General features: G+C 39.9%; 2 protein-coding genes and 2 long non-coding RNA genes across 7 annotated transcripts; 2 read left to right on the top strand and 2 right to left on the bottom strand.

Moving 5' to 3' along the window:
• Window positions 1-17,921: 17,921 nt before the first annotated feature.
• LOC119794610 lies at window positions 17,922-20,247 on the bottom strand. The gene is made up of 3 exons (XR_005282239.1): window positions 20,029-20,247; window positions 18,136-18,402; window positions 17,922-18,042 (listed from the first exon to the last, which is right to left on the bottom strand). It is a non-coding gene; the product is annotated as an uncharacterized LOC119794610 (long non-coding RNA).
• A 7,150-nt stretch (window positions 20,248-27,397) lies between these two features.
• LOC119794600 (solute carrier family 22 member 4-like) lies at window positions 27,398-45,915 on the top strand. 4 transcript variants are annotated; one of them, XM_038302226.1, is made up of 10 exons: window positions 27,398-27,513; window positions 35,309-35,376; window positions 35,739-35,921; window positions 37,860-37,963; window positions 39,630-39,784; window positions 39,893-40,064; window positions 40,261-40,387; window positions 43,397-43,494; window positions 44,344-44,558; window positions 45,744-45,915. In XM_038302226.1, the coding sequence occupies exons 1-10, from the start codon at window positions 27,471-27,473 to the stop codon at window positions 45,911-45,913; spliced, it is 1,335 nt and encodes a 444-aa protein (XP_038158154.1). In that variant the 5' UTR covers window positions 27,398-27,470; the 3' UTR covers window positions 45,914-45,915. The 4 variants fall into 4 exon arrangements, with proteins under 4 accessions (XP_038158154.1, XP_038158155.1, XP_038158156.1 ...); XM_038302227.1 differs by lacking the exon at window positions 27,398-27,513 and adding an exon at window positions 34,959-35,229; XM_038302228.1 differs by lacking the exon at window positions 27,398-27,513 and adding an exon at window positions 34,960-35,229 and having other exon boundaries at window positions 35,330-35,376.
• An 89-nt stretch (window positions 45,916-46,004) lies between these two features.
• On the top strand, window positions 46,005-46,915 carry LOC119794604. Its single transcript, XR_005282233.1, has 2 exons — window positions 46,005-46,159; window positions 46,695-46,915. It is a non-coding gene; the product is annotated as an uncharacterized LOC119794604 (long non-coding RNA).
• Window positions 46,916-47,026: 111 nt separating this feature from the next.
• LOC119794593 (solute carrier family 22 member 5-like) lies at window positions 47,027-67,188 on the bottom strand. Its single transcript, XM_038302213.1, has 10 exons — window positions 66,669-67,188; window positions 66,249-66,352; window positions 57,176-57,330; window positions 56,920-57,091; window positions 55,089-55,215; window positions 53,595-53,692; window positions 52,331-52,545; window positions 52,054-52,236; window positions 50,168-50,303; window positions 47,027-47,313 (listed from the first exon to the last, which is right to left on the bottom strand). The coding sequence occupies exons 1-10, from the start codon at window positions 67,161-67,163 to the stop codon at window positions 47,214-47,216; spliced, it is 1,785 nt and encodes a 594-aa protein (XP_038158141.1). The 5' UTR covers window positions 67,164-67,188; the 3' UTR covers window positions 47,027-47,213.
• Window positions 67,189-72,089: the final 4,901 nt, after the last annotated feature.

Genomic DNA, 72,089 nt, shown 5'->3' with positions numbered 1-72,089 from the left:
TCAGCAAGTCAATGAACCAAAACAAACAGCCAAGGAAATTGTCAACTGGTTTCAGAGAAAAAAATAGATCTACTAGAAGGGCCAAGCCAATCACCTGACTTGAATGCAATAGAAAATCTATGGAAAGAACTAAAGATCAGAGTTCAGAGAAGAGGCCAACAAAATATTCGAGATTTTAAGACTGTTTGTGTGGAAGAATGGGCCAAAATCAATCCTGAGCAATGCATGCGACTAATTTGTCCATACAGGAGGCATCTTGTAGCTGTCATTGCAAACAAAGGCTTTTGTCCAAAGTGTTAAATAAATTTCAGTAAGTGTTCTCAATACTTTTTCCCTATGCCGTTCCACATTGTCACACATAACTTAATTTCTGGACATCTACAGTTTGATTTATTTGTATGTGTGGTTTGCATGAATTGTTACCAACATCTGGTGACAATGTCATGTAAATATCACCACTTGAAATATATTTACTGAGAAAAATGATTGCATGTTCAACACTTATTTTACCCGCTGTCTCTACATTTAAATGCCTAACCCCACTAGATTTAAAGTTTCCTGTGTATCTATTTTACAGCATACTGAAATGTTCACACAGTTAGCGAGGTGAGACAAAGCTAAACAAAGCAAGAACAGCAGTTAAAAATAACCACAGCTACCTCGTCTACAGTGTCTTTGTTGCAATGTATCAATAGGCAAGCTTCTTGCATTTCAGTCATGCAGCCAACCACACTGTTAGGCATTCTAACCTTATGAGCCAAGAGTTTTATTTGCATACAACTGAACTACTTGTGAAGTAGTTCATTTGCTGCTCTTGTATTTTTATCTTTATACCCTTCCCTTCCATATCTGCTGTTATTTACTTGAATGAAATAAGATCTTAAAGGATTCTCTGTTAGAATTCTCTGTTTAACCAGATAAAGCCAGAATTTAAACCAGAAAGCTGACGTTAATATATCTAGAAATTTGTATTATTTTATTCCTGCAACAAAACTCTTGTGTGTATTTATTTGCACTATTCATTTGATCAACACCAAGTTCACATTTCTAGAGAGAGGCTTTTATATTGTTTGCTGTCTTGGCAAAAGTATTAAGTACAGTGGTTTGACATTAAGACCAAGAAGTTTCCAAGTCAAAAACACTCTCAGTCATCCAGGTGCATGCAGACCTTATTGCAGTGTGGTTGAAGACCTGTTACTCTTAAGAAAAGCACAAAGTTAGTGCTTTGAAGATAAGTGCACAGATTTTTAAAGCTTGTGTGTGTCTCGGTTTGGCATATTGCTTCTAAAGCCAAAATCCTTGTTGAGTTGTGTGTTTTGCTTTCCATGTTGTGCTCTAATTTACAACTACTACAAATAAGAGTTTAAGTTCAACATAACTTGAAAGAAATTATATTAAAATTCAGCAACTAGCTGAAACTACATTAAAAGTATGATAATCCACAGGTTCGTTTTGTATTCATGTTTCAACCTTTTTCCTCATTGTTTATTATGTTTAACAGGTCTTGCCATATACTGTCTTTAGTTTTGCAATTTGCAGGTTCATATCCTTCTAATAATGGTTTCCAAGTGATTTTTGGTTCTTTTTCAATTATCTTATTCCTGCCATATTTATTAATTTTATGTAAATTGGATTATTTTTGGTCATATGGAAGACTGAAAATTTTGTATTAGATTTTTTTTAGATCAACAGTACTCCTTTGTAAATTTCCTTCCATCAAGGCAGAGATACAGACTCCCTTGAGTCAAGAAAAATGTGTGTACAGAAATTCTTTTGTGCTCTCTGCCATCAAAGAGCTGAAGTTGTAACCCTAATGTCACTTGGTTAGTTCTGCTTCCTTTACCTTAAAGGAGAAGTTCACTTTTTAACACTTTAAGCCCATTTTCTGTAGTGTCCAGGATGAAATCGAATGATCGACACCAAAATTTTGACAATTGGTCCTGTCTCTGCTTTTTGGCTCATGCAGAATCCCCCCCTGGCTGCTTCAGAATGGCTTCCATTGTGCATGTCCGATAATGTCCTTAAAACAACCTTAAACGTTCTTTTTTTAAAATATGCTACTCACCGGGTCGTCAGCGCTGTTCAATGACGTTCCAAAAAAAGTTTCGTAAAGAAAAAACGTTCCTGTAGTGTTTTATTTAGCATTTTGTAAATCCCATTGAGTTCTGTTGGAATAGTCAATATTCCCCTGCCACCGGAAACGGAAATGGGGCCTGTTTACACAGTTGTAGTCTTTTCGCTTCACTCTGTGTACTCCGACGTCGAGGTGCTAACGTCTCTGTTAAACACTTTAAAAAACTCTGAAAATGGAATACGAAAGGTGGATTCTTGATTCTCGACGTCTGAGAACTTCTCCTTTAAAGAAGTGAGTCTGTTGCTTCTGCTGTGTCTGCAATGAACTCTTTTATAATTGTATGTTAATATATTTTATTACATTGTTGTGTGTGTGCAAGCCAAAGGCAAATTTCTGCCATCGATGTGTATGGTAGACAAGAGAGTTTTCTTTTATGTTGTATTGTATTCTATTCTATAACATTCTATTCTATGCTATTCTATAAGTTATTCTATTGTTGCCCTGCTTGGACAGACTCTGGAGACCCAACAATTCAATGGACACAAAGACTTAGCGTTAAAAAAAAGAGTTTAATAATTTGTAATAACCTAAGAAACTTGGACCCAATATCCAGACAGACAGATCTGGAACGATTTTCAAGAGACTTTTTTCAAAACAATACACAGCGAGTGGCTGGTCGTCAGCGGGGCAGATAACCAAATTTTCTGCAGAGATAGGAAACAGAGGTCAGTGACTGGAATGTCGGGATGATCACGACGAGGAGCAGAAGTCACTGACCTGGTTCAAGTCCAGTCCGATCCAAGAGGAAAGGGAGGAATCCTGGTGGGAGATTGTCCAACGTTTGCAGCCTTTGCCGCTTCTAGTGGGCCAAGTGATGAGCTGATGCCAGCTGATGCCGAGAGAACGACAGTGTCCATAAGGAGAATCCAATGAAACAGTCCAGGTTCAGTAACCAGCAGTATACAGGAAAACAGTTGGGGGAAAAAAAACAAAAACAAACAGAGCAAACAAGGGCATGGCAAAAACTCGAACATCCAAAGCAGAAAACAGGTCAGAATCAGGATCACAGAAAAACTCACTTGACACTAGAGTTACTCTCACAATAAGTCAAATAATCTGCAGTTGATGGTTGTCAGACAAACAACATAAATAGCTGAGGAAACCATTGGTATTAGCGGTATTATACTCTTTGTATACAAAATGACAATAAAAGTTGTCTAAGTCCAGTGGTGCAAGGAAAAGGCATTTTCTTTTTAATAGGTAAATATATTTGACTATCTGACTATAAAAATGATAAGAGATTACATGCCTTCTTAGAATAGCCCCCAGGGGCAGCAAGTACAATGAGAAGAGAAAGTATCTGAACACTGTGGAACAGGCTTTTAGCTAGGAATATCTCAAAGGGTGTAAACCTTGGTGTATCACATATTTAGGTTTTGTGTGGTGTAGGGGTCCATGGGTTTCCTCCCCAGGAAAATTTAGGAATTAAGACTCTCTGAAACAGTATTTCAAGCATTTTGAGGTGGACTGCAGCCAACTTTTTTACAACGATACTTTGTCCTGATTATGGTAAGTATTTGTGCTTGTCTAAAATTTCATACGGAAGACATGAGATCATTTTCAGGTACAGTATTATGTTTCATAGGTTAATTCAAACAATCAGAAAGTGTATGTTCCCCCAACGATTTGAGCAGCAAAAAATCACCTGCTTCTTCATTTTTGCGTTTACACATTAAGGTATGTAAAGGGTGTACAGCTGATTGTGCTGCTCTTTTGTTCAATGGCAGAGAGTGGCTTTGCTATATTTGCTGTGGTCAGTGGGTAGTTTTAGTTTGTTTCTAAGTGAGAAAATCCACCTTAAAACCTGATGAACCGTGTGGAGTCAGTTAATCAAGATTACGATCCTGCTTTAAAATATTACTTTGTAGTTTAAGCTGCTCAGACCCTCACCAAGCAGTGGTGAGCTGCCACTGGGAATCCCCAACAGCAGCTGCCACAGGCCAGATCGCTTCTTGGGGGCTTTCCACTACTATTCGTGGCGGCTGGAAGCAGATGTTAACACTTTTTAGGTATATTGTACAAACCGCGAGTAGCAGAATAGTAAAAGTGAACATATTTTGCCAGCAGGTTTCGACATTGTAAGTTAATATAGGCGTTAATAAACAGTTTCTGTTTCAGTGGAGTGGCCATATCACTCTGCATGAGCAGCTCTGTGTGTCTTTCTGCCAGCTCGCAGATCAGCTTGTCTGACTTGTTGATGTGGTACGCGAGCAGCAAAAGTTCAATTTTTCCAACTCTAGCATCTGCTGCTTGTGAAATTTTAAACATTTGAGCAAAATTTCCAGGGGAAAAACTGGGAGTACAGTAGTAGCCATTCAAAATGTCCCCACTTTCCTTGATGGCCCCTTGGTTGGTCCTTGGCTGTTCCCCTACAATTACTTTGTAAGCATCATTCTTTGTACTAAAATATTCTTTCAGTCATGATTTGTGGACATTAAGATCTTAAGAGAAGCATCTTCTTTTGGTCAGACCCTGCAAATCAGCCAGAGTAAAATAAATATGCTTCCCCAGGAGAAGGAGAGGGTCATTCCAGTGGCTGAAAGATGGAGAGGAACGTGCTGGGAGTGACATTTGAAAGGGTAAAGGTTGTCCGATTTTAGCATAGCAGTCCAAAGTTAATTTCCTACAAGCAATAATGACAAAGAAATAAGCTAGACTTTGCCAATTAAGCCTTGGTTAGTTAATACCCCTGTTATTTTCATACTTGTTATCCCTTCAACGTAATTATGCAATCGAGTTTAACCACTTACACTTTTTTATAGTTTTGTATTCAATGACTTTTGTTCTCTGTTCTAAAACACCAAACAAGGCCTTCTAGAAAACCTATAAGGCTGTAAGCATTTAGGTCCTACTTCCAACTTCTCATCCCATGAGATGTGATCAATATGTTCAGGCCCAACTTGAAATTTGGAGAAAATAGCCTGATGCTCAGTTATAGGATATGTCAGCATCCTGGTAAACTCAATACCATTGTTTTGCTCCAGAGTTTTCAAGCCCTGCGATGGACTGGCCACCTGTCCAAGGTGTACCCCACCTCTCGCCAGTAGACAGCTGGAGATGGCACCAGCACCCCTCGTGACCCTGCTTGGGATTAGTGTGATGGGAAATGGATGGATGGATGTTTGGGTCTAACATAGAGATGTGTTGTTACTGTTAAACCCCGCATCAGTATCATGTGAAATGTTAGATAGTTATTGTAAGACCCATATGTTTATTCTTAGCCATGGTATATAAAACAGTTTAGAATATGTAAGAAAATCATTTAGATCTCAGATTACCCTGTCCATGTCACAAATCAATGCACACATTGTATGTAAAGGACTATTTTCACATTGTTTTTTTATTATTATTATCATTTCCATAAACAAAAAAATACTCACAGTGATGGTAGAGTATATCATTAATGGTCACAGGTCAAGTATTGGTTTCATTCAGATTAAATCTCGAGTTCACCATAGAGCAAAACTAACTACTAGGCTAAGTAGGTTGTTATCACCAAATTATTCCTAATCCTAAACCCAAGATAATTCATAGATTTTTTCCTGAGGAATTATTTAATCTATTTATGTGTAATCTGAAAATAATTTCAGTAGTTCATTATGTACAGTAAAAAATTATCTGGCCGTCGCTCATATTAAACATACCAAAAACAAATAAATCTCATATCCTGTCAACTGAGTAGTCCAAGAATCCTCCCTATAAATATTTAATTCTCTGTGAATTAATGTGTCTCATTCTTTAATTGGATCCTTGTTTAAAGGACATTCAGTGTTTGTTTTTAAAAACTAATATGTATAAAGGACCTAGTGAATGATTGTTTTTTGTATTAATATGCAGAGCGGAGACAGAGGAGACTATTTATTTACTGAACAAAACCTGCTCCAGACCAGGTTATTGCTGGGGATATTGTACCTGAAACAGAGGCTGAGTGAACCCTCTTTGTGAAACAGAATTTTTTTCTCTAAATTCAGGTTTAAGAAACTTAGTTTTCCTAAACCTGCTTTTTGAACTGGAGGCAGGGTGTAGGTCACTACTGCTACTGCAATATGACTTTCCATAGTCTGTATTTTTAGAGGCAAAGGTGAGTCATTTGAAAACTATAATAATGACATTCATTGTTATCTTATTTTATTTTTATTCTATTTAAGGATCCCCTTTAGTCTCTAGAAGAGTCGAGACTTCTCCTCCTGGGATCCATTACATTCATTACATTGTTATGATGGTTACAATTTGTTTATATTTAAAAATGTCAGTTCAACACAAGTAAATGTAACTCATTTGACAAAGAATTCACATTCTCTTCATATTTCAGCCATGTATGATATCTAGGTAATTGGGTTTTTGTGTCACCCAAAAGGTTAAGGTGGAGGCTTTTTAGTATATTCCTTCCTCTGACCTGTTAATTACTGAATATATAGCTCATAATCATTATATAGTCATTTGTGACAATTACTAGAATTGGGAATGTAAATGTGGCATGTTGACATCGTTATTTGCAATGGACTTTGTCCCCACCTTGTGGTCATCAATACTCAAGGCAACAGCGACAACTAGTTTGTTTATCATCAGTAGTCACATCCTTGTGGATTATTGGGACCAATTAGTAAGGAAAAAAATCATATGTCAATGTTTAATTTTCCCTGCTTTGTTATTAAATATCAAAATACTAACATTAGGATATAAATAATATCTTAAAGAAAAATTTAAGATTATAATTTTAACCTTGATATCTTATTAAATACACAAAAACATTTTTCTGTGCAACTTTTTTAAATGAATATTAAGAATCTGACTTGAACATCTAAAAGCAACTAATTACAAAGGATTGCATGTGTTTGCACATTGGTGTTTCATTTCTTTGTGGCTTTGTTAATGTACAGCTGTCATGTTCACTCTTAAAATGAAAGGTATCATGATTCAAAGAAGACACTTATCTTCATATTATTCTATGTTGTCAGCAGCAGTACCCTTACTATCCATCTTTTGGGTGGCCTGAGTCACTTTGACATTAGCGTACACAATTTCAGCCACATCCTCAACTGCAAGAAAACAAAACAGACATAATGTTTAATGGAGGGGCAATTAGGTTCATTTAAAATGTTACTATTTTTATTAAAGAAACAAGTCCATGGTCTGAGTGTCTCACCTTCTCTGATACGTGTTGGGCTTCTTTTTTTCATAAAAACCAAGGTGCCAAGAAACCCAACCAAAACAAGAAGTGGAATCAGCGCACTTGCCAGGACAGTCACGCTTAAAAAACGCACACCTAGACATATAAAAAAGACATGCTGTGTCACACATTGCAGACTGTTTCATTTCTTTGCACAGGTCAAAGTTGACAGAGTTCACTTCACTTTTGCAAAATTGCTTAACCTTTAAAAGTACAAAAGAGGATAGAAATAACACTAATCATTAAAAATGTAAACGGATTAAAAAAAATCAGAATAAGACAAATTACCTTTACAGATTGTAAGAAAGATGATGGTCTGCTTACTGCTGACCTTGTTTTGAACTCCACACATTAGGTTTCCTGTCAGCTGGCCATTTAAGCGGATGCTGGAACTTTTCTTCTTTGCCTGGCCAGCTTTAGTTTCTATTAGTGGGTTATTATCAAGATAAAAGGAGAATTCTGTGTCATCTCCCTCTGCTGAGCAGTCAACTGTCCTTAGTTCTGGTGATATACATGTCTGAGACATGGCAGGGTGTGACACTGGAGCTGAAAGACAAACACAAACTCACATTTAAACATATGCAGCACTAATTTAGAAGAATTTACTTTTTATTTGTTTTATTTTTTTAAGTTTCCCTTCTTTTTTACCAATTGTATGAACAAAATTAATTGAAAATAATAAACAAGTATCCATGTATAAAATACATATTTTAAAACATTAAATGTGTTCATACCTAAAATATGTAGGCTGATGTTGATTATCTTTATTTGTCTTCCATCATTACCGTATGTGTCCATCTGATAGACCCCAGAGTCAATCTTTGTGAGGTTGTCACACTGAAATGTTCCATTTCTGAAGAATTTACATATTTTCATGTACTTGGGAGTCGCAGTTCTGTTAAGCGATGTATTGTTAACAACCCTGAGAATTACATCTTCTTTCCTTTTTAAATACATCTTTGCATAAGCAGGAAGGTAAAAAATCAGAGGTTCTCCAACTCTTCCATAACAATGGTGGTCATCATCATGTTGAGTTATATTGCATTCCATTACTCCTAATAAAGAAAAATTAAAATAAAAAACATAGGGTCAATGTCTAAAAGATAAACATTTAAATTTTACTGTAATTAACATGTAACTGAAATGGAAAACAGGCTAAACCTTTTAAATAAGTGACAACATATTTAAATACAGGATGCTTGTGTTAGATATTCTTTGCAAAAAAAAGCTCCCAAAAAAATATTATCCTTTTAATACCTTAGATTTAACAATATCATAGTATATTTGAGTGGATTAACTTAAAACTTGACTGATACCATGAAATGTACCTGTTGTCAAGGTCAATGGAGATAGAACCGAAATTATCACATAGATGAAAATCATTATCTGTAAAACACAAAATGTTATGGAAAAAATGTTATAACTTTGTTACTAAATAATTATATCAATATATCAAATAGCACATAGCTGAAATTAAACTAAACATATTTCTTCCCATATTTGTTACCAGCATAGACAGATATTACCATAAAAAACACTGTGGCTAGCATTTGTTGAAATAAATTTTTCATCCTTTAAAATATATAAATGAAGTTAATTGAATTGATTAAAATATGCTTAACAAGCTACATCAATCTGTATCATCTACTAATTAAGGGGAGATAAAGTACTTATTTGTATGTTATTTCCTGCTTCCAGAGTATTAACAACATTTTTTGGTTACATTTAACGAAGTAACATTAAAAGAGTAAAAATAAATAATACCAAGAGTAGTTTACCTGTGCCATGCTTTTATCTTTTAATACTCTACTAGTCTACAATTACTTAACGTGTGATTAAACAATTGTGACAAATTAGATTATCTAAAACAGCACTTTTTTACTCTTGTTGCAGAGTGATTAATATGTACATGTTATATTGTATTATTGATGAATGATTTGTCCTGCATGTTTTATTGTGTTTATAAGATAATTTTTTTCTTTGTTGGAAATTCTTCTGAAAGTATGGCTGTGGAGTCAGAGGATGCAGGAATCAGTTGCTAAACACACAGGTGTAGAGCAGAGACTCATAAGTCCAAGCAGGATAAAAGAAGCTGAGCCGGGGAATCAGGGAAAGAAATGACGCCGATGATCAGGGCAGAGGGTGAGGAATTTAACCTTTTTATCTGAAGATGGAGGACGATCCCTCACTCTGCTTTGAATCAGTTTTAAGGAGCTTTTTTTCACAGGTTCAGATTCTGGCAGCTGTGGCTAATTGTGTATGTGAATAGCTTTTTCCCCTTTTGTGGAAAACATGGGACCATATTTTTCACACTCTTGATTCATGTTTTTTTATTATTATCTTTGCATTTACTTTCTTAAAAACATATGCTCTTTTACATGAATAATAATTTGGCTACCCTCTCCTCCAGTGGTATTAGGGCAGATGAACAGCATGAAATTCCTGCTAAAATAAAATTATAAAATCGCTCATTATCGTGAAATTTGTCTAAGTGTTGAAGTTGTATTGTTATTGTTAATATGCAGATGTATACATTTTAATATTTATTTTCTATTCAACAACAGGTTGTCGGTGTTACAACAAAATATGTGACCTATAGGTATTGTAATTTAACCAAATCCTGTGGCAGAGTCTCCTCAAGAGTCTTTTATCTACTAACGCAAACTTCACAGGATTTATACCTAACTATAATTTGACAGAATTAATACCTAAACCTAATGTCACTAAATTAAACCCAAAGCCATGTAAATTCTTATCTCTGCCTTTACTGAAGTCTGTGGTGAAATACATGTAACCTCCCCTTGGGTCCGATTTTACGTATGATTAGTCACAGAATATGGTGTAACACCAGTAAAGCTACTGTATGACATTATACGCATTGTAAAAATGTCTAATTTCACTGCTTGGTGGTAAAGGGCTTCTTAACAACTTGATTTGGTTACTTCTGCTTTTGTAAATATACTGTAGGAGGAAAAAAAGTCAAAGGATTCTATGATAGCCCGTGAAAAGAAGACATTGGTTCTCTTTTACTTTTACTCTTGACTATAAAAGCTAAGACTCTGCTAGGCTCACAGTATGAGCTCTGTCCCAAACTATGTTGTATCACTTTAGGGTGCTAGTTTGAAACTCCTTGCCAGTATAAACATCAAACAATTCAATAGACAAATTAGTTGTCCACATTCATATGGTGGTATTTAAAATGTTTTGAAAGGAAAATACTTAGACATCCTAGTGGAATTATGAGCTATTTTGTGGTATAAAGATTTATATAGAATGTGTATTTGTGTGCATAGGTGTATATTATTTATATCGGAATTACATAGTGTGATTAATGTATACATTTAGATCAATGTGTGTTTTATGATAAAACCACACATAAATTAATGCAACGCCTGGCTGTGTGTTTCCTAGACAGGGCCGCCTTTGGAGCTGATTGACAAGTTCCTTTTGTATCTCTGCTTCTTTCTGTATCTCTGCTTCTGTCTCCTTGAACCCTAGTCGGCCTCGGCAGATGGCTGCTCACACTGAACCTGGTTCTGCTGGAGGTTTCTTCCTGTTAAAAGGGAGTTTTTCCTCTCCACTGTCGCTAAAAGAATGCTTGGTGTGAGATATTGCTTTCAGGTCAATGAGTCGATGCAATCAACAGGTTTTCCTTAGAAAACTTTGAATCAATTTGACTCTATGATCTGTTTAAATTATATCTGTGAAGTGCCTTGAGCTGAAATGTGTTGCAAATTGAGCTATATAAATAAACTGATAGATGATAATTCCTCCTGGATGCACCCAGATCTGATGCGCTCTTTTAAATGAATAGCTCCTCAAGCTGAAATAACTATTTAGTCTGAGGAGCTTGAAACTGCACAATAAAACCTAACATACAAACTTGAAAATTGCTTCTTTAGTACTAAAAAATAATTTTATGTTATTAAAGAATATCTAATAATGAAATACACCTGGTGAAATAAACTAACCTCCGTTGTTTGACTATTTCAAAGCAGGTACAACAAAAGATACACAAAATTGTAAAGAACCATACTTTTTTTTAAAACTGGAAACTCATGAAATGGATTAAATAATCCTGTTGTAAATGTAACTAACACTACATAACGATATCTAAGAGAAAAATAAGATGTGTGAGAAAAATATTTTGTTTCTTATTAGTTTATTTTGAGAGATTTAAAGTATACTACAATCAAATTTCAACCACTTATTATTGTTACAAACCTAAACAGAAAATATGTAATTAAAACTATCAAAAATGTATGATTCTGTTATTGTAATTTAATTTATAAAAATGATTTAATATTATGTATTTTACAGTATATTACATATTTCAAAATCTTAGAAATCTTAGTTTTTTATTAATGTTTCAACCAGCCAGTTTAAAAAACTATTGTAATCCTGGGGAAATTGAAATCAATATTCTTCATGAAAGAAGCAGTGCTATGAACTTAACCAATAGTTTGTCTGTAGAATTTTAATAAATATGAATTATCAGAGTTAAAATGGAAGATTTTTTGCACTTACTTGCAGAAAAGGATTGTTCTCTCTTCAGATGCTCGTTATTTTTTCCTCTGCCTGCAGGGAGGTGCAGCAGAAACTCATTTCTGTGGTCTGAACAGGGCTGACAAAGTTGTTCAGCCAATGATGACCACGTGGTTATGTCTTTTTTTTTTGTGTGTGTCAATTAACCATTATGGTAAATTTGACCTTAGTTAGCACCTAAAGAGTAATATCCATGTAAGAATATTTTGATTCTATTCAACTCATCCAAATAACAGTAAGAGTTTTATCAAACAATAAAGGTCAGTGGTTTATTACACATAAAAGACCCAAAATACTGTAGAAAAAAAAATTCTGTCAATATAATGTTAGAGAAAAGATTAAAAGTCAGTATTATGGGCTAGAAGTAGTAGTAGAAACTGAATGCTCACTACAGCTTGTACCCTATCCATAACTTTCTGTTGTAGAAATGCAGGTAAGTAACTAATTCATGTTTTGTGACATGAGCAAACAGTTAGTCTACATTTGCATTCAATACACACACTTTAATTTCAGTCAACATGTAATTATACAATTAAACATGTATACTCAAATCATGTGAGATTTTATATAATTTAAACAATATTTTAATGAGGGTGAAAAGGTGTGTTTTCTAGTTTTTAGATTGATTTCCTCTGAGTTAGGTGACCTTACTCTTAGTAACCTCAAACATAAAAAAACTATTTTAATAACTGTTAAAACCACCAGCTTTATTTTTCATCCACTAAACATGTACTTCTTGCTAAGGTATCGAACCACTGTTTATTTTAGTGTTTCGAAGAAAGAGGGTTTTATTGGTCCACAAGAGTTTGGCTAGGGTTCAAATAAAGAGTTTTAAATGTTTCGCAAATGTAAAAATGATCACATTAGACTTGTTTACAATGGTTTTTCAAAAATGTTCAGACATCCAGATTTTTTTTTCTTACATTTTGTCAATTACAGTCGACATTTTATGTCTATATTTGATTTGCTAGTCCATCACAAAAGCAATGAAAAATGAGACACAGAAAAAATTAGGCCTTATTTTCCTCTAATTTACAAATTGAAATATCTAAACAAGTATAATATATTGTATAAAATCCAGTACCACCAACTGCCTTCAGAAGTCCCACCTCAATGTAATGTCCAGTATCAATCCAAATGATCTCTAAACATTTCAGAGGTTTGATGGATAACAATGAATAGTGAATAAAAATCATTGTGACAACAAAGAAACCCAGAAGACACAACAGCAATATATATAATATATATATAGAGCAGCACTTTAAGGCAGACTCATGCTGTAAATGATCTTATCAAGCTTTAAACATCTAAATGAACACTGTTCAAACCAACAATGAAAAAAAGAAAAAAATGGCGAACATCTCGTACCTGCTATGATATAAACAGGAAGGGTTGACACAAGTATTAGCTAAAGAGACTAAAGTTACAGATCCCCTGCAGTGCAGCCAAGACACACAGTTGTTGCTTCCTTGGTTACAGGAGGGCAAGAAAACAACTAAATCATTTTCGGTAAGTACAACTTGACAAATAACTCATTGGCAGCATTTTTTATGTGTATCCAGTAGAATGGCTTGGCAAATCTCAGATTATTCCAAATAAAATTTTACTCTTGGCTTAGAATAAAAGATGCCATTGTTTGAGTCACAGAGAGCAGAAGATCCTCTCCTGAAAGGCTTGTACTGACTGTATATAAACTGAGAAAGTAACAATTCAGTTAATAAAAGTTATTAAATTAATTAAAATAGATGACAGGAGGCTGCACAGTGATGCAGCCTACCGACGAAACCACTCCACTGTGGAAGCAATCTCCTCTGCTCTTCACCTGAGCCTAGCACACCTGGAGGAGAAAAACACCCACGTACAGATGCTGTTCCTGGACTTCAGTTCAGCTTTCAACACCATCATCCCACTCCATCTGATAGGAAAACTGTGACAGCTGGGCTTTAATGCACCCATATGCAATTGGCTGCAAACCTTCCTCACGAACAGACCTCAGTCAGTCCGAGTCGGACAGAACACCTCTGTTGTCATCTCCCTTCCCTTAGGGCTGTGTCCTGAGCCCCCTGCTGTTCACCCTGATTAAACATGACTGCTTCCCCAGGTTTACCACAAATCACATTGTGAAGTTTGCAGATGACATTACGGTGGTGGGCCTAATTAGAGATGACAACGAATAGGACTACAGAGAAGAGGTGGAGCAGGTGGTGGACTGGTGCCGAGATAACGGCCTGATCCTGAATTGTCATTGTCGACTTCAGGAAGAACCGATATAGCTACGCTCCACTGCTCATCAACAGCTCAGCAGTAGAGGTGGTCAGCAGCACCAAATTCCTGGGGGTGCACTTCACAGACAACCTCTCTAGGACTGAAAACACCACCTCACTAGTCAAAATTGCGCTGGGGAAGCGTGGTGAGAACAGCACAGAGGATCATCGGGGCTCCTCTTCCCTCTGTAAGACATTTAATCCCAGCGCTGTGTGTCCAGAGCCCGTAACATCATCAATGATCCCTCACACCCCCAACATGGACTGTTCTCCCTGCTGCCTTCTGGGAAGAGTCTTTGCAGCATTCAATGCAGGTCCAGCAGATTCCGAAACAGCATCTTCCTCACCGCCATCAGACAGCTGAATGTTGAAAAAACTCTAAATCATGTCACAGACTCTGGATCACACTGACAAAACCAAACCAAAACATTGCATATTTGCACCATGTATTTAATGTTCTGAACTTCCGTATCAATTGTGGTTTTTGTACTTTGTTTTTCTTCCACACTGTTTACATTTGATTTCTGCTGCACTTTAAGAAATGGAAATGTCATGAAAGCTGTATAAAACGAAATGTCGGTTTGTATACACTCTGCGTATACAAAATGACAATAAAAGTTATACAAGTCTAAAGTAAGTAAAAGGCTTTCTTCTTGCCACTCATCTATCCATTTTCCATCAGGCTTTTATTATTATCTATTATCACAAGCAGGGTGCTAGTGCTTATCTCCAGCTGTCTACAGGTGAGAGGGGAGGTGAACCCCGGACAGGTCGCCAGTCCATCACAGGGCAACACAGAGACAAGTATTACAAACAACCCCTCACGCACACATTCACACCTAAGGAGAATTTAGAGAAGCCAATTAACCTAACAATCATGTTTTTGGACTATGAAACAAAGCCACAGTACCTGAAGAGAACCCACACATTCTCAGTGTGAACATGCAAACTTCATGCAGAGACCCTGGGTGGGGAATTGAACCTGGACCTTCTTGCTGCAAGGCAGCAGTGCTACCAACTGCACCACTGAGCACCTGCCACTTATCCATAAAGGCCAATTTTTTGCAATATATGACTGGTTGTTGTCCTATGTTACACAGTGTCCCACCTCAGCTGTAGATATGGGGAGATCATGGGCCTCTTGGCTGCATCTCTGATCAGTCCTTTCCTTGTATGAACTGAAAATTTAGAGACAAGGTTGGAAAATCTTTTTGTATCCAAATCTGGCTTTAAACTTCTCCACAACAGCATCTCAAACCTGCCTGGTTTGCTCCTTGTTTTTCATGATGATCAGAGCAGGAGCATTTATACTGAGACTCCATACAGGTGGAATCATTTTTAACATCATTGGTCATTTTGGTCAACATTGGATCAATAAGAGATCCTCACTGAATTTTTGGAAAGTGTTTGCTGCATTTAAAGGGGCAAATTAATTTTGCATGCCCCACCCTTCACTTTTTTATTTGTTAAAAAAGTTTGACATTTTCAATAAATTTAATTACACTTCATGATTGACTCCCATGATTGATTTTTCACACACACAAAAAAAAAACATTTATATATTTAAGATTGAATCCTTAAAAGTGGCAAAAGGTTGAGAAATCCAAATACTTTTGCAAGGCACTTTACATTTTAACATTTGATTCATTTGATTCCCCAGAATAAACAGCTTGCCGCTGATTCCCCCCTTCAAATTTCCATCCACAGGCTTGGTAGCTTTAAATGTCAGTCCAAAAACATGAATGTTAGGTTAATTGGCTTCTCAACATTGTAAAGGTGAGTGTATTTGTGCATGGTGGTGTGTCTCTCTGTGGGGTGTACCCTGTTCAGGGTGTACCCCGTCTTGCGCCAATAGATATGAGCCAGAGAGGGGGAATGGATGATGATTCCTTTTAAGAACTGCATCTCTAAAACATTTTCTTTGAATGTCATCTATATGGCTGTCTAGTTTTGCTAAATTATACTCTCACTAAAACAGGATGACACATCTCTGATGTTGCTGCTATTTTCAAATATCCATTACTGTAAAAATGTCCATAGCTGCATATTGGTTATTTATTCTCCAGTTTTATATTGTTAAAACACTTTACAGAATTTTTTTTTTTTTTTATCTTTTAACTCTTCCCTATTATGTTATTCTTATACATTTTTATAAGGTCCTCATTTGTGTGACCATTTTCAATAATCTTTCTGCTGCTGTAAATTTGCCCATTGTGGGACAATAAAGGGATTTTCTATTCTATTCTATAAAAGGGGTAGAGAGATATAAGTAAATCTAAACAATGTATCTACAAAATGTATCTGCAAAATCTCTAATATTCAACAAAAAAAAATACTTAGTTAAGCATATTGTGCAAAACAACAATAAAAAAATTTAACTCCTATCAGATTTATAGTTCCCACACTGCAGATATATTAGAATCTTTCCTTAAATTCCAGCAAACCCATTTACACAGTAACAGATAAAAACCTTTAGATAAACCAAACATTTCCGCCACATATCTGACTCTATAACCATTAAAACAACTAGTAACAAGTAACATTTCCTCTCATCATGGAGCAAATCCCGATGATGAGACATTTGTTCTTTCAATCAAGCCCCACCCCCCCGCTCCAAGGTGTCCTGGTTTTCCCAAATGAAAATATGGTCACCCTGTTTAAAAGCTGATACAAAATTGTATTTATGAACACTGAAAGTATAAAAAAAACTATTTAGTCAGTCTTCTATCTTTTCACAGTGAATTGGTTCACAGTAGCTTCATCTCTTCTATTTTTTATAAATAAACGGATGTTGTGTGAATACAAAAAATCGGATCTGACATGTCTTTGAAAATAACCTTTTCTCAGTTTCCGAAAGAAAACTTTGTTAAACAGAAGTTTAACTCTATGTAGAGTGGGCTTCAACAAAATTGAGCGTGTACTTCTGAAAGTTTATAGATTTTTCCTCAACAAATTGCTTTAGATGCTAATAGCATCCATACAGCACTCGAGGTGTTTAAAAAAAAATAACACACAAAAGCAGTTCCTGTGTTGATCTTAATTATGGCCTGAATATGGCTTTTTAGAGTCTTTTGGTAATGGCTGTCACTTCCTTTATGCGTTGGTCTTTAGGCAGCAGGTCACTGGATAGTGACCTGAATGTCATGGGTCACTCAGAATGTGCTCTCATTACACAGCAGAAGCTGTTCAGGTTTTTGAGAGATGGTAAGCAAAGATGCTTTGTACTGTTTAGAGTGTTTGGATGTGATATCAGCTCAGATCAGCTTTTGGAACAATTTGTGATAAAGGGTGTAAATGCCACTAGAAACAACTCAACCATTAAAGGTGGTATTATTTGGTGGTACTTAAAGGCATTGTGGAATCTAGTTTGTAATAGAAGAACCCAAAATCAGATCAAACACCTGGATGGTTTTTTGCATAATATTTTATTTAGATGGAGAAATAAGATTGGGAGGGATCAGCAGTATTATCCAGTCATCCAGCTTTCAGACAAGGGACATTACACTGCCTTGGTGTTTATAGTTGGTAGCACTCTAACCATCCATTCAAATAACTGAGTTCACCAAATCATTGTTACCTGAAAAAGGAGGAAAATAGGCATGTCACTGTAGCAAAGACTTCCATTAACAAAACTGCTTTCAGCCTGAATGTGACTACTTTTATATAACGCCACAGTACATTCCTTTCCTCTATATTTGTTCCTCTTTCTTTCTTCTACTGATCTTTTGTCTTGTGTCTACATGCTTTTTGCCATGTGATGCCTAAATTTCTCCACTGATGGACACTAAAGGTACTCATATTACATTTACCTTCTCCAAGAGTGGCACGGCTCCTTTTTCTAGTTAGAGCAACATGGCCAAGAATCAGGGCCAAAAGAAGCAGAAGAACATAGATCAATCTTGTCACAGCCACAATCCAACCATATGTCCCTGAAATACATTGGATGGAGAAATTGTCATATGGTAATCATTTATAGGCTTATACAAGTGATATCTAAAACAGGACAAGAGGAATCAAACTACCTTTACACCTTGCAAGTTGTATGACGGTCCGTTCAGTGCTGACTTTGTTCTTAACATCACACACCAGTTTTTTTCCCAGCTGACCATGTAAGGTGATGATAACATTTGAAACACTTAGGCTTTTCCAACTCTCTATTTTGGTTTGTATTAACAGGTCTTTGTCAAATGACAAAGTAAACTCCATGTCACCCTCCATCGCTGAGGAGTTAACTGATTTATTTTGTGGTGTCAAACTGGTGTTAGATATGCCAGGCAGCAATGCCGGAGCTAGAAGACAGATGCAAAATCATAAAAACAAGGTCATTACAATAATTTAGTTCCCATGTTTGCCTTTTTTCTTTTATTTTTTAACACATAGATATTCCACCAGCATGACACTTGAGCAGAACACCATAATGTAAAATACATGTCCAAGTGACTATTTTTAACCTTTCGAGTCTGATTCTCCACAGGGGTCTACCACCAGTTGATGAACATACTTTCAGCTAATAAACTCAAGAGTTATTATTTAATGTCCTGTCAACCTTAAAATTAGTCCTTTTTAATGTTTTTGCTACTATTTAATTACTGAATTCAGAAGTTATATTCCAGAAAGCACACTTGTATAATGCAAGAATGGTCACATGTACAGGACAATCCAGACTTTGAGCCTTTGGTGTTGAGAGTTCCCTAGCGTTATTATGTTCTGACTGGTGTTATCTAATTGGTTTCAAATCATATCTTGTTAAATGTATTTGTGCATTGAGTCACGTCAGGAAAGTCTCAAAAATCCCCACTCACATGCAATAAAATTCAAAGACCATTGGTATTTTATAAATGAAGATATAGTTTAGTATGTCCTTGGCACACCATCCATGGGAAGAATATCCATTAACTTCTATTTATATTGCATTCATTTCTATTGCCTAAGCCGGGCTCTAACCCTATCATTTGCCAACACATTCTTAAACCTAAATCTAATCTTAATTCCATTTTGGACAATTCCATTCACCCAACTTTGTGAGAACAGTTTGGAGCTGGCCTCTTCCTCTTTAAATACCACTGTTCATCAACGCACAAAGATGGTCCACAAAGAGATGGATGGCAGAATTTAGTGTTGATGAACTGGACTGGCCCTCATAGATTGATTGATTGATTGATTGATTAATTCATTTATTGATTGATTCCTTTCTTCCTTCCTTCCGTTTCCGGTGTGTATAGCCAAATTAATTTCCTCTGTCTCACAAAGCTATTATATATGATCAGGAGTAATAGGCAAAATCTTTTAGTTCAATGGGAATTTATATCATGTGCACAAAAGTCTTGTATGGAAATAAAACCATATGTAACAATATAGGTATATTTCCCTTGTGTTCTGCAGATCCAGTAAAAAACCTGAAAAAGACTGTGTGAACATATTATAAAACATTACTTTGATTATAATATCTTGAAAGAAACTAATTTAAAGTTCTAAAAATTGTGTTATAGTGACTAGATAAAACAGCTTACTTGCAAAAATGCATGATAATATTAAAAGAAATGGTTAAATCTTTCTCTCTTTTTTTTGGCTAATCAAAAAAAACAGGCTTTTTTGATTAAGTGGCACTGTCCTGGTGACTTGTGCCATGTGGTATGATGGAAGAAACAGATAACATCAGTAAGGACATATTTCACCGAGGTGGTGCTGTAGCAAAATATGCATTTGTCTTTTTTAATGTTAGAAAGTTCTAAAGTGATTAAAAAAAAGGAAATACATGCAATCTGCCATATTCCTAGGCAAAAACCAGCTAAATCAAGGAATAGACATCTCTATTTGACATTTACTTGATTACTGAAAGGGATTTCTAGACTCAATGGGCAGACATACCTTATAGGCAACCAAATAGACTTCAGATTTAACATGAATTAAAATACCTTGTATTTTTAGGTTTACTTGCACTGTTCTCATTATTTTTCCATCAGCTCCGTATTCTTCCAAGACATATTCTCCAGAATGCTTCTTCATGGCATTACCCAGTGTGAATGTTCCATGGTGGATTTGCTCAGAGTGATTTAAAAAGTCCCTATTGACGGTCACTGTCCCATTCTTGTCTATCTTTAAAATTCTATATATTTCATCCTTTGTCAGTCTAATCTCACTACTCTTTGCTACTGAAAGATGAAAAAAAAGTTCCTGTCCTTCTGCTCCATAACACTGCTGTGTTTGCTTGGAATCAGAGAAATTGCACTGGATGGAAGCTGAAAGAAACAAAGAAAAGCCTTATCTGAAATAGATTAAACATTTTAAAATATAGTAACTACTTCATGTTCATTTGAAACAAGTACAAAATTAGAATGTGGCATTTGATGTGGCTAGTTTATCAGCTTAAAAGTACCTTTTGGAAATATCTTGTGACCAGATATTAAATGTGCTTGTCATTAAGGATTTTTTAAACAGCAGCTCTGTTGCTCCGTTTAAATTGTTTCACCTTGGTGACTGTGGGTACTTTCAGAATTCATATATGTTAAAACAAAGACACATTTAAAGTGTAATACTTTTTCCAAGCCCCTTTTTCTAGATTTACTTTACATATAAGAGATAACCTAACCCTATTTTTACAGGACCACGAAAGAATAAAGAATACCTTTTGACACAGCAGTCACAACAAAGCATGAAAACGTTATGATGATGGTTATCATTGTTCCTGTAACAAACACATTTGATCAGTCATTTTAAAATGACAAGGAAATGTAAAGTGGTGGGAAGTTTGTAAATAAGCATAATATTCAAAAAAAAAAAAAAAAAAACTTCAATTTCAGAAAAAAACACGCATATTTAAGAACTATATAAAATATTTAGACAAATAAACTATATTATGCCATGCTATATCTTAATTTCATTTGCTTCTAATTACAAAAAGTGCTTACTGACCTTACAGTGATGTGATGTTGATTTTTTTGTTGTTTCTGTTGTTTTAGACAGACATATTAATTTTCTGTTCATAGATGATTGGTATGATGTCCTTCTACCCTTTATGCTCTTGAATCATCTGTATCAAGAAAGAAGTTACACTCTATGCTGCTGACTACTTGAAAAAAAACTCTACGTGAAGGAGCTTAATTGGGCCATTGTCAAAGAAAAAAAAGACACAACGTCTCCATGGGTACATAAAGTATACATTCTATATAGCTTTAAAATCACAATGAGGAAATACCTTTTTCAGAAATATTTGAAATCCAAAACAAAAACATTGTTGTGTTACAGTGTAGCATACAAAGAGTTTGTTTTGGTAAATGTAGTGAGGACCATGTATTGATTCCCATTGATTTTTAGTCATTTTCCATCTTTTTATGTCATTACCCTAAAAGTAACCCTAAACTTAATCATTACCAATGCATACCTCACCCTAACCCTTATTAAGAAGCTAAATACCTTGTGAGGACCAGCAACTTTACAACAAGTGCTTCTCAATATGATTGTGAAATCGGAAAAATGGTCCTCACTCTGATCCTTTAATAGGTACACAATAGAATAGGGCTGGCCCTCCTTAAATCATACCGGTACCAACACTTACTCTCAGGCCGAAGCACCTTAGCCTGGGTGCCATTCCAAACTTAGTCCCGCCCACAACGTTTGAGGTTGGGAAGTTCGGTCTGGCATTGCTCAACAGTAGCGCGAGTATGCTCGCACAATATCTGGCGGGCCAATCAAATTGTCAGGGCGGGCTTTATACAGTGATGGACAGATGATCAACAGTAACATAATCAACCACGTGACCAAATCGCGCTTGGGTGACAACAACAATGGCTGCCGCTGGAGAGTTGAGGTGAGAAGATTCTGCTATTAGGTCTATTCTAGAAGATATCGACAGCAAATTAATTTTAAAAGAGGAACAGAGAAACGCGATCAAGGCTCATCTTCTTATTCTAGGCGTGCAACTGCACGCTTTGATTTTTGTTGACAACAACTATGATAACGTTATAACATAAGAGCACTCCGTTGCTCTTATTGGTTGTAGGTCTATCCAATTGAGTGCAGAGGCATTTTTTTTCCTGGTCCGTTCAAAACATGCCCCATAATCACAGCTCTATGGAGCAGTATCAGACTCATATTCTGACTAGAATTGAGTAGGACTACGTCAGGCTAGAAGCACCTACCAGTGACAGTAAATAAATCAAGGAGCTCAAGAAGTAATACAATGTTAACCTAAATGATGCATGCAGTACATATAGCCCTTCCTTCTCATGCACATCCTTATGACAATTGGCATTGGTGTAATTTTCTATTTCTTCAAACTGTAAAATCCTTGAAACAAACCACATTAAAATAAAACAGAAATTCGTGCCAGTGTGGACATTACGCAGGAGCAGTCACTGTTGCATCTGTGTTAATAACAAAGCCGGTAAAACCGCATCATAGAAGTGATGGTTGTCGTGTGATACTTGAAGGTAGATCGGTTAATCCACAATGTGTATTCGTATTGTGTTTTACATTTGATACGCACGCGTTGGACTGTGCATCTATTTTACTAATAATACAACGGGTTCTGGTGAAAAGGCAATAAAGGTTTATTAGCTTAAATCTGTCAACTAAAAAACAGCAAACACTATTTTTCTATGAAAACTGTATGTATAAGTCTATCAGACAACTCTGAAGACAGGGGTGCAAAAGAACAATGTGACATACTTGGTTTTACTCAACATGTTAAACAGGCAACTCACTTGCTCATTAGTAAAAGTGTAAATATTTTAGATTGTTTCTGCTTCTGATCTTGCCCTATCAGACCATGTTCTTGCTTACTTTGAAACCATTTTTCCTACTGGCATAAATACTAAGAGAAAAGTTGTAAGAAAACATGTTATCATGGACAGCATGATTGGAAACCAAGCTTATCCTTTTGCTGCCACTTTACCTTGTAACTCAGCAGATGAGGTGGTTTGTAATTTCTATTCTAAAGTTGCAGACATCACTGATTCCATTCCTCCAGTTACAGTTTAAGTTGGCTCTGGGAAGAGGATATCTATGGGGGTATGCTGCAGCAGTTAAAATGTCATGATCTTGGCACTGATGCCTGGTCTGATTACTCATTTTACACATCTGCTTACTGTAAGTCCGTCCAGTTCTTATTGCCGCTTATCTGTTTAAGCTGCATTAGTCACTATTTAACCAGCCTCCAGACCACTCATCAGTGCCAGATTATTTCGGGATGCTGGTGAAACTTATTCTAGCATTCCTGTGTTCTGATTACCTGATCTGGACCTGTTCTACCTCTCGATCTCAGAGCCTGCCTGTTCCCATCCGATCTGTTTGCTTGACCTGTCTTCTGACTCCTGCCAGATGTCTGCCTGTTTGTGTACTTGGAACTGTGACTTGACTCTGTTCTGGATTCTCCCTCTGCACCTCACTGAATCTCTGTCCTTCCGGCTCTGACAATTGAGCATGTCAGTGACATCGGCTTTGGCTTTGCCCTCTGTATTATCCTGCCTACATTCGTCTGTTCGGTTCTGATCTTCAGCCTGTTCTCCGACCACTGATACATCAAAGTCTAGTCTGTGCGGCAACCACTGCGTCTCGTTGGCAGGAATACTCCTCACCCTCTGGTTTCGGACTGAACTATAAGACCAAGTTAGGGACTCATAGGTTATTTATCATCCACCCCCAGATTGATGTGGTCACTAACCTGCTGTATGCTCCTGCAGAGGTTCCTTCCATAGATGATGTTGCTCATTCCGATTTAGTGTTATTTAAACGTTTTGTGAAATCTTACTGTTGTCCCCTTTGAATACTCCCCTCTGTCCTGAGCCTGACAAAAATGTAAAGAGGGAGCTGAACAAAGGTGGCAAAATAATGAACTCTAAGTCCACTATGAAATCTATAAAGAGAGACTTCACAGCTATAATTTGCAACTAAAATGTACAAGAGAATCTGAAATAGGCTTGTTTTCTAAGATTTCCCTGTATGCAGAGAGGGCACGTCATTGTCTGTTTTTATTGACATACTGGATAAGCTGTCTTTTGTTTCCTTTGTTATTGCCCTAGCCTCCGAGAGCCTGCTTTTAGTTTCTTTCTTTTTTGTGTTTAATCCATTTTTATTAAACATCGATTTGTCTTTGTACCAGATTGTCCTGTACAAATAAACTTGCCTAGCAACTTATCCCATTCAGGCATTCATATAAAGGTCAGTCTGCTGAAGTAGAGACGAGGTAAAAAATCTAAAACTTCATGGGCTACAATGCTACATGAGGAAATGTTCTTGTGTGCTAAAGAACAAGGATCAAAATAAAAAATTCTTTAAATGAATTCCATAAAAACAATAAATATAAAAGGAAACAGTTCTGTGTTTTATATTAACAATACAAACGAGGTCATGCTGTGGGGTATATATTTCCTTAACAACATTTTGAGACCCTTTTTTATCAATTCAACTTTGCCTAGATGCCACAGCCTTTTTGTTTGTTGCTGACAATGCCATTATATTGAAGGAAAAAAACAAGCATATTACATTTCAGTCTGAAAAACTCACAGGAAGAGAAAAGACAATTAAAAGAAATGTATTGACACAATTACTCTTTGGCGCTCAGACCTCAGCAGGAAACATAGAGCTTAATTTTTTTATCGATATGCAGGAACAGGAGTAAAGTATAGGGCTGTTCCCCCCCAGGCCTGAAACTGGTGAGCTTAATTTTTTTATCGATATGCGGAACCGGGAGTAAAGTATAGGGCTGTTTCCCCCCAGGCCTGAAACTGGTGGTGGAGTGAAGATGGATGAAGTTGGTCAGTCTGTAGACTGCTGGCTAGCGAGACTGTATGCTGAGCTTATGGGGAGATCCAGTGGACTGCGTGGGCTACTACTAGAGCTTACTCAGGGACCTGGAAGATGGAAGTCAAGCTTGGATACCACAGGTTCAGAGAACCTGTCCATGATAAGCAAGCATGAGCGACAGTGGAGAGGAAAAACTCCCTGTTGGGAAGAAACCTCTGGCAGAACCAGGTTCAACATGGCGGTCTTCTGCCGGACCGGTTAAGATGAGACACAGAATGCAGTAAGAGTCCGGGAATGATGAAACCCTGATTAAGCTTTAGCTGCAATGGTGGAGGAGGGGCTTGAGGTGGGTTGAAACGGGGTCATCTGAAAGAAGTCAGACAACACATCCACCACCTGCACACTTAGAAGCAGACCAGAAGATCAGAGGCTTATAAAGATGAACTTGGATGCTGATTGGCTTTGGTGGAGGTGTGGTTCAAGCTGAGTCGCAGGTGATGTAGGAGAGCAATTGGTTTCTTCAATTGAACTTCCGCCTAGGCTCCATAACACAAAACCTTGACAGTATGTGTATACCATGAAAAATAAGGAGAGCTGCTCAAACCGAATGAGCCCATCAATAGAAATAATAGACATGCCTAACAAAGAAGTTGATCTATAAATATTTAAAATGTAAAGCTCTTAGACAAACATTACATGCAATATGTAATGCAAGGGAATCTGACCCAAGATTCAACCACGACAGGTAAGTGACATTTTACAAGCTTTATTGAAAAGTAAAGGGTAAGCCCTTGCTCTCGGGCTGGAACCACTGCAAGCAGAGACACAGGTTAGTGACCAGCGGAGGCAGGTATAATGATTGCTGAGGAGTTGGGTCACTGACCTGACTGAGGAGAACCAGAGCACAGAGTGCAGGTTTGAGATGGAGAAGCGAGTTCGGGGAGCGTTAGATGGGGAGCAGGCCAGGGGACAGCCAACAGGAAGACAAACGGATCCAATGGGGCTTTCCAGCGAAGTGATCCACAGTGAGGCAGAGATCCAGCAGCAGTAAAAATGGGGAGATCCAAGAGGGAAGGTCCAGGTCCGGTCCAGGTTCGTTACCTGACGGATTTCAGAGATCCACAAAAGTTAGATAGGTTCCAGTACTCACAGGTCAGAGGGTCAGGCAGGCAGTCCAGGATAAACAGGGTCCAAAGTCCAGAGTCAGATCTGATCAAGTTTCTAGCGAGGCAGACAGAGGCATAACAGGGACAGGCAGGCTTGGTAACAGAAAGCAGATCAGGTCTGGTAACAGACAGGCAAACAGACAGGCTTGCAAACAGAATGGCTGGAAGGCTCTCACTGGTTGGTTCGAGATGATCTGGCACTGGTAGCTCTGGTAGATCTGAACGGGGCTTATAAGCAGGTGGAAACAGGTGAAACCAGTGAAGGTTAATTGCAGGCGGGTTGGAGCTAAGCAGGTGTGCAGAGTGAACAGTAACCCCCAGATTCCACATACTCTGTCAGGGCTCCGCTTTGCCCCACTCACGTGAAACATGCAGAGTACTTGTCTGTCATGTTACTCAATGACAGCCACTCCACACCCACCGCTACTCTTCCGCAAGTCACCGTCCATGTATGTCTTCTCCGTCCTTCAACGTCAAAATACAGAGCCAAGCTATTTTTTTGCTCTGCTCCGGTCTGGCCAGGTCAGGATCCGCAATTGCAATCATACCAAACAGGAAAAAGAACGTTGAGAAGATCCAGTTTGTCAAATTAAAATATTGTAAAAATGCTTTGCTAACTATAAATTATAGCATAATTCTTATATATTCCCCAAAACTAAGACAGTTTAATTAAATGATTGAAAGCAAGCTATTAGTACTTCAACATTTTTCATTGCGATCAAAATATTTATTTTATACCGAGCGGCTTAAAAGTTTAATCAAATCCAGCAAAAGAAACTTCTTATAGACAGACATGGATGAAGAGATGCTGAGTTTGTAAGTAGGGAACAAACATAGTTCTTAAAAAACAATTTTGTATGATCCTAGTTATCCCTGTTACAAGAGTCCACAACAAAAAGAAAATATTTGGGCAGAAACTCCACATATGTCATATTAAATTAAGTGTTCATTTCCATATGTTTTGCTCCTATGAATTTAATAATAAAATCGCTCATGCTCTCCTTGTGTTCCAAGGAAGTCAGAGTGAGCAAAAAAATTAAGGAAACAAATATGATAGAATCATCTATTATTAAACATATAGCTTTCATAGTCCAAAATTGTATTGGACAGAAAAAAACTCATTTACTGCTCCATAAGAGGGCTCATTTACCATATTTATGGCGCTGTCACACCTTGATGATATGAGCACACTGAAGCAAGCTGGCACACGTCGACATACTGCAAATATGTCAGTGTATGCTTATACGTGCCCCATAAGTTACAGGTAAGTTATGTCATCGTTGACACATGTGAATTGTAATTTACTCTTAAGTCGTGGTTACCACCTTATCCAACCTGTATCATCCCCATCATAGGGTGAGCGTGAAGGTGAGAGTGATGGATCCTCTCTGCATGATGGATCATCTTTGCTTACACCAGCATTTTAGAATATTCTGGGACATCGGCATATGCTGGCTAAATCGTCAAGGTGTGACGGCGCCATTACTAAAGGTGAGTTTTTTGTTTGTTTTGTTTCTGACACCATTTTGAGAAGCTTTATCTTTTCATCAAGAGATAGGTGCCCAGAGCAGATTCCAGCAGAGAACAACCAGTTTAGCAATTTGGTTTGTAAATGACTTTAGTGTTGCTGCCCAAACAAGAAACATAAAAAGAGAAAAAATTCTGTGTTTTCTATCTTTATCTATTTTTTTTTAATTGCTTCAACATACTAATATCAACTAAAGAAGGTTGAAAAATCAACCTTCTTTAAATGAAAAACTTCACCAGATTTCACCTTTCCTGTGTATCTTGGTCACAGTATTCTACAAGTTCTCACGGTCACCAAGGTGAAGCTATTTAGACTGAGCAACACAGCGGATGTTTATAAAAAAAAACATTCGTACATTTAGTTACCTCGCTTTTGGTGTTCTTGTTGCTGCTTGCTGAGAGGCATTTCAGTCATGCAGCAAACCACAGTGTTAAACAGGCTTACATTTTTGACCGAGGAGTTTTATTTGCCTACAGTTAAAAAGTGAAACAAAACACCTAAACAACATAATAAGCCTCACAATTTGGTTTTTTCAAATTTTATAGGACCATTACATTTATTAAATATTTCTATAAAAGTTTACATCCTTTACTTGACCAAAATAACATCAAGAAAAATATTTCACTCTCGGATGTCTCTGTTCAGCTTCAGCCGCTGGTTTGTCAGGAATTTAAACCTAGAGGTTTAAATTATTTCATTTCTAGGTCAAACCTTCAATTTGTTTAAAAAAATAAAAATCACTGTTTATGGCCTTTTGTTGCATTTTCTTGGGAATCCAGATAAATTTCATCCTCAATTGCAGCATGCAAATAACCTTTCTTGACATGACATGCACTTTAAGGTTGTCCAGAACTACTGGAGCAAAGTTATCATGATAGTCTATGCCCTGAGTGTGGTTATAGCTCTTTGCATCATATATAGCTATTAAAATCTCTTCTTTACCTTTATTTCCTTTAAGCATATATACCCCTTCCCTCCAACTATATTCATACCCTTTGGTTAAACACCCTTTTCTTTAAGTGAGACAGTTTTGTCTCTCCTTGCCTATCTCCACCGGTCTGCCTGTGGTGAATTCTAAGCCTTGCTAAATGTTTAAGAGCTACCGCATACAGCCCTGTAACAATGATTAACAGTTATTTCTGTAGCAGCTTTGGTTCTGGGGTCTAGTAGGTAATTTATTAAGGTATTTTGAGCCTTCTCTCTTTTTGAATAATGGCCACTTCTCTTTACATTAGTCTCATCATCATCATTATTTCCACTGCCTGTGGAGTCATCTGAAAAATCATCACTTTAACCTTCATCAACAGTGATTGCATTTTTTGACACATAAGGTGGTATTTTGGTAACAAATTTTATCTTTTATATATCTGCAATGGGTTTGTGTGATCCGGGATCTCTAAATCCCATAAATGTGCCTGAGTCTATTCACTAATATCGTTTTTTTTATGAACTTTGCCAGCCTGTATTTAGAAACTTTTGTTGTCTGTGGTTGATACACTAAATCAGCTGGGCTGTTCTTGCTCTATCGTACGAACGGTCCCCTTTCCCGTTTTAAGTAGTTTTTTGTTTGGTTATTGTTGTATGAGTAACACTCTGACCCAAATACTCACATGTTCAACGTATCTGGCTTTCTCTTTGCCATCAAGAAACATGGTGAGTTTTGGTTCCGTTATTTTAACATCTGTTGCGTATGTGGGCAAGACAATGCACAGCATAAGACCACAGTTCTTAAGGTAAACCATTTTCTAATATCATGCACCTTTCCATTTCAAAGAGCATTCTGCCAGGGCTTGGTGTTCTGTGTTCTGCTTGCTTTCTTCCATAAGGGGGTGGTTGCTGACAGGTGGGCGTGGCCCCACACCTGCGGCACGTTGAGGCTGTTCTGCTGAGCTTTAGAGGAGCGTTCAGTCAGCTGTCAGAGCCAGAGTGTTAAACTGTTGTGGTATGACAAGGCCTCTGTCCGACTGACAGATCTCTAGATAACTTGATGTTTTGCTTGTTGGACTCTGTCAGGGTCTCCTTATTTCACTGCTCCTGTTTCCCCCGTCTGTGTCAACACCTTAAAACCATGACACATTCTCCATTCTCTGTGTACTTTTCCATTTTGATTTGGGGAGTATAGCAATGTTCTTTCACGCAGAGTTTACCTTGAAGCAGGGTTTGAAAAAAAAATTCTGATCAGTAACATTGTCTGATCTTAAGCCATTTCTGTAACCAGTGTTGTGTATGAATGAGTTCAATGAACAGCATTCACTGAATATTATACTTTTTGAACGGTGAACTCACCAGATCTATTTTGAAGCAATGAACGAAAACTAGAGTGATGATCACTCTGAGAAAATTAGCAACAAACACAGCTCAGCTTTAGTTCAATGGATAATAACGCTTTTCACTGGATAACGTTAGGTTTTATGGCACTTATTGCAACAAATGGCATGACAGACCAGCGTGTTTACTGCTAGTATTAGTCTGTGCGATTCAGACAATATACTGGTATTTCTGATGCCACTTTTGCAGAGTGGTAGGCAGAATTTTATAATAGTTTTTATGCAAACTGTAACCGCCAGGATTGAACAAACAAGTCTGTATGTCATCCATGTCTACTTCAGATTTAAACAGGCATTCCATTTGATGCAGATCTTTTCAGCAGAACCTGAATGTATGTTTTTGAAGTTCTTTGTAATTTGGGTAAATAGAGGCTTATGTGCACATACGAGGTGTGTTTAATAAATTAATACCGATGACCCACTCCCAGTTGTTTGATCTAGTTGAAATGTTACATGTGCAATTAATTATGTCTCTAAAGTAGCAAATTACGGCTCAGAACTAATTGTGGTTTCTGATTTAGAAGAATTTGATCTGAGTCAAGTCTTAAATGGAGCCTGCTGAGTGTCGAGGAGTGATCCGATTTTTGTACTTAAAAGGATACGATTAACTGAGGCCAAGCTGCCAGGTTTCCACCGGTTGCCTGGCTGCTCAGGTCTAGGCAGTTACCTAACGCTGGCATTGTCTCTGTGGAAAGATAGGAGCCACATTGGGGAAGAGAGAGGGGAAAAAAAGCATATTTCACACTTTATCCTTGACAGGATACAGTTTGAGATATCAAAAAACCTCGCACAAGAAAGTGCATGTAAACACAAGACAGACACTTTAGAGGAGGCTCACATAGGAGCTGTAGTCACATGAAGTCATTCTGACATATTGAGACATTAGTTGTGTGTGTATGATGAGTGTGTTCAATTTGTCTGTGAACGCTGACCACAGGCAATGTCCTTGATAAGATGGAAGTTTATCAACAGTCACTGAGTGCATCCATAGATGTTTCATGGGGAGGGGAGGGGAGGAGCAGTCTTGCGAACGTGCGAGTACGGTTTTCACCAATTTCATTTGAATTTTGCACTTAAAATAAGTCTGGCTTGATTTAAATCAGTTTGTTTGTTGTAAAAAAAAAATAAGAAAAAGAAGGAATTTCAGAAAAGTCAAATGGTAAATTTGTTGGGGTAAAGGGGACCGGTTGAAAAATCTTCGCCATTACCTTATAGATTTCCAGCAGCGACCCCTAATGCAGCACAATAGCGTGCACACATATACCTCCTAATATGCACAGAAACATGAGAAGGTGAACCCTGCTCCATTAAGATGTCATTCAGCTCATAGAGGCAGGTGAACACACTCAAGCCCCGACAGATAAGAGCAACCATTGAAAAAAGACCCCCCCCCCCACCCCGATGCTGGTTATGTTAACACTTTTAAAACCACAATGGAAAAATGTCAATATCCTGACTTTTAATTGGTATTATGGCCTTGGGAACCTTGTTTTAAAGACATTTACCTCCATACTGGACCCTGTTTGCACATGCACAATATTGCATGTGCACGTGATCGCAGGGGATCTTAAACATACTGAACTGAAAATAGTGCTCCTGAAATTCCGCCAGCACATTAAATGTGCCATCAAGGAACCCAGGACTCTAAACAAAGCCTATTCGAAGATTAAGCATGGTTACAGGGCCATAAAGCTGCCATACCTGGGAGCCTTTGACCACATGTCCCCACTCCTTATTCTGGCCTACCCACCGCTGAGGAAGTGCTCACCCCCCCATAACCCGGACTGTGACCACTTGGCCTGACAGTGCCTCTTCAGCTGCAGGACTGCTTTTAAAGCACCAACTAGGATGTTTGTTTGTTTTTTCTGCCAGGACCTAGAGGTGTTTGCCTCTGCAGTACTTGGCTACATCCTCAACTGTGTCAACTGTCTGTCACAGTGGACAAATGCATCTGATTGTTTCCTAACCAGTAACCCTGAATGAACAAGGATGTCAAGGAACTTCTGAGGGACAGAAAAGGTGTCTTCAAGTCTAGGTACAGGTGTGGGAAGGGCCATTTTGAATGGCTGCTACTGTTGCACCAAAACCTCTGATCTCTCAGGACGCCTAACTGGTGGAGGACCTTAACCACTTTTTTGCCCGCTTCAAGACTGATACACCAGTGGGACCCACACTGCAGGGTAAACACCTTAACAACCAGACCTTCACTGTGGAAAAACCGGAGGTGAGGAGAACCCTGAGGGCAGTGAACCCATGCAGAGCTGTTGGAGCCACTCCCAGTGCTTCATCCCACCATACCTGAAGTCCCTACCATCGTCCTTAAAAGACCAAAATCACCAGCTACACAAGACTCCTACTCCTGAACTTTAGCTCGGCCTATAACCATATCACCCTGAGACAGCTGTTGAGCAAACTGGGAGACCTAGGTCTCCCCAATAACACCTTAAGTTGAATTATGGAATTCCTGACGGACAAGACCACTTATGGGGGGGCGGTGGAGCATATGTCGGGCATATTGCATGGACAATAACCTGACTCTGAACACCTCTAATACAAAAGAGCTCATCTTTCACTATCCTAGGTGTAAACAGGACACACAGCCCATCACCATCAGTGGGGACAGGGTGGAGGCTGCTGCTGTGCTTCCACTATGGTTGACACTAGACACTAGACTTGAAGACACTAAAGGTGTCTTCAAGTCTAGGTACATGTGTGGGAAGGCCCATTTTGAATGGCTGCTACTGTTGCACCAAAACCTCTGATCTCTCAGGACGCCTAACTGGTGGAGGACCTTAACCACTTTTTTGCCCGCTTCAAGACTGATACACCAGTGGGACCCACACTGCAGGGTAAACACCTTAACCACCAGACCTTCACTGTGGAAAAACCGGAGGTGAGGAGAACCCTGAGGGCAGTGAACCCATGCAGAGCTGTTGGAGCCACTCCCAGTGCTTCATCCCACCATACCTGAAGTCCCTACCATCGTCCTTAAAAGACCAAAATCACCAGCTACACAAGACTCCTACTCCTGAACTTTAGCTCGGCCTATAACCATATCACCCTGAGACAGCTGTTGAGCAAACTGGGAGACCTAGGTCTCCCCAATAACACCTTAAGTTGAATTATGGAATTCCTGACGGACAAGACCACTTATGGGGGGGCGGTGGAGCATATGTCGGGCATATTGCATGGACAATAACCTGACTCTGAACACCTCTAATACAAAAGAGCTCATCTTTCACTATCCTAGGTGTAAACAGGACACACAGCCCATCACCATCAGTGGGGACAGGGTGGAGGCTGCTGCTGTGCTTCCACTATGGTTGACACTAGACACTAGACTTGAAGACACTAAAGGTGTCTTCAAGTCTAGGTACAGGTGTGGGAAGGCCCATTTTGAATGGCTGCTACTGTTGCACCAAAACCTCTGATCTCTCAGGACGCCTAACTGGTGGAGGACCTTAACCACTTTTTTGCCCGCTTCAAGACTGATACACCAGTGGGACCCACACTGCAGGGTAAACACCTTAACAACCAGACCTTCACTGTGGAAAAACCGGAGGTGAGGAGAACCCTGAGGGCAGTGAACCCATGCAGAGCTGTTGGAGCCACTCCCAGTGCTTCATCCCACCATACCTGAAGTCCCTACCATCGTCCTTAAAAGACCAAAATCACCAGCTACACAAGACTCCTACTCCTGAACTTTAGCTCGGCCTATAACCATATCACCCTGAGACAGCTGTTGAGCAAACTGGGAGACCTAGGTCTCCCCAATAACACCTTAAGTTGAATTATGGAATTCCTGACGGACAAGACCACTTATGGGGGGGCGGTGGAGCATATGTCGGGCATATTGCATGGACAATAACCTGACTCTGAACACCTCTAATACAAAAGAGCTCATCTTTCACTATCCTAGGTGTAAACAGGACACACAGCCCATCACCATCAGTGGGGACAGGGTGGAGGCTGCTGCTGTGCTTCCACTATGGTTCTTTATCTGCACTGTAGCAGAGAGAAAGCAGCCCATATGGGTCATTAACATCATCCCAAAACTGACTGGCTGCCGTCTCCCTTCCATAGAAGATATTTACTTCACCTGCTGTATCAGGAGAGCCTGCAGCATCATCAGACATTCCTCACACACCTGTCACCATCTTTTCCAACTACTCCACACTGGGAGGCGTTTTAGGGCAATAAGAACTAAACAGACTGAAAAAAAGCTTCATTCTGAGGGCTGTTGTTGCCATGAACACCTAACACACACTTTAGCTAAAAAACAAACACATGAACAGTCAGTACACTCTGTGCACTCTCTACAATGGGGTATAAGTGCAATATTCTCATGTGCAATACCGCAATTTCTGTATAAATATTCATGTGTATATATATTTTTCTTCTTTAACTGCTCAGTCCTTTTATGTCTGCACTGTTTTGTTTTATGTTGTTTTGAGTTGCTAATATGTCATACCCTTGAGCAACAGCGACAAATGAAGGCCTCTGATTCTGATAGACATTATGGAAGGACTATATTTAGCGACTCTTCAGACTTTTTGACTCCTTCAAAAAACAACTAGTGACAGAATCTAGCAATTATTTCCTGTGTTGTTGGAGGCATTGATGACAACATGTGCATCGATAGCTCTGAGTTTAGTGTCTTCAGCGGGTAGTAGTGAGTAGTGAGTGAGCACATTTTGCATTTAATTCCAACCTCATCCACTGTGTGCCCCTGTAAAAAGCCTTTAAGATGAATCTGATAACATAAAGTTGATTTAGCTTAGTTTCACAGTGTTTATCTTGAGTTTCACATGTTTTGGAGTATTTTAATAACATTCTGTCTAATTATGTGAATACCCCCCCCCCCCACACACACACACACACACACACACACACACACACACACACACACACTCATAAAACATCTGAATTAACTATTTAAGCATAATGTATTATTAGAGAAAAAGACAAGTCCATGCATGCCCCAGTTTTGACATTGTGTTCATTCCTGCAGCTGCACATGGTTCTCACCAATCATACAAAGCTTTCAGTTTCTGCTTTGCTTAGACTTCTTTGCTTAGATTAAATCTCTTTCGGGACACTGAAAGACATCTAATCCTTCAAGATCCAGTTTTACAGGTTTTTACACCAGCACTTGCAACATGCGTGACTAGATGTTAGAACCAGTGTAAAGCTCTCATAACATGCATCGTTTCTGCTTATTAAGTTTTTACGGATGTTTCACTTGAACCGAAGAGAGTACAGGGACAGTGACAAGAAAGGGATCCATAAACAATGAAAAATTATGAAGAGACTGTGGCTTTCTTGGATCATTGGGGATGTTTTCAAAAGACGGTATTTTTCTTGCTCTGCGCTAGTATTATTCCTAATGGATTTGGTGCTTTTAATCTTGTTTTTCTGACTGATGTACCAGATCACCACTGCTTTGTACCAGACACTAACCTCTCAGAGGATTGGAGAAAAAACATCATACCAATAACAGTAAGTCATTTTGTCTGTGTTACTTTTTGTATTCCCAGATGAAGGTCTTTCTGATCACAAGCTCAAATTAAATGGTAAAAAACCTAGACAGATATAAGTGTGTCAAAATCCTCTGGTTGCCTTTGGACCATTTTTGGTTCCCAGAATCTTAATCAAGATTTATACAGGTCAAGTGTTAGTCCTGTTGCAGTGTCGTTACTTGTGGATCTATTTCATGACTCAATAATTCTTGAAGTAAGCAGGAAGAATTATCCAGACCATGATCCACTACCGATAGACTCCATAAAACACATTTTGGGAATGCTATGGTATCTCAAATTATTTCTGGGCACTAATACGGGTCCTCTTGTCTGAATATCAAGGTACTGAATGGGAAACAGGAACTAAGCAAATGCAGCAGATACAGACTGGATGTGGTCCAAAATCTCTCTGCTCAGGGATTCATTCCTGGCAAGGACATCAACCTCACTGACTTGGAGCAGGAGGGCTGTGTGGATGGCTGGAGCTACAGCAAAGATGTTTATCTGTCCAATTTGGTGACTGAGGTGAGTACTTTTTTATCTAATTTTATCTAATGTCTGACCTTAATGTGGAAAACCATTAAGAATAAGGCAGCAGAAGCTTTTTGGTGCTGCCAGTGCTTGCAGTCAAAATGTAGAATTATTCATTAAAATAATCAATTTCATATTTATTTCATTAGCCATTGTTACAGGCAAAGAAAGGACAGGTTAGCTCCGCCCAACGCGCATTTGACCCACTTTTCAACCATGCAGCTAGAGCAGCAAGAGTGACTCAGCTGTGCACCGCATCTGAACATCTTTGCTGCTTCTGCAGCATGCTGTCTGAATTAGGGTGCCTTAACAGTAAACTTTATCTTACTGAGGTTAAATTCTAAGAAAAATGTTAAAATTGGAGAAATTCTTTCTTCTGAAATTTTCTCAGAGCAACTTTAGCCTTAAGATTATTTCCGAATATGGGCCCTTGCCTTTAGAAAGGCTTTTCCAGAGTCTTAATGTTAGCCTGCTTTATCTACTTACAAAAATAAAAAAAGCACAGTAGCTTAACCTCTTACACCCTAAGGGGGTATAAATAAATTTCTGCCTGACAAAAACACACAAAAGTAAATCACTTATAGCCTCAAAGCTATTAGATTTAAGAAGAAACTTTTGGTACGTCTGTAAAGGTAAGATGTCATAGAATGGTTTTCTGGTGTCAGCACCATTGTAGCTTTGACCCTGCCTGAAATATTAGGGACAAAATACAAAATATTTTGCATTTTTTGAACCTCGCCAAAATTTTCTTTGAAATAAACATTGCAAAACACTACCAAAATATTATTTATAGCACAAAAAAGTAGTACAGACTTTCAAATCTAAATGTTGTGTAAAAATATACCAAATTTGGACTCAATCAGATGAATCATATTTATTTTAGAATGGTATTAGTGAGAAATTTCTTAGGCGGAGAGGCCATTTTGGCACATTTATCCATAAATGTCACCAAACTGTGCCAAATATGTTTTTTACATCAATACTGGGGGTTTGGTAAGATTACGAGGTCACGTAGCAGCTGGACCTACGGTGGGTCCGTAGGGTTCAAGGGGTTAAGATTGCACCACCTTCAATAAGAAAGCTAACCTATTTATAACTGGAGCACAATATTTGGAGAGAATGTTTTAACATAAATATTACCTCCAGCTTTCGATTTTGATTCACCATAAATCATATAAAACATGAATGCTGTGTCACCTAACGTGACATTGGCAATAAGATTGATTCTAAAAACTTGGATTTAATTTCTACTGGAAACAATGATATCAACTTCAAGAGGGTTACTTTATGACTGAGAGTTTGGAGTAAATTTAAAAGAATATTAACAATGGACCAAGAACAACCTCTTAGCTCTTCACCAAAAAAAGAAAAAGAAATGAATCATTCAAAGCCTAGGCTTCCTGGTTTAAAGCTTAGGCTATCCAGCCTTTCATGTTATTTTCTTAAGGCACTGATTATGCTTTAGGGTTCATCTGTGCTTTCCACATTTTTTACTGACTCCGCCAAAAACATTCCTTTAGAAAATACACCCATAATGTGTCTTCACATGAGTGAAGACAAAGGAGTAAATACAGTTAAATGGGTGAATTTTCTATAGGTTTGCAATAAAAGAATTATTTTAAGATTTCTGGTCTAGGGTTACTTTACATAATTCAGAGGAAACAAACACAACACCCTTCCTATGGTGATTTAGTCTGTAGCAGGCTGACATTCATAAATTTGTGCAAACCTATTTGCATTGTTCAGTAAAACCCCTGAAGCTAAGGAGCAGAATGTTTCTCTTGAGAAAATAGGCTTCAGTATTACAAGCAAATATAACCACCTCTAATTAAGCCATGGAAATGGGAAGAGAATGTTGTGAAACTTTAATGACCAGAGATTATATTGTTCGCTCAGTATAAAACAGAACTATTTGAATATGACATTTTCCAGTTTGACTTGGTGTGCAGTGACCAGTGGAAGCAGCCGTTTACCTCTACTGTTTTCTTTGTCGGAGTTCTTTCTGGATCCTTCTTTGCTGGACAACTGTCAGACAGGTAATAAAAACACTAAATTCCTGTTACAGAGTCAGGGTTTTAGTTAAAGGCAAAATTTAAAAAATCAACTGTAGTTATTGTTATCAAAATAAATTAATTTGTTTTAACCTTGCTGTTATTTAAAGTCCTTTAAATGTATTCATTCCAGTGTTTCATATTTGTCACATGACAAATTCAATGTCAGGATTTTTTTATGTACGCAGTCAGAGCATTACAATTATCTATAATTATTTTACTAAAAATCTTGAAAATGTAGTATGCATCTATATACCTTGTGATAAACATAAATCAAATCCAGCAAAACAACTTTCAGATATCAACTAATTAGTAAATACAGTAAATATTTAACTAAATTAATCCAGGTATAAATGCAGCTGCTCTATAAATATAAAAATTAGTGTTCACTGAAGCCGGGGCTAAAGTTGCTGAAACTGGCAAGTTGATAGAGTTAAGTACTGTTTATGTATGACTTGTATTGCATTCACACTGAACGCGTTCTAGACATCAAAGTGTCTGCAACCGAGCTATCGACAATGGAGTTAGGAAATCTAACTTTTGTTTCTGGACGCCGGAACGGCCTGCCTGATCTGTCTTTTGACTCCTACCTGATCTCTGCCTGCTTGTGTACCGACCGGAACATTTTCCCAACCAGTGAGTCTGTATGCAATCATCCAGGCTGTCTGCCCAACTGTGTACAGAACCTAGAACTGTTACCTGACTCCATCTTGGATTCTCCTTCGGCTCCTCACCGGATCTCTGACCTTCTGGCTCTGACAACTGACACGTCTCCGGCATTGGCTTTGGCTTCACTGCTGGATTATCCTGCATACATCAGTCTGCTTGGTTTTTATCTCCTGCGTGTCGTCTGACCTCCGGTATGCCTCAATCTGGGACTCACTGAGTAACCGCTGTGCCACATTCAAAGACAGAGGGCCGGAATAGTCCTCACCCTCTGGACTAAGACAGAACTATAAGACTAGGTTTGTGATCATCCACCTCCAGAAAGATGTGGTGACTAACCTGCTCTCTCCAAATACAGAGGTTCCTGCCTTAGACACCGACACCAACCACCCGAATCTGGTGTCAATTAAAGACAGTTTTGTCTGTCTCAAATTACTGGATCCTTCTGTTCTGAGTCCTGACACATTGTTACTGTGTGATGTGTTTTTAAAGATGACAGTTGTTCATAGTTCTAAAGAAAAATAGACTTTTACTGTGTCAAGGGGAATGGAGAACTGCCAACTTTAATTGTATTATATTTATTTATTTTTCCAGATTATTATTTGTATGTTAACCACTAATTACCATTTATTCTGGGATCTACTATATTTGCAGACTGGGTACCAGGTCAGCACGGTAAAGGCAAGGCACTATTGTGCCATGCCTTTACACTGATGTAAAGTGAAAAGGCACTGATGTGTGTTTGGCTCAGATTTTTTATCTGTATGTTCTTGTATGCATTAGAAGATGCTAAAAATATTAGGAAAATTTATTATTTGCTGCACCATCAGACATGCATATTTGCATATAATATTGTAGATTTTCACATAAAGAGGACATCTACACTATTTAACCGATATAATTACACTGTTGATGCAATTGTGCATTGTAGGCATAGTTTATTTTTCAGATTGAAGTTGTTTATTTTTTGCATCTATCTCCCTAGGTATGGAAGGAAACCTATTCTATTTGCAACGCTGGCTGCACAAACAATTTTCACCTTTGCTCAAGTCTTCTCTGGCTCATGGATTATTTTTATGGTTCTCCTATTCTTAAATGGACTGGGACAAATGTCCAACTTTGTGGCAGCTTTAGTACTTGGTAAAAACATGATTGTAATAATAAACAGCCTTGAAATGTTAATCATTAACATAAAACCAATGTAAAGATAACTGTGCATTATAACATTAATTCCTTTCTGACTTGTAGGTGCTGAGCTTTTGACAGGGAACATACGTGTCCTTTATTCATCTATGGGCACCTGCGTAAGCTTTGCTATTGGATACATGCTTCTACCAGTTGCTGCTTACTTTTTGAGGGACTGGCAATCTCTCCTCATGGCTCTGTCTATCCCTTGTCTGGTATACATCCCCCTCTGGTGGTAGGTATAAAGAAACGTCCTGTAACCCTTTAAGTTTTAGCCTGGGCAAGTCACAAAAAAAATGCTAATGTGACAATGTATTTTAACATGTTTTCAAAATGATCAAACAGTATATACTATTTACTGTCAACTTTAGACTCCATTCAGTTGAGTTATTCTGCCTAATCCTGTTTGTGGATTATTTAACAATTAACAGGCTTCTGCCCGAATCTCCTCGATGGCTTCTCTCTCAAGGCAGAGTTAAAGAAGCAGAGGCTATAATAAGAAAAGCAGCTGAATGGAACAAAGTTCAAGCCCCAAGGGTCATTTTTGAAAATGACTGTGTAAGTTGGCTGTCAGACACACAGTACCCTATATGGTTTTACTCAGAAACTCTGTCTTTAAAATAAACCCCAACACATTTTATATCCTTCACAAAGAAAAAAAGATATATATTTTTTTACTGTCCTTACATCAGTTAAATTTTACAATAGCTAATCACTTCTTTTTTTTGTGCAAGTTTCTAATGGTATTTCGACACCTTGTCGTTAGTAATGAGCTCAAAATATTTTACGTTTTAGAAAGATTCTCTCACCATTCTGAGTTTGGTATAGGCCACTGTGAAATTTTCATCTAAGTTCCAGTCAAAAGAGTGGTGTTTAAAGTAAAATAGTACTTTAAAAATACAGTACATTGGGGGTTAACTGTAAATATAAGTTAATATTTTTTTTCTGTTTGTATAGAAGCTGACCCTGAATCAAATGCCTTACATCTTATGGTTCAGTACTTAGAGCTCAGCAGTGCCAGCTGTGTAGTAGCTCCCTGTAATGCATCTTTGAGCAGGTGGACACATTTTTTTTTTTTTATGTTCATAAGGATAAATTAATGGTATTTGTGTTCTGGACCACACAAATATGAATATATAATGCTCCTCTGGAGCATATGATGATTATTTTGTTAACAGAAAATTCCAATGTTCAGATAAATTGGGTTCTTTTTAGGCCTGTCAAATACATACATTTATTATGTAAATCACATCATCCAAACACATTGCATTGCTACAAAACCTTTTTCTCCCTGCATCCTTTCTAAAATAGCTCTGCTGGAGGGGATGATATCCCTTCTGTTCAGTTCAGGAACACAGGCCGCTTGTCCAACCAGCAGGTCTCGATGAGACTTAAATGATTCTGATAAAAAAAAAAAAAAAGAGGCAGATCTGTAGGGCCCAGTTTGATCACTTACAGTGCCTTTGAGCGGATGTCTCCTCAGAGCAGCGGCTGATAGCTTTGTAGCAGCTGAAGCTGTGCAGCTTCAAGGCAGTGGATGAACCAGCTGCACCACGGTAACAAGTCATGTCAGGCTGCTCAGAGTAGTTCAGCAAAATATAATTAAACCCTGTTTATCTGCATTTTATTTGTTTCTTTCTTCAGGTTATGGACTATATGCCAAAATGTTCAATGAAAACATAAGACTCAAAAAGACTATATTTATGTTTAAACCCAAAGCCAAAAAAGTTAGCTACCAGAAGTAGCACAGGATCTGATTTCCAGTACAGATCGGGCACATACAAGTGATAAAACATAAAGGATTGTAAGGATTTATTTTCTCAGGTCCGCTACGGATCGGGTCGTGACAGTTGCTTACATAATTTGACCACATTTACTTCCACATTTACTTTTTGTAGTATTTTTTAATCTTTTTAATCAACTCCTTAAATTATGATGTCGTCAGTTTAAAGAAGCGTTTGGGAATATGCATTTGATATAGTACAGGCATTTAGTCAGTCCACTTTTGTTTGATGAATCAATGAATCTGTGATTGACCTCATGGTCCCTTGAAGAAAACAGCAGATCTGCCTTAAGATGTATTACTTACACATGGCTTAAGGCAGCCGCACCTGTGGAACATGGCTTAGTGTGCGTGGAACCTATTACACCAGGCTAAGTTTAAATTCAGCGGCTGCATCCTCCAAAGGCCAAATTCGTCTGCAGATTATGTCATAGTGTGGCGCCGAGGCCTTTTCTGATTGGAAGACTACTTATTATGTGGCCTCCTAATGCGTTCTTCTTTTTGCCTATTTTGAGGGACAGGTCCAGTGTGTCCTACGTAGCCTTGGATATCCCATGATTCATTGCTAGTCAAAGTAAGCCAGCTGTTCAGTGCTCAGAGGAAAAAGGAAAATTGCAATGAACAGTGGTGAATATTGTAAGTGCAGTTTAATATAATATAAGTATCTGAATATATTTGTCTGAAATTAATGAAAGTAGTTTTTTAAATGGTTATTGAGTCAGATATGTGGCAGCCGGTAATGTTGTGGTTTATAGAAAGGTTTCATCTGTCCCCTGTGCAAATGGGTTTGGCTGACATTTAAGGACAGCTTCTAATATCTCTGCAGTGTGGGGACTAAAAATATGATATCATGACGATGGTACTGCTGCTGAAGGTCCTCGAAAATGTTACTGTTGCTAGGTGACAGAGTGTAAGGCTGGACCTGTTTGAATCCATGGCCAAAACTCTTCCGCCTTCGTTATTTTCACGGAGCCGGTCCAGATAGACCGGGTCCTTGGAGGATGCAGCCTCTTAAGTTGAACACACCCCAGGATTCACTCCTCATGCTAAGTCGAGTCAGGTTTCATCTCTTATCCTGGGATAAGAGATTAAATTTATATATCCTGGGATATATAAATTGCGCTTTTGTGAAATATGGCCCAGGATTAGAGATAAAGTCAGATTGTGAAAGCTGATCCTTTGCACATTCACCAAAGTCAAACATCACTTCTTTCTGCTATATATATTCCTGCTGCTCAGCTTTTTCCCTTGGCTTATACAGAGCATGTAAACTTTCCTCTTAAAATAATCAGAATCGAGAATAGGTAGGCGCTGGAGTCAATACAAGGAATCTGAAATGAAACCTTTATCATTCATGTTAAAATGGTGCTGAACCCTTAAAGGTGTTGTGGAGGATTTTCATGAATTTTTGAAAATGACCCGTCCTCTCCACTTTAAAAGAAATACACATGCACAACCCTGTACCCGCTCCAGAGAGGGAACAGCTATAAAACGCTTGCGTGAGCATGCAAGAGCCCATTTCTCCTCATGCAAGCTCTGTTTAAAAGTACAAGCTCATACAAGCTTACTTTCCAAAAGAAGATTTACCATTTTTCAAATATGTCAGACTCACCACCGGTAAAGTAAAAATGGTTACGGGAACGTATGACAGCCTTACGTAAACATATCATCAGAATAACTGACAATTAGAAGGACCATTTATATTGAGGATCCACCTGGAAAAAAGAACATCCTCCACTATACCTTTAAGCCCTGAAATAACTATTTAATTTTTATTTCTGAAGGTTGAAGAGAAAAAAGTTAATCAGGAACCAAACAGCATATTGGATCTTTTAAGGAACAGCCGGATCAGGATGACAACACTAATCCTCTGCTTCGTGTTGTGAGTATCAACCTTTGTTAGTTTTGGAACATGACATATTGGATTAACAAATATTAGTATATGTTGGAATTTTACAATTTCTTTTTTTTTTATTTCATGATTATGTTGGAATAGCAAAGAAAACCTGTTGAACCCTTTATGTATATCTGTCATGGCATATGTGTTTTTTTTCTTTATAAAGTAAATTAAGTATACACTGTCTGTAGCTACTCAGTTAGTCAGTTATAATTCATAAGACAGAAAAAAAGTCTGAAATGGACTACATTGTTATAATTACACATAAAATATTTAGAAATTTTATTTTTGTTGATCGAAATAACTTTCTGCTTAGAGCCAGTGAAATCCTGACATTTACCTTTAGAATGTTTTATCAGATTGATACTTGATTATACATAAATTAACACAGAAATCTATGCTGATTGAAAAGTATTTTTATTTAACACATTTTTAAAGGTAATCATTGTTAAAACTTGATAAAACAAGCTTCATTGGATAAAAAATATTTTAAGATAGGATAATATAATATTAGATATGACTGTAGCACTTATAATCAGTCTTAGCCCAAAAAAAGCCCTGATCAAGGGCTATTTTCAAGGTTTTCAAAAAATAACAGTGTCACTGATTTCAAATAATTTTTCTATTATAGTGTGAATTGGAATTCACACATTTAGATTATGTTGGAATGAACTCTCTTGGAGTTAATTTGTACAGAACTATTTGAATTCCGTGCTATTGGATATCATTGGGCCCTTTTCTGTTGGGGTTGAATTCCTTATGAGCTAATGGCAAGGAGGAGAAAAAAAATATTAAAATCATCAAATTATAGTAAATTGTTTACTTTTTTCACAGCTTCACCATGATTACCGGCTACTATAGTTTGTCCTTTAGCACAGCTCAGCTTCATGCTAACCCCTACATCAGCTGTTTCATCTCAGCTGTAGTGGAGATCCCTGCATATATATCCAGTTGGCTTGCATTGAGGTACCTCCCAAGACGACTCTCTGTATCTGGTTCATTGATCCTTGGATCTGTGCCACTGTTCATTATACAAATGGTACCACAAGGTAAGTAAAACAACATGCTGTATTTTTAGCAAAGTCATTGTCAGGGTTAAGGTGGTCTAAGAAGCTGTTTGATATGCTGTAAGAGATGTACTTAGTAACTTTACCTAATGATAAACATTATAGAAACTTATATGAATACTAATATGATAGTAAAGTAAAAAAAAATCTTGCTGTAATTTTTGATCAGTACTTCTCATTTAAATCCCATATCAAAGAGGTCTCTAGAATTTAGTTCTTTCATTGCAAAATATTGCAAAAAGGCTACCATGCATTTGTTGTTAAGTCTGGACTACTGTAATTCTTTACTACCAGGAAGTCCACAACTTTAATTAAAAGCCTTCAGCGGATCCAAAATGCTGCAACCAGAGTTCTGATGAAAATTAAAAGGAGAGATCATATCTCTCATATCCTGGCTTCTCTTCATCGGCTTCCTGTTAAATCTAGAATATAATTTACAATTCTCCTTCTCACATATAAAGCCTTAAATGGCCAAGCTCCATCTTGTATTAGATATTTGACTGTTCCACATGTTCATAAAAGAGCACTTAGCTTTCAATTTGTGAGTTTACTAGTGGTTCCTAGAATTTCTAATAGTAGAATGTGAGGCAAATCTTTTAGTTATCAGGCTCCTCTCCTGTGGAACCAACGACCAGTTTTACTCCGTTAGGCACACATCCTGTCTACTTTCAAGGATTGGCCGAAAACTTTACCTTTTGATAAAGCTTATAGTTAGAGTGGCTCAGGTTATCCTGAGCTATCTCTATAGCTATGCTGTTATAGGCCATCCTGGAGAAAGGTGTCAGCTGTGCTGCTGCCATCAACACCTTTTGTTTATAGATGTTGGAGCTTGGCCTGTTTTCTGTGTAGTCCTGTAACTCTGACTGTGACTAACTATATGTGCTCTCTTCTCTTCTTCCTGTTAAAAGGGAGTGTTTCCTCTCCACTGTCACTACAAGCATGCTTAGTGTGAGGGACTGCCTTCAGTCAATTAGGCGATGTAATCAACTGGTTCTCCTAAGCTATAGAAAACTTTGAATAATTGACTGTATAATCTGGTAGATTTGTCTCTGTAAAGTGTATTATTTGGTGTAAATAGCTCTATATAATTAAATGGAATTGAATTGAAATTGAATTATATTTGGCCTTATTGTTTTGTTTCAAAAACGTGATATTTCCATTTTACAGATCTGTCAGGTTTGTCTCTCGCACTGGAGATGGTGGGGAAGTATGCTTTCACCACCGGGGCCTCCCTTATGTTTGCCTACACCACTGAGCTTTACCCAACATCCCTGAGGAACACAGCAGCAGGGACTACCTTCACTGCGTCAAGGACAGGGAGCTGTGTCACTCCTTAAGTCTTGGTGAGCAAATTAGATGTAATAGTCTTACCCTTCCATAACCACCTGAATTGAGAGACTGTTGAAGCTCATTCTTATTTCTGATTAATCTCCCTTATTCTTTTTAGGTTCATATCTACAGTGCTTGCCTTATATTATAATTGGGGTTCTGGGTGTAGCGAGTGCTTTTGTTGCTTTGTTGCTTCCAGAGAGCTTTAGGCAACCACTGCCTGAATCCTTTCAACAAATGCATGAAACAAAAAGGTATGTATTATTGTAAGGTTTCCCATTAAACAAACTATTATATTGCTAAGAGATTTAATAACTAATACTATCATTAAAGAAACCTTTAAAAATCTGATCAACTCATTTTGGTTTGAGTGTGCCTTGCTGAATTGCATCTTATAAATAGAGTCTACTGTTTTCTTCTATATTAATGTTGTAATAATAGCACTGTTATTAGGTCATTGTCCATTCCAAATATCAATTTACACAGTCTTTAATTTACTGGCTGATGCTGTGGGACTATGAATAAAACAGTAAATTATTTGCTATATCCAGCAGATTTACTGGTTTATTCGATTATGCCAATTACTTCTTTACAGTGACAAGTCGCTCCGGCAATAAAAACATACATTTACTGTGAAGTCTGTACTTCACAGCTGGGATAGTAAAGTCTGGCTTGCCAGCTTTGTTTAAAAAAAAATACCATTTGTAGTTTTGTGCTCATATATATTTGTGTATTTTTGTACTGTAGGAATGAATTCAGCATGTGCTAATGTGTTCCTCTTTACCACAGGATGAAGTGTCCCTGCATCAACAGAACTAAAAGAACAGCACTGATGGTTTTACCTGACAGTCCTCTGTGACAGTCTGCTATGTTAGTATTTCTAGTTAGGTTTGAAGATTCTACTAAATAAAATTAACCCCAAATTACCATTTACAATGAATGTTCCTAAATAGTGAATTGCTGTTTGTTCTTACTGAGTTTATCTCAAACAGACAATTGGTAATATTTACTGCCAGCCAAAAAAACATGAACACATGTTTTGTTCAATCGCAAGCCATAATACTTGATTTTAATATTTGGAGGAAAATCTATATTAGAGTATAAGGGAAAAAAACTAAATATTGTAATAATGATTAAAAATCCATTGTTTATTGGAGAATAGCTAAAATCATGTTACAATCACTGCTTAAAAGGTATCTTTAAAAAGCAGAAGTGAAAACAGTTTCACTTATTTAGGGATTATTTTGCCTCTTTGAAGTTTCTGTTCTATTGAAATGTGCCTAGAATTTAAACTCTGATATAATGTTGTTAGTTTTGGGTGAAACTTGGTCCAGACAGGGACTTTTGCTCATCAGCATTTTTCTCCTCTTTGGTGTTGCTGAGGTTGAAAGGTTTTTTCTGACAGCACCTAGAAGGGAAAAGATGCATAGATTAATAAGTGATGAAAGAGAGAAGGGTGATGTGGCATATGTCTCATATGTCTTGAACCACGTAAATTGATAAAAAAAAAAACCTGCTCTCTCACCCACCCCTCTTATTCCTTGATGGAGTGGATGGCTCCTTCATTTCAAGCTTGTGTCCTCTACCAGTGCCCTGGGAGCTTCAGGGTTATTTTTTTAATCTTAGCTGTACCTAGAGCTGCAAGTTTCTGGACTGAGATGTCTGATGTTTCTCCAGGTATCTATTGGAGCCCACCAGTTGGCTCCAACAGATACCTGTTTGCTCCAGTGGGGGTGTTACTGCCCCCGGTTCTGAAATGACCATAGGAACTACAGTTGTCTTCACCTTCCAAGCTCTTTCAAGTTCTTCCCTTAGTATTTGTCCAATTTCACATTTTCTTTGTTCCTGATGTTTCTAGCTCTTAGCTCTTTCATTCTGGCTACCATTTTTACCAGCTTGCTAAAGGGCTGGTTGGATGAAGATATTTACAAATATTCCCAATTTGATCTGAGAAACTCAGAAATACTAATTTAACAATGGAAGCAGTTTTCTCCCCAGAGTCTTTTTTCTGAGTGGTTCCCGTATCTTCTGGACAATAAGATGCTACTTTTTTCCAATTCTTTGAACCATATGGCTTATACAAAGGGGTCAAAGTCAAAACTGAAAATCAAAGATGAAGGGACTAATTTTCATTTAGCACAATCACATGTTATGAACAAGCAGGGCGGAGAACAAATGTCCTAAATTCACATATTTTGACATTTATTTGCCGCTTTAAAGATGTCGAACAATTCAAGAGACTGTGCACAACTCCTGCAGAGCTTCTGCAGAAACTCTGCTGCAACCAACAACCTAAATTATGAAAAAAAGGTCACCAGGCACTACAAGTTTGGTTTTTGATTGTACTTTAAGGGGTTAAAGAGCTACAATCTTATACAATAGGGGCAACAAACACAGTTTTTTTAAGATAAATAAATCTAAATCAAGGGCTATTTTCAAGGTTTTCAAAAAATAACAGTGTCACTGATTTCAAATAATTTTTCTATTATAGTGTGAATTGGAATTCACACATTTAAATTATGTTGGAATGAACTCTCTTGGAGTTAATTTGTACAGAACTATTTGAATTCCGTGCTATTGGATATCATTGGGCCCTTTTCTGTTGGGGTTGAATTCCTTATGAGCTAATGGCAAGGAGGAAAAAAAAATATTAAAATCATCAAATTATAGTAAATTGTTTACTTTTTTCACAGCTTCACCATGATTACCGGCTACTATAGTTTGTCCTTTAGCACAGCTCAGCTTCATGCTGACCCCTACATCAGCTGTTTCATCTCAGCTGTAGTGGAGATCCCTGCATATATATCCAGTTGGCTTGCATTGAGGTACCTCCCAAGACGACTCTCTGTATCTGGTTCATTGATCCTTGGATCTGTGCCACTGTTCATTATACAAATGGTACCACAAGGTAAGTAAAACAACATGGTGGTTCCCGTATCTTCTGGACGATAAGATGCTACTTTTTTCCAATTCTTTGAACCATATGGCTTATACAAAGGGGTCAAAGTCAAAACTGAAAATCAAAGATGAAGGGACTAATTTTCATTTAGCACAATCACATGTTATGAACAAGCAGGGCGGAGAACAAATGTCCTAAATTCACATATTTTGACATTTATTTGCCGCTTTAAAGATGTCGAACAATTCAAGAGACTGTGCACAACTCCTGCAGAGCTTCTGCAGAAACTCTGCTGCAACCAACAACCTAAATTATGAAAAAAAGGTCACCAGGCACTAAAAGTTTGGTTTTTGATTGTACTTTAAGGGGTTAAAGAGCTACAATCTTATACAATAGGGGCAACAAACACAGTTTTTTTTAGATAAATAAAATAAAAATGTGATTAAAAAAAAGTAATAAATGGATTGAGTAACTATGGATGGTTATATCTGTTGACATTATTTCAATACACCAAAATGTATCCAAAGGTATAACATAAAAATACTAAGAACTGGATTTTTTATATATATTGTTTTGTATAGATAATTAAAATATTATATACTACATTACATTATGATATAGTTTAAAGTAAAACATAAGTGGAAAATAGATACTAACAGGTACTAAGGCTGATTGAACAACCTGCACAGCAACTGAAATGCAGGCTATCCACTTTGATGGGTGAGGGTGAAATAATAATTCCATGGTAGTTTACTACAAGACTCTAAAATACTTAAGTTTAAGATATTGTAAACCTATCACTTAACGTATCAATTAACTACTGACAAACTTTTTTTTGTTCTCAATTTAAGACTTTAAAAGAATTTCTATTTAATAGAGGGGTGACCCACTCCAGTCTTTAAGAGGTACTGCACTGCAACTATTTGATACAGTACAGTACATCCCTACGCCTATATTACTACATACAATAGGAGAGCAAGCAAAATCCGTACAGAAGCACCATTTCTATTGAACTGAGGCACTAGCATTTCTTACCAGCACTATACATCAAGTGTTTACAAAGTGTCTTATATTGGGTTAGGTTTTGGTAACGGTTAGAAAACAACTCTCTTGTTAAAGTTTATAAAGAAACAGGTCATCCATGTATAATACAGTCTTGAAATCCTTACATTGTGCTTTAATGTGTGTATGATCATTAACTTTTTTCTCAAGTTGGTTTATATCGGCAACATTATTAAAACAATTTGGGTGAAATGACATTGGTTTGGTGTTTTATTTAAACCAAGAACTATAAAAACCTACTCTAGTACAAAACCAAGGCCAGTCAGTCTGAAAACGGAAGAAGGCGGTAGTTTTCATTTACCCAGGAAAGCTTTGCATGTGGTCAATGGTGTCTGGCAGAGGCATTCCAAAGCTCTCAGGGAGAAGGAGACTAAGAAGTCCTGTCAAAGCTGTGAGACTTCCCATAAGGATGTAAGGCAGGGAAACAGAATATGTTCCTGTGATGAGACATCAAAAGAGAAATTATGTGAAGGAAAATGAATTCAGTCAGTGAAAACATATTAGAGCAGCTAAAAACAAATAACAAACAAAATATCTGGAAAAAAATTAAGTTGGGTAACATGTCATTGTAATTTTTCCCACCCATTAGAGTATGTAACATTAAAGTAGATTACATTGATATCTATGTCCTAAACCTAACTCCTAGCCCAAGAACAGCATAAAAAAACAATCCCACGTTACTGCTGAGAAACAATACAACATTGGTTCTCTCTCGTTGCAGCAGATGCAAAAGTACAGACACAAATCCCTACTCAGACATTTAATAAGACACATCCATTCTGTCAATTACACAGAGCATCAGCCCATTTCATAGACTTGACAGTCAATTAATTACATGTTACATTTCTATGTAAATATGTTTTTTCTTCTGATAGTATTTTAACATTTTTAATAGTTTTTTTTTCTGCAAATTACTGTGGTGCAAAAAGTTTTTAGTCAGCCAAAGATTGTGAAAGTTTTTCTAGAAAGAAGAGGTATGTAATGTTCATGATAGGTCCACATCAACTATGAGAGACATAAGCGAAATACCAGTGTAAGATTTTTGTATTTTGGTTTTGTTATGGTGGAAAATTTGTTTTTAGTCACCTACAAAGAAGGAAGATGTCTTGCCATCACAGACCTGTAACATCTCGTGTCCTCCACTTGTCCCCTGGGTTAAAGGCTGTCTGAACTTATTGTTTGTCTAGCATATAAACTGGAGAAGCGGCGCAAGTGAAGTTTGACACTGTCGTTGCACAACATGCAATAATTTATAAGTGTTTTAAATCAGGTCCCTTATTTTGCTGGAGCTTGCTTTCCAGTCTTTTCCTGTATACCTCCTTGTTTTCTCAAAGTGGCTTCTGAATGCTACTCAATAATTCTGTCTATCACCCTTTTCTTAAATATTGAATTAAATGGCTTTATTTAAATCCTGAGTGTAAGATTCTAAGTTTGTTATCCCATGATTATACCCAACCTTGCAGTTGGGTATAATCCTATGATCACCTTAGAAAACCTCCAGCTCCCAACTCCAGTCCTCCCTGGCAGAAACACCCTGCTTATTCTGTAAGCTCCTGTCTGAGTTCGATTCCCAGCTTCAGTCCAAACCATCCGCTAACCTCTCCCTTTCTCTGCCTCCAGTGCAAGGATGATCCAGCTCAAGTGGCTCCTCCATAACAATATTCATTCCTTCTCTGTTGTTTGCTATCAGTTTCAAGGGGAAAATAAAACCTTTTGATCTGAATACATCCTTCTCCTTGGCTGTTCTCTGCATGTGGGTCAAACGCCTTGCTTCTGACATGACACTTTGCTTTGTGGTGTCTTCTTTTGAAGGCATGTTTAACATTACCATTGTAACCAGAGTGTACTACAGCTGTATATGGGTTCACAAATATGAAAACCAGTCCGTTGTGCAAAAACCCGTGGGTGGCAACTGCTCTATATACAGAACATTATATGGTTTGCTTTAAGGAATAACTTTCTTTTTGCCAGTCTTCCACACTTTAGATTGGATTCCAATCCTAGCAACAGATCCAACAGTTATACTCTAGATGTTCATCCTTGTGTTTTTCTATTACATAAAATAAACATGGGATTATTGTTATAGCACGAATAATAAAAAGGCAAGGTTCAATGTATAAACATCATTTTCAAGGGCATCTTAACTCATACATTTTTGTAAGACTTATGGAATATGATGGCACTCACGTAAGTATATAAAGTACGGAGCTATAATGCTGCCTATTCTGGAGGCTGTTGAGCAGGCGCCAACAGCTGTGTTCCTCAGCACAGTTGGGTACAGCTCTGCTGTGTAAGCATAAACAACAGCAAATGCGGTTGTCACTGCAAATTTTCCCATCATCTCAAATGTTATGGAGAGGACTGCCAAGTCTGGAAGAAATATAAAGATAAAATTGTACAAGATTAGATGTAGAAGTATTTGTATACAAGTGTTGAAGAAATTGTACAAGTTCTGGTGTCGTACATGTTGGTATTAGTTGTATGATCAAAATGAACAATCCCCCTGTAAAAAGCGACAAGGAAAGACTGAGCCGCCGGGAACACCAGCGAAACATAACCCATGACAAACAGTAGGCTGGAATCTCTACCACAGCGGACAGGAAACAGTTTAAGAAAGGATTTCCATGGAGATTCGTCGTGTTCAGCGAAAGAGCATAGTAGGAGATGTTGATGGTGTTCCTGTTGCAAACATATATGAAGCACACAAAGGTATTTGGCATGAGTATTTATTTAATTATCAACTTTTAAGTTAAAAAAAACAAACAAAATAAAGTATATATTAAATATTTGTTTCTACACGGCAACTATAAGGGGCATGTGTACAATCTGTTAGCTCCATGACCCTGTTCAATGCTGGGGGACAAATAACTTAGAGAACAGAGGGAAGGTGAGACGGCATTCCGGAGCTCAGACGGGAGCAGTGGGAAATTAGTGCAAAAGCACTGGATGAGAGAGCACCAGAACAACATGAGGCGGTCAGCCATGCCCCCCTATGGAGCTAAGGTATTACAGTGGTGCATAATGGAGAAGCTCCCCAGGCAGACAGGGAGAGAGAAGGCAGTAGCTAGTATTAGAGGCTAACTTTGGAGGATCACAGGAGCACAGCAGTCGATTTGAGAAGCAAGCCAGGTCAACAGAGTGCTGAAGTTGGGGGAGACGGCTGGCTGGAGATAGCCTCTTCAAGCTAATTGTTTGAGATGAAGCGAGAACAGCGGAGGATTGGAGAAACCTGAGAGGAGAGAGGAGGGCGGCTGCTGTCAGGTGTCTGCGTAGGATGACGGAACAGTCCTGCTAGGGCTAAATCAAAGCAGCTTTTTTTAAAGCCACTCAGATAACTCTTAACAGCAGACTTTACTTCGTCCTTTGTCAACATTATTTTCTCTATCTTCCATTTTAATTTAAAAAAGCTTGTATTCACTGCCTCCGTCACCATAGCTCACAACCAAATATAGTCCCTGAAAGAATTTTGCGATGTAAATCTAAAAAAAAGTTCAGACTTCTTTAGCTCCTGCAAACTTCATTTGTCGTATTTGCAGAAGCGATGTGACTTCACCAAAATCGTGCTATTCGCCACACCAAATACGTCACCTTCCCCTCGCTCCACCAGTTTTAGATCATTGAGTTCATCTCATAAAATGGGAGCAAAACTAAAAGTGCTGCTGATATTTTTGCTGAGTGTATGTTTGTTCTGTGTGCATAGTTGCTAAGGAAAATACCAGAAGACTAACCAGATGAACCACATTGTGAGAGAAAGCCATCGGATGTTTGGAGAATGAAGAAGGTCACAAATGTTGTGGGTCTTTGCCTCTCCAGTCTTTCCTACATTCTGTAAGAGAGAAGATGATAAAAGGGCTTGGTGACTATTGTTACCTGTACTCATTGCATCAGTGCAAATTCAATTATTGAGGTATGAATCTTACTGCTGAACATGAATGCAAAACATGGCCACATTTTTTTACACAGCAAGACAAACAAGACAAAATCCTTTTTTCATTCTACTTTTTTTTAATAATACTTGTGCCTATTTTAAAAATGAAAAAAGCTTTTTTTTTAAAGTATTTTTAACCTTAAAGAGGGTGGTGTAATTGTTAGGACTCCTGTCTGTGGTTTGTGTTTTGTGTGTTTGTCTTCCTTCCTCCACCAGGCGGCGCCTGGTCCTGATTCACCTCCTCACACACCTGCAAGGGGTTATCTCATTAACGGAGTGCTCTTAAGCTGCTGACTGCCACTACCTCAACGCCAGAGTGTTTGCCAGTTTTGGGTACTCTAGCCAAGCTGAGTTTTGCTGAGTCAAACTGAGTTTTTGTCAACCTGTGTTTTAATCCTGCTATTTTTGTCTTTGCCTCTCGGCAGGAAGTCATCCTGCAAACTGGACGTTTCGGACCTTCTCTCCCTGGAAGGATCAACTGAGCCTCAAACTGAGCTGGGGATTCAAACAGGAGGTTTGGATCCACTTTCCTCCAAGGGATCGTTTGAGTTTCACACTGAGCAAGGGATTCATCTGCACCACAGTCCGTTCAAGTACTGCAGGAAATCTGAGTGGCAGTCAGTTTCTCCGTTCTCCTACAAACAACCGCATTCTGGGTAAACCCTGTCCGCCCTCCACCGAAAAAGACAAACACTGGAACACCCCACACCGATTGGAGTTAAAGAGTCAACCACTTTTCTGGAAACTTCCGGGTGAGCAGTGTTCAGAGCAACACTGGAATCTCCACAAGCTTCTCAATAAACCTGTTAAACTGTATTGGTTTCTCTGCATGTGGGTCCGAGCTCTTGATAAAATCATGACAGTAATACCTTTATAAAAAAAAAACATCCTTTCACTCAATTAGCTCTAGTTAAAGCTGTCTTTTGATTTTAAAGATCAACAGACTGTAATTTGCACATATTCTTCTAAACTATAAAGCTCAGCAGATTGGATGTGCAATGTTCAAACATTTAATCAAAGTCCTTGTTCCTGCATTTCTGGAAGTATTTTTCGGGTTGTTACATTTTTTAAAGACTTCTAGGATTGACTTGTATTCTGCTCCCTCTCTCTTTCAATAAACTCTTTATTGGCCTTTGTCCATATTGATAAAAGCTCCCCATTATGCTGGGGAATGAAACATAGATAGATGAATACATAGATAATTTAAGCTCAGTTTTTGTTTATATTACTGCACTGTAGACAGGTTATTATGGGTAATACCCACTTGGATGCATACATGACTAAGTGTTCTCACCATTAGAGGTCCAAAGATGACGGCTGGTGGTTCAATCTTATTTATCTTGGCAGCTTTTCGAATTAGGAGTTCAGCTTCTTCTATTTTACCCCGAGAGAGAAGCCATCGAGGGGACTCTGTGATAAACCTACCTCATTTTGCAATATTGTGAGAGAGAGGGAGAAAGAAGGAGAAGGAAGCCATCAGCAATGATGTAAAACTATTTTCAGAATAGACAAAAATGTTTCAGTGCCTTCCTGCTTATTATTAGAAGTATTGTCAAGAAAAAGGCACTAATTAAAGTAACTTCACAACACCAGGTCTTCAAAGATTGACAAAAAAGGCCATTAAAATGAATGTACAATATTTGTGGGTATGTGAAATAGGTGGGCATGTGATCTACAGTGATTAGTGGCAAATGTTAAGACATTGTTCAATCCCCCTAAAATATACATATTGCATGTTCTAAAGGCATTTGAGAGTTGTGTTGAGAGAAAGATATCAGCTATAATCCTAAATAATATTTATATACCAATTTACATAAGTAACTCATCTCCAAGTGCTACGAAAAAAGTAAAAAAAAGAAAAAACAGAAACAACGTTACAGATTGTTACAATTGTTACAGAAACAATGGACATCATGCAAGCAGCGTTTGCACAAATACATTTTTTTTCTTAAATTGTTCATATGAATAACTTAGGAGAAAATGTCGCTTCACCATTTTTGTTCAATTCCTTATGTTCAGAACACTTTTTAGTGTTCTGGAATTGACATAGGAGACATGGGCAATCTATCAGCTGTTATCCAAACCTAGTTTTTCAATAAATTACTAAATTTGTTTTACTTAGAAGCAATTGTCCATTTCATTGGGCTACATCAATATATATTATGTAACTCTACAAATATATATTATATATTTTTTTTATTTATTAAAAAAAATGTATATATATATTATATTTCTATTTAGTGATAATTTATAGAACAGCAGCAACAAAAATAGATCTTTTAAGTTGATATTCTGAGCTCTGTAAGCGTTCGGTTGAAAGCTGCTGCTGCTGCGGTGGATGCTGGGACAGCTGTCAATCTCAAGAATGGACAAGTCTGCTCTTACGCACACTGGGTAAAGAGGGAGGGGCAAGAACAACATCCTGGGACTTTGTCCGTTCTAAGTCTTGTGTTCCTTTGAATTGGAAAAGTACTAAGGCTGAGGCTGATGATGTTTCACTAGTACATGAGTGCTTGAGAACGCACAAGTACAGATATTGAGAAACAGCCATTGTTTCAACATGTAAAGTACAGGTGTGCGTGTGTATTAAAAGGGAATTTAAAGAAACTTTGCCAGGTTAGTTGATCGAGAACTAATGTTATAAGCATTTATATCATATGCTGCATCTTCTGCCTCCATCAATAGTTTCCATTGATCAAATGTTTTTTTTTTTTTTTTTTCATTTTTTTATTCTATTTTTATTCCCGTTGTGCAGTGCAACCACACAGTTTACAGCTTTTGTGATTTATTTCACTATTTGGCTTTTATTGTTTAGTTTGACAGGCTTTTACCACCTTTCAGTCAGCAAAACTGTGAGTTCTGAACTACTAAAGTCTATCTTCTTTGACTTCAATGCCATTTCTGTGAATGACCATGTGCTCACTTAGACAAAGGTGGAATAAATCAAGTTTACAGGGATCATCAATGTTTGACTGAAGTTAATACTGTTTGTTGAATCTCATGTAGCCCATTCGTAAGAGCCCACAGTAGGAGAAAAAGCGAGAAGAGAAATTCACGACAAATGTTAATTAAAAAAATATTCCATGAAAGAAGAAGCAACCCGAAAAACATACACACCTACCTACCAAAAGAGAGGCAAACGAATGCAGCCCGTCAACATAAAAATGACTTGAAGTGACCTCCAGCCCCTCAACAAGAATGCCAGCAGGGGTATGAGCATGTAGCCCAAAGCAAAGAACAGACACACTCCAGCAGTGGAAAATAATGTTCTGACCCGTGGACCTAAAAGTTCAGCTCCTGAATATGAAATTTGAAACTTGTTAAATTTGCATGTACTTTCAGATGGAGAACAATAGATAGGACTTAATGCAGCAAACATACCTAGAACAAATGCAACCAGATAGTTGGAAATTATTTCTAATCCGAGAAAAAAATATAAGATGACAAACATGATCCAGCTTGAAGAGAAGATCTGAATCAGTGTTGTAACAACTTGCAATGCTGTGGTGGCAAACATTACTGTTTTTCTCCCGAACCTGAAATTAAGACAAAGCAAAGAGTCAGTAAACATTTTGGCCAAATAGTAATATATGTTATAAAGTTACTGTCATGGTCTTGGTTCTGCTGTTCTTTTCTTTGCTCCTTGTTTTCTAGATTTATTGGCCTAATCCCAGTTTTGTTGTATTTCTAGATTTATATTAGTTCTCATGTTTTTCTGTTGTCCTCTTTTGCCCTCTTGTGTGTGTATGTTCCTTTCTCCTTGGCTCCCTCGTTGTCTCCTCTCACACCTGTTCCTTGTCTGCTCGTTAGCCCTCCCTTTGTCTCTCTCTCCTATATATGCTCTCCCTCTGCTCTCCCTCTTTGTTGGTTCCTTGTCTTTGCTGTCTTCCCATGCTGTGGTCTATGTTCCTCGTCTCCTCCTGGCTCCTCGTGTTTGGTTTTCCCCAGATGTCTCCTCTGTTCTGGTTTGCCTTTTTATTATTAGTTGCATTTTTGCATTCCTGCCTTTGTTGCTGTTTTGCCCCATTAAATCACCCAGAAATCTCCTCAGCCTGTCTGCCTCTGCATTTGGGTCCTCCAAACCAAAACTAACCCTGACAATAGGAACCAACGACAATGGACCCAGCAGAGCCCAGTCTGGACACCCTGAGGGATTTTTTCCTGAAGCTGGGAAAGGCTCTGGACACAATTGCCAGTCTTAGCCCGCCTGAGGAGAGGGTGAGTGCAGCTGGCCAACTAAGGCAAATTCTCCTCACAAACTCCAAACTCATTTCTCCCCCAGTGCTGTCTGAACTGTTTGAAGAGTTGGAGTGGAACCACCAAGCAGCCAGCGCCCAACTCTTCAACAGACCTCCACCACCCAAGCCATCACTTCACCTCCTTCCAACTCTGCTCTCAATCGCCTCCAGTCCGGTTCCTCCATCTTCACCAGCTGTTGGTCCCCCCATGCCGTCTGCCTCATCCAGGCGTAAGCGCCGCCGGGGGAAGAAATCCATTCCCTCTCCGGCGGGTCAGCCTGACGCCACCACTCCCTCTCCGGCGGGTCAGCCTGACGCCACCACTCCCTCTCCGGCGGGTCAGCCTGACGCCTCCACTCCCTCTCCGGCGGGTCAGCCTGACGCCACCACTCCCTCTCCGGCGGGTCAGCCTGACGCCACCACTCCCTCTCCGGCGGGTCAGCCTGACGCCACCACTCCCTCTCCGGCGGGTCAGCCTGACGCCACCACTCCCTCTCCGGCGGGTCAGCCTGACGCCACCACTCCCTCTCCGGCGGGTCAGCCTGACGCCACCACTCCCTCTCCGGCGGGTCAGCCTGACGCCACCACTCCCTCTCCGGCGGGTCAGCCTGACGCCACCACTCCCTCTCCGGCGGGTCAGCCTGACGCCTCCACTCCCTCTCCGGCGGGTCAGCCTGACGCCTCCACTCCCTCTCCGGCGGGTCAGCCTGACTCCTCCACTCCCTCTCCGGCGGGTCAGCCTGACGCCTCCACTCCCTCTCCGGCGGGTCAGCCTGACGCCTCCACTCCCTCTCCGGCGGGTCAGCCTGACGCCTCCACTCCCTCTCCGGCGGGTCAGCCTGACGCCTCCACTCCCTCTCCGGCGGGTCAGCCTGACGCCTCCACTCCCTCTCCGGCGGGTCAGCCTGACGCCTCCACTCCCTCTCCGGCGGGTCAGCCTGACGCCTGCTTCAATCCCACTCTTCAGGTCAGTTTCCCCTATGGCCTTGGCCGTCACCTCCATGATCAGCAGTTAGCTCCTCGAGTTAGAGGTTTAAAGTCAGTCACCATGATTACACCCACTGCAGTCAGAGCACCACATATTGAGGAGTCAGAGTTATGGGACTACTTTTATGGGCAAAGGGAGGATCTATTCCCTTTCCTTCCACCTCCATCAGTTCCCTGTCAGCCAGCACATCCCAAGCCCTTCAGCGGGCCAGTGTCCTTAGCTCCAGAGCCCTTTAGCGGGCTGGTTTCCCTAGCTCCAGAGCCCTTTAGCGGGCCGGTTTCCCTAGCTCCAGAGCCCTTTAGCGGGCCGGTTTCCCTAGCTCCAGTGCCCAGTAGAGGGCCAGATTCCCTAGCTCCAGTGCCCAGTAGAGGGCCAGATTCCCTAGCTCCAGTGCCCAGTAGAGGGCCAGATTCCCTAGCTCCAGTGCCCAGTAGAGGGCCAGATTCCCTAGCTCCAGTGCCCAGTAGAGGGCCAGATTCCCTAGCTCCAGTGCCCAGTAGAGGGCCAGATTCCCTAGCTCCAGTGCCCAGTAGAGGGCCAGATTCCCTAGCTCCAGTGCCCAGTAGAGGGCCAGATTCCCTAGCTCCAGTGCCCAGTAGAGGGCCAGATTCCCTAGCTCCAGTGCCCAGTAGAGGGCCAGATTCCCTAGCTCCAGTGCCCAGTAGAGGGCCAGATTCCCTAGCTCCAGTGCCCAGTAGAGGGCCAGATCCCCTAGCTCCAGTGCCCAGTAGAGGGCCAGATCCCCTAGCTCCAGTGCCCAGTAGAGGGCCAGATTCCCTAGCTCCAGTGCCCAGTAGAGGGCCAGATTCCCTAGCTCCAGTGCCTATTAGTGGGGGGGTTTCCCCAGTACCAGAGACTCCTGAGCCCATTAGTGGGACGTTTAGCCTAGCGCCAGAGACTCCTGAGCCCATTGGAGGTCCGTTTAGCCTAGCACCAGAGACTCCTGAGCCCATTGGAGGGCCGTTTAGCCTAGCGCCTGAGACCCCTGAGCCCGTTCAGAGTCATCCTGATTTCCCTGAGCAGGCTACTAAAGGGCTCTCTGAAATAAAGCTAAGCAGGTGCTCCAAGCCTCCACGGCCCCTCAGCGGGCCCTCCAAGCCTCCACGGCCCCTCAGCGGGCCCTCCAAGCCTCCACGGCCCCTCAGCGGGCCCCCCAAGCCTCCACGGCCCCTCAGCGGGCGCTCCAAGCCTCCACGGCCCCTCAGCGGGCGCTCCAAGCCTCCACGGCCCCTCAGCGGGCGCTCCAAGCCTCCACGGCCCCTCAGCGGGCCCCCTCTGAGGCTGTTCCTGTGCCGCAGTCGGCGGCCCCCAAGGTTCCTGCGGCTGTGTCAGAGACGGCGTCGCCGCCGGCGACCTCCAGAGGCCCTCCTTCGTCAGAGACGGCGTCGCCGCCGGCGACCTCCTGGGGCCCTCCTTCGTCAGAGACGCCGCCGGCGTCCTCCTGGGGCCCTCCTCCTTCGTCAGAGACGCCGCCGGCGTCCTCCTGGGGCCCTCCTCCTTCGTCAGAGACGCCGCCGGCGTCCTCCTGGGGCCCTCCTCCTTCGTCAGAGACGCCGCCGGCGTCCTCCTGGGGCCCTCCTCCTTCGTAGACGGCACGGCCGCCCTCCAGAGACTCTTCCTGGCCTCGGGCCACACGGCCGCCCTCCAGAGACTCTTCCTGGCCTCGGGCCACACGGCCGCCCTCCAGAGACTCTTCCTGGCCTCGGGCCACACGGCCGCCCTCCAGAGACTCTTCCTGGCCTCGGGCCACACGGCTGCCCTCCAGAGACTCTTCCTGGCCTCGGGCCACACGGCCGCCCTCCAGAGACTCTTCCTGGCCTCGGGCCACACGGCCGCCCTCCAGAGACTCTTCCTGGCCTCGGGCCACACGGCCGCCCTCCAGAGACTCTTCCTGGCCTCGGGCCACACGGCCGCCCTCCAGAGACTTTGTTTGCCCTCGCCCACCTTGGGTGGGTTGTTTTGGTTTTTGTTTGGACTCTGCGTTTGGTTTTGTGTTTCGTGCCCTCCTTCCTGGTTCCCCCTCCGCCCACCCAGGGTGGGTTGTTTTTTGTTTCTGGACATTTTGGGCGTCTGGGATCCGCCCTTAAGTGGGGGGCACTGTCATGGTCTTGGTTCTGCTGTTCTTTTCTTTGCTCCTTGTTTTCTAGATTTATTGGCCTAATCCCAGTTTTGTTGTATTTCTAGATTTATATTAGTTCTCATGTTTTTCTGTTGTCCTCTTTTGCCCTCTTGTGTGTGTATGTTCCTTTCTCCTTGGCTCCCTCGTTGTCTCCTCTCACACCTGTTCCTTGTCTGCTCGTTAGCCCTCCCTTTGTCTCTCTCTCCTATATATGCTCTCCCTCTGCTCTCACTCTTTGTTGGTTCCTTGTCTTTGCTGTCTTCCCATGCTGTGGTCTATGTTCCTCGTCTCCTCCTGGCTCCTCGTGTTTGGTTTTCCCCAGATGTCTCCTCTGTTCTGGTTTGCCTTTTTATTATTAGTTGCATTTTTGCATTCCTGCCTTTGTTGCTGTTTTGCCCCATTAAATCACCCAGAAATCTCCTCAGCCTGTCTGCCTCTGCATTTGGGTCCTCCAAACCAAAACTAACCCTGACAATAGGAACCAACGACAATGGACCCAGCAGAGCCCAGTCTGGACACCCTGAGGGATTTTTTCCTGAAGCTGGGAAAGGCTCTGGACACAATTGCCAGTCTTAGCCCGCCTGAGGAGAGGGTGAGTGCAGCTGGCCAACTAAGGCAAATTCTCCTCACAAACTCCAAACTCATTTCTCCCCCAGTGCTGTCTGAACTGTTTGAAGAGTTGGAGTGGAACCACCAAGCAGCCAGCGCCCAACTCTTCAACAGACCTCCACCACCCAAGCCATCACTTCACCTCCTTCCAACTCTGCTCTCAATCGCCTCCAGTCCGGTTCCTCCATCTTCACCAGCTGTTGGTCCCCCCATGCCGTCTGCCTCATCCAGGCGTAAGCGCCGCCGGGGGAAGAAATCCATTCCCTCTCCGGCGGGTCAGCCTGACGCCACCACTCCCTCTCCGGCGGGTCAGCCTGACGCCACCACTCCCTCTCCGGCGGGTCAGCCTGACGCCACCACTCCCTCTCCGGCGGGTCAGCCTGACGCCTCCACTCCCTCTCCGGCGGGTCAGCCTGACGCCACCACTCCCTCTCCGGCGGGTCAGCCTGACGCCACCACTCCCTCTCCGGCGGGTCAGCCTGACGCCACCACTCCCTCTCCGGCGGGTCAGCCTGACGCCACCACTCCCTCTCCGGCGGGTCAGCCTGACGCCACCACTCCCTCTCCGGCGGGTCAGCCTGACGCCACCACTCCCTCTCCGGCGGGTCAGCCTGACGCCACCACTCCCTCTCCGGTGGGTCAGCCTGACGCCTCCACTCCCTCTCCGGCGGGTCAGCCTGACTCCTCCACTCCCTCTCCGGCGGGTCAGCCTGACTCCTCCACTCCCTCTCCGGCGGGTCAGCCTGACGCCTCCACTCCCTCTCCGGCGGGTCAGCCTGACGCCTCCACTCCCTCTCCGGCGGGTCAGCCTGACGCCTCCACTCCCTCTCCGGCGGGTCAGCCTGACGCCTCCACTCCCTCTCCGGCGGGTCAGCCTGACGCCTGCTTCAATCCCACTCTTCAGGTCAGTTTCCCCTATGGCCTTGGCCGTCACCTCCATGATCAGCAGTTAGCTCCTCGAGTTAGAGGTTTAAAGTCAGTCACCATGATTACACCCACTGCAGTCAGAGCACCACATATTGAGGAGTCAGAGTTATGGGACTACTTTTATGGGCAAAGGGAGGATCTATTCCCTTTCCTTCCACCTCCATCAGTTCCCTGTCAGCCAGCACATCCCAAGCCCTTCAGCGGGCCAGTGTCCTTAGCTCCAGAGCCCTTTAGCGGGCCGGTTTCCCTAGCTCCAGAGCCCTTTAGCGGGCCGGTTTCCCTAGCTCCAGAGCCCTTTAGCGGGCCGGTTTCCCTAGCTCCAGTGCCCAGTAGAGGGCCAGATTCCCTAGCTCCAGTGCCCAGTAGAGGGCCAGATTCCCTAGCTCCAGTGCCCAGTAGAGGGCCAGATTCCCTAGCTCCAGTGCCCAGTAGAGGGCCAGATTCCCTAGCTCCAGTGCCCAGTAGAGGGCCAGATTCCCTAGCTCCAGTGCCCAGTAGAGGGCCAGATTCCCTAGCTCCAGTGCCCAGTAGAGGGCCAGATTCCCTAGCTCCAGTGCCCAGTAGAGGGCCAGATTCCCTAGCTCCAGTGCCCAGTAGAGGGCCAGATTCCCTAGCTCCAGTGCCCAGTAGAGGGCCAGATCCCCTAGCTCCAGTGCCCAGTAGAGGGCCAGATCCCCTAGCTCCAGTGCCCAGTAGAGGGCCAGATTCCCTAGCTCCAGTGCCCAGTAGAGGGCCAGATTCCCTAGCTCCAGTGCCTATTAGTGGGGGGGTTTCCCCAGTACCAGAGACTCCTGAGCCCATTAGTGGGACGTTTAGCCTAGCGCCAGAGACTCCTGAGCCCATTGGAGGTCCGTTTAGCCTAGCACCAGAGACTCCTGAGCCCATTGGAGGGCCGTTTAGCCTAGCGCCTGAGACCCCTGAGCCCGTTCAGAGTCATCCTGATTTCCCTGAGCAGGCTACTAAAGGGCTCTCTGAAATAAAGCTAAGCAGGTGCTCCAAGCCTCCACGGCCCCTCAGCGGGCCCTCCAAGCCTCCACGGCCCCTCAGCGGGCCCTCCAAGCCTCCACGGCCCCTCAGCGGGCCCCCCAAGCCTCCACGGCCCCTCAGCGGGCGCTCCAAGCCTCCACGGCCCCTCAGCGGGCGCTCCAAGCCTCCACGGCCCCTCAGCGGGCGCTCCAAGCCTCCACGGCCCCTCAGCGGGCCCCCTCTGAGGCTGTTCCTGTGCCGCAGTCGGCGGCCCCCAAGGTTCCTGCGGCTGTGTCAGAGACGGCGTCGCCGCCGGCGACCTCCAGAGGCCCTCCTTCGTCAGAGACGGCGTCGCCGCCGGCGACCTCCTGGGGCCCTCCTTCGTCAGAGACGCCGCCGGCGTCCTCCTGGGGCCCTCCTCCTTCGTCAGAGACGCCGCCGGCGTCCTCCTGGGGCCCTCCTCCTTCGTCAGAGACGCCGCCGGCGTCCTCCTGGGGCCCTCCTCCTTCGTCAGAGACGCCGGCGGCGTCCTCCTGGGGCCCTCCTCCTTCGTCAGAGACGCCGCCGGCGTCCTCCTGGGGCCCTCCTCCTTCGTCAGAGACGCCGCCGGCGTCCTCCTGGGGCCCTCCTCCTTCGTCAGAGACGCCGCCGGCGTCCTCCTGGGGCCCTCCTCCTTCGTAGACGGCACGGCCGCCCTCCAGAGACTCTTCCTGGCCTCGGGCCACACGGCCGCCCTCCAGAGACTCTTCCTGGCCTCGGGCCACACGGCCGCCCTCCAGAGACTCTTCCTGGCCTCGGGCCACACGGCCGCCCTCCAGAGACTCTTCCTGGCCTCGGGCCACACGGCCGCCCTCCAGAGACTCTTCCTGGCCTCGGGCCACACGGCCGCCCTCCAGAGACTCTTCCTGGCCTCGGGCCACACGGCCGCCCTCCAGAGACTTTGTTTGCCCTCGCCCACCTTGGGTGGGTTGTTTTGGTTTTTGTTTGGACTCTGCGTTTGGTTTTGTGTTTCGTGCCCTCCTTCCTGGTTCCCCCTCCGCCCACCCAGGGTGGGTTGTTTTTTGTTTCTGGACATTTTGGGCGTCTGGGATCCGCCCTTAAGTGGGGGGCACTGTCATGGTCTTGGTTCTGCTGTTCTTTTCTTTGCTCCTTGTTTTCTAGATTTATTGGCCTAATCCCAGTTTTGTTGTATTTCTAGATTTATATTAGTTCTCATGTTTTTCTGTTGTCCTCTTTTGCCCTCTTGTGTGTGTATGTTCCTTTCTCCTTGGCTCCCTCGTTGTCTCCTCTCACACCTGTTCCTTGTCTGCTCGTTAGCCCTCCCTTTGTCTCTCTCTCCTATATATGCTCTCCCTCTGCTCTCACTCTTTGTTGGTTCCTTGTCTTTGCTGTCTTCCCATGCTGTGGTCTATGTTCCTCGTCTCCTCCTGGCTCCTCGTGTTTGGTTTTCCCCAGATGTCTCCTCTGTTCTGGTTTGCCTTTTTATTATTAGTTGCATTTTTGCATTCCTGCCTTTGTTGCTGTTTTGCCCCATTAAATCACCCAGAAATCTCCTCAGCCTGTCTGCCTCTGCATTTGGGTCCTCCAAACCAAAACTAACCCTGACAGTTACATTTTTATGTCTGGAGTTTAAAAAGAACAGTAATCCTCCACCAGATGCTACTTTTTTATGTAGTAGAGAACATTCAGATCTACCTACTGGTTCTTGGAACAAACTGATAAAAAAAAAGAAACTATGAAAAAAGTTAAATTATTCAAACATCTGTTCTGAGATCACTAAGGAAACAAGCTTTTGTCTTGGATAGGTTCTAAATAGTAGATATACGTGGCTACGGAGCTTCTTTTATAGGGGAGACTTATCAAAAAGTATATGATGATACATGATTTTAGGTTTTCATGTTCACTATTGAACGTAAAGATTAAACACTTTTTCCCAGTTACAAAGTTCTAATATCCCAATACACCTGAATTAACCACTATTATGGTCATTCTATAAAGAGTTTATTTTCATTTAACTCATATTTTGAGCTAAAAATTATAAAGTGCCAAATTAAGCAATAAATATGATGGTTCATAAAAACAGATAAAAAAATCATTAACCATGGAAGGGGGAAATCTAAACAGAATATACTGTAATTATATTAAGAATTATAATTTATATCATGGCGGGAACCATTAGATTATTCAATTTATCATTGTAGAATGCCAAATCAATTCAAACATTTATGTGGTTAACCTGACAAGTAAATCCAACTTAGACCAAACATTTTTATTACCGCAGCACTAGCCCCGCCCACTGATTTTGAAATAGAAAGCCTACAAGTTGAATAGATCATGAAATATTTATGGATTTGACTGTGAAACTAATGTATAATTCTATTTAATTATACAGATCTAAATTATAGGATTTACTTTGACACATTAAAGAAAATTTGTTTAAGGATTTTCTCTTTCATAGATTTTTTTCTTCATGAAAATCCTCTGTATAAGGTTTTTTGAATGTACATAAAAAAACATAAAGTTATTCTTGGGTTAAAATGAAAAACATTACAGTGTACTCTACCCCTCTGTGTAAGTTCATTTAATTGTAATTAAAAAAATTGCAACCTGTCAGAGAGCTGTCCCGAAAAGAAGGATCCTGTAAGAAGACCACCGAAAAACGCTGAAGAAGTAAATGGCTTCTTCCAGCCTTCATCACACACCAGGTTCCACTGTCAAAAAATAAACGCACAAAGAAAATTGACTTCATGTTGTAGGTGAAAAGGTAAAACAATAAAAAAGTACCATGATCAAGTCAATCCCCAAGCCAAGTTTTTTGTCTTTTGAAAGAAAAAGCGATATTGGGATTGGTCAATCTTTTTGAACCATCTTGGCACTTATACTGAACCGCAAAAGAACTGTACAAATTATAATAAAATATAAATGATTGTATAATGGCTTTCAGATTTGATATATCCCTCACTCAAAATTTGAGCATTACAGATTTAACAAATTTAAATGCCGATAACTTCTCTCACATATCCACACCTCAGTCGCAATAGTAGATGTATAAACGCTTTGGTCAAACTCCCATCCGTCCAAGCAGCCTTCTTTCGGCACATTAGAAAGATTAACATCCACTCCAGGTAGAAGGCCTGTCTCTGAGTGACTCAGTATATCCTCCAGTTTGTATCTGGAGCACTTGCTGGGCACCAAAGCGCCACTGAGGCTTGGGTCTTCCTCCAGCGGGATGCTGCTGTTTCTCCATGCAGCACTAAGGTTCAGGTGTGCAGGCACCAGGCAGCGGTGGGCTGGCGTGTCGGCCACAAAAACGATAGAGAAGGTAATGAGTCCATTGGGAACCACACATAGGCAGAGAAGGAAAAAGACCCGCTGCTGGAAAGGTCCCCATTGTCCGAGAAAGGAAGTTGCTGCTTCGTAATCAGTTACTTTGTTGGGTGGACGATCTGGGAGCATGATTACTGACAGAAAACGGGAGTGAATGAGCTCAGATTGGGGTTTTCTAAAGCTTTTTAGCTTCATCTACAATCCGTCCCACCCTCCTCTTTGGTTTTGGGAGTGGAAAGTTGCTTCTTTCTGAAAAAAAGGAAGACAAATGTCATGCTTTGTAGGCCAAACCCTAATCTAACTCTGAAAATTTGATACTTATTAACTGCCCTTGCAAAAAACAGTTGTTATGAGCCCGAGTTACATCATCATAAAAATTCTAACAACATTTATGTGATGGTGATGGTTTTACGCTTATACATCGGTACTCTGCTTGCAGAATATTGCATTTTTAAGGGGAAGAAATATTTTAATGTTTGAAGTTCGGTTAAACTTTTATCTGTAACTTATTCATTTCTTAACCTTAGTTTCAAGCACAATATCAGTATTCTCTGGCTGCCCTTTTCTCTCCTCTATAGCTGCTCACACTGAACATGGTTCAGCTTCTTCCTGTTAAACCTTCCGCTGCTCTGCTTGCTGAGACATTTTTCTTTTATGTTCTCTAACTAACAAATTTTTATGTCTTACCCAAAATTATGGACAAGTTTGGACTAAAACTACTATATATCAATGATTCCCAAAGAATATTATTAATTGAATCTCTTATTGAAATATTTTGATGTTTTTTTTCATCAAACCCAAAAGACGGATAAGTCAATTCCAGCTAAATAGCACAAGATGCAATCCATCACCAAACATACTTTCACAGAAATGTAATATTCTGAAGATGAGACTCTATGAGCTTGTGAATGCTGTTGTTGATATGGGATACAGCAGTAATTCAACTCTGCTTGTTGAAGCGTTGTGTGTGCCATTTTTTTTTTGGTTTGCTTTATTTATTTGGGAAAACAGTCATTTGATTTGCATTTATCTGACTGACTTGTTTTGTTTTATTTATTAAATACTAGGTGAAATAACGTCAGAACATTTTTAAAAAGTACTGTATACAGCATATTCAGTACAAGTATAACAGTTGTACAGTTTAATCATTATTCTACAACTAATATAAAAATCAGTAAGGATTTATAATTATCGCCAGAGCTTTGCTTTTAGCGATGGGGAACAGTCTGTTCTCCCCTCAAACACAAGTGGTGACTGAGCTAAAAGTTGTCAGGCAACAAAACAGATATGATACTTACCTGAAGAGACATATTTTGGTTCTTTAATGTAGAATCGAATCTAAAGGGGTGATGTGGCCTTACCTTTACAAGTAACTCTATGACTTCTTAATCTGCTGGGTGAAAGTTTGTCTGTTGTTAAATTACAAAATACCAAGGGAGATTGTTTACTTTTGCTGCAGTGCATATTTGCCAGTTGTATCAGGAGTGCAAAACCTGTAAGTTACAAGAATTCTGCTTCCTGTGGCGAGAAGTTACACAAAGTTGCTTTAATTACCTCCGCCAAGGAGGTTATCTTTTTAGGAGAGTTTGTGTGTTTGTCTCTCCGTATACGGGATAACCTGAAAAGTTCTGACTGGATTTTAATGGCATTTTTATCAGAAGTGTCTCTCATGCCAAGGGACAATTCATTACATTTTGTGAATGATCCAGATCATAAGCTACATACAGTAATATTTTAAAAGATTCTCTAACGTTGTGAGATAGGGATATTTGGCAGAACAAGCAGTTCCCCCATAAACCAAAAGGTGGCAGCACTGAGTATTGGTAGTCTCAGCATTGGACTGAAAAAGGCCGGAGGTATTTTACTGAAGAAAAAATAGTTTTTTGTGTGTGTGTGTGGCAACCACAGTCCTAGAAGTCATTGTTTACTTAGGCTACTTACCATTTATTGCTCCTGTAACTTTCTTAATGGGATTGACTAAGTTAAATTCTGTGATGAATAAATTATTGTTGAAAAAAAATAAGTAACACCAATTTCTAAAGTTTAAAGAAGCTCCATATAAAGAAGAACAAAAACACACTTTTTTGCAGCTTGTCCCTTGATTATTGAGACATAAAAAGTCTTAAAGAAATGTATACAGTAAGGTTAAAAAATACAAGCTCTCCTCTTAAATAATTTGGACGGAAATATTCCAACCACCAAACTTGACTTGGATTATGAGAAGAAAAAAAAATTAATTTATCTTAGCTTATATTTAAATTTCTCTTTCACATTTCCACCTATTTCCATATCTCCATATCTCTGCATCAATAAACCTGAAAACATGATGATGACTAAAGGATGAGGAGAAGCAGTTGCAAGTTACAGGGTTCAAGGTCAGATGTTTTACTGCTTACCTTTTAAAAGAAGAAAACATTAACTAAAACTACCAGTTCTCCATGGAGTTTGCATTAGTAGACCTGCAAGTAAATGTTTACCAGTAAATACAGTTTCCTGTATGTCTCCATCAAGGTTTTTTACATTAGCTCTAAAGTGTTATTTAAAGCAGTTTACTTGATATACAAATCTGATATTGATTAAATGTTTATTGCCTATTTAAATAGAGAAGCTAAGAGAGTTAGTCGGCAGTGCATCAGTTTCAAACCGGTTTTCTAACTAAAAAGGCCAAGCAGCTGTTCTGAAATAAAAGAAATCATGATCTATCCCTGAACAGAATATGCAGTTGAGAGTTGGGTCTGTGGTTACGTCTGTCTTAGTCAAGGCTGCTAAAATAATCAGAATGATTGCAGCATTATTTTAATTAAACAGTGTTTTCTCTCTCTCTCTCAAATATTATTGTTGTCATGAAATTAAGGCTGTCAAAGTTGATAATACGTTAACGCAACATGCTTTTAAAGGCACAAATTTTTTTTTAAGTGAAATTAATGCAGTGACCTTTAAAACTCAGGCCACTCCAAGCTCTGGAAATCAGGAGGCAATCCACCAAGGTTAATGCAACCAATGACCGACAACCCAGTGAGCACCTTTGGAAGGGAAGCATTGTGAATTAGGGCTCAATATTTTGGCCAAAGACCTGAATCGATTCGATTTCAACTCATATAGCTCTGAATCAATTAATTTCGATTAAGTTGGATTCAATTCGATCTGCTCTTACAATAATGAAAGTGGCTCAACTATGTTGCAAAATACACATGTATTTTAAATTGTTTCCTTCATAAATACTTTCCTACACAAAAACTTGGCAATTCCTGCCACCCCTGTGCCATGCGAGAGGCTCCTCTCCCTGTCTGGGCTTATTGTGAACAAGAAGAGAACCTCCTTGGCTTCTGAAAATGTCAACAGGCTTGTCTGTTTGAGCAACTGGCTCAGTCGAAGGAATAACTTGACATTTATTCGGTCTGTTTAAAAACAGAAGAAATTGAAGCTGGTGTTCTGCTGGAGGATAAAAAAGAGGACCCAGACTTTTATTTAATTTATTCTCATAAAAAAAGAGAAATGATGGAGGCTGATTTTTAGTTCATTTGATGTGTTTAAAGAGAAATGATGAAGGTTGGGTTGTTCAGCCTGTGCTGAATATCACAGCGCAGTCCACTGTTTAATGCACAATTTATTTATTTATATTTTAAATTATTTTGCCATTACCTTTTTTGTTTTATATTTGATACAAATTGCTATGTGGTGCATTGAGGGGCATACAAGGCGACGAATAGATCAATTGTTACTTAGACTTCGACTTTATTTTGTATAAAGAATGTAAACAAAACGAAATTTCGATATATACAGCTCGTTGACAGCAAATGAGCAGCTTAGCAGTGAAATGAACATTTCCATTTAAGTGCAGCAGTGGTAAATGAAAATGATAATTTCACTGCTAAGATGCTCATTCACAGTTGAGAAACTGTATGTGTCGAATTGTTCAAAAAAGGTCAACACACTACTGTTTTAGGATACATTAGAATAATGTTACAGTTAGTAAAATTGCACACTCATCTGTATTTATTTTTTGTTGGGCTCTCAGCATCTTCTTTCACAATGCAGGTTGCACTTGTATGTTACTAAACTGAGAGTATTTCACATGGTTGCAATAAAAACAATGCTTTTTTGCAGGCATGTGTCTATTCCATTAAGGGTTCATTTAGAGCGATTAAAAATAATTAATTAGAGATTAAATATTTTAATCGACTGACAGCCCTACATTAGATATATTTCTTTTTTTTTATTAATATACTTGGTCCACAGTAACAAACTCTGTTTTCAAGAATATTTCAGTCAAAAAAATATATAAAATGTAAAAATTCTACCGATCACAAAGAGTTTGTTGCATTCCTTACTAAATGTCTTTGGTCCTCTTGAGCTTTTGTGAGGAAGAGATCCATATGCTCATCCTACATAATGAGTAACTGAAACTTGTAGTTTAACTCTTTCTGGTCACTCTGTCTCCCATTCCAACTGTAACTGGAATATTCTAGCTGTGTGTGGTCTTCAGTTTCTTGTGAGGTTTAACTTTTATCTTGAGGGTAAAGTCAGAAAGTCAGTTGAAGCCTCATAATATTGTCCAATAATTAACAGTACAAGCTATCTTACATTTTAGAATTTGTCCCTAATGAATTACATTGTACTACAAGGTGCATTTGACACCAAAGTTGAGTTAAACTGTCATGTTTTTATATGTTTTGCCTGGCACTGTGCATTTGTTAATCTACAATGAGAATTTTTGGCTTTACGACAGCTTTTATCCTATTGGTAATATTTATATATATATCTAAAGGGAGGTGAACAACTACTTTTCATTACACTTTCCACATATATTTACTTAGAGTCCATCCCACTCTGTCTTGGTATTTTACATAAAAGCTCTACATTCTTAAACTAATACTGTTAGAAACCCAGGCAGAGCAACAAGATGCACTCTGTGACTTGATTTTAAAGTATGTAATGCTTTGTTTGCAATTGGAAGAATTTCAAAAAGTGAGAAACAGGATGTCTTGCTGTAAATTGTGCATTGTGTAAACTTTTTAGTGCTTCAAAGACTGGAATATATTTTGTTAAATAAAGATCTAAACAATAAATCACAGTTTTTATTAGTATTCATAAAAATAATAACTGTTCCCTAAAATGGTT

Source organism: Cyprinodon tularosa, unplaced genomic scaffold (assembly GCF_016077235.1).
Source record: "Cyprinodon tularosa strain WSP-4 unplaced genomic scaffold, ASM1607723v1 ctg484, whole genome shotgun sequence".
Lineage (NCBI taxonomy): Eukaryota > Metazoa > Chordata > Actinopteri > Cyprinodontiformes > Cyprinodontidae > Cyprinodon > Cyprinodon tularosa.
The sequence above is the reverse complement of the archived record's forward strand: the minus strand, read 5'-3'. Positions and strand labels throughout refer to the sequence as shown.

Coding starts and splice junctions, on each gene's coding strand:
- LOC119794600 (XM_038302224.1), top strand. CDS start 35,170: ATGAAAAATTATGAAGAGACTGTGGCTTTCTTGGATCATTGGGGATGT. Junction 37,964..39,629: donor GCTGGACAACTGTCAGACAG/GTAATAAAAACA, acceptor CTATCTCCCTAG/GTATGGAAGGAAACCTATTC. Junction 39,785..39,892: donor TGTGGCAGCTTTAGTACTTG/GTAAAAACATGA, acceptor TCTGACTTGTAG/GTGCTGAGCTTTTGACAGGG.
- LOC119794593 (XM_038302213.1), bottom strand. CDS start 67,163: ATGAAGCTAAAAAGCTTTAGAAAACCCCAATCTGAGCTCATTCACTCC. Junction 55,216..56,919: donor ATTCGTTTGCCTCTCTTTTG/GTAGGTAGGTGT, acceptor AAAATGAGGTAG/GTTTATCACAGAGTCCCCTC. Junction 53,693..55,088: donor TCATCTTTGGACCTCTAATG/GTGAGAACACTT, acceptor TCTCTCTTACAG/AATGTAGGAAAGACTGGAGA.